This window comes from Ovis aries, chromosome 5 (assembly GCF_016772045.2).
Source record: "Ovis aries strain OAR_USU_Benz2616 breed Rambouillet chromosome 5, ARS-UI_Ramb_v3.0, whole genome shotgun sequence".
Lineage (NCBI taxonomy): Eukaryota > Metazoa > Chordata > Mammalia > Artiodactyla > Bovidae > Ovis > Ovis aries.
Window position 1 is genome coordinate 37,560,988 of NC_056058.1, and position 64,426 is coordinate 37,625,413.

At 38.8% G+C, this 64,426-nt stretch overlaps 1 protein-coding gene and 1 pseudogene across 1 annotated transcript; both read right to left on the reverse strand.

Annotated features, from left to right (window-relative positions):
* Positions 1–13,802: 13,802 nt before the first annotated feature.
* LOC101109356 (olfactory receptor 7A17-like) lies at positions 13,803–15,119 on the reverse strand (annotated as a pseudogene).
* A 5,494-nt stretch (positions 15,120–20,613) lies between these two features.
* On the reverse strand, positions 20,614–40,344 carry LOC101109615 (olfactory receptor 7A17-like). Its single transcript, XM_042250812.2, has 4 exons — positions 39,997–40,344; positions 39,529–39,711; positions 20,840–20,899; positions 20,614–20,754 (listed from the first exon to the last, which is right to left on the reverse strand). Exons 1-4 carry the CDS (start codon positions 40,342–40,344, stop codon positions 20,614–20,616), a joined length of 732 nt encoding a protein of 243 aa, XP_042106746.2.
* Between the last annotated feature and the right edge of the window lie 24,082 nt (positions 40,345–64,426).

Sequence of the window (64,426 nt, forward strand, 5' to 3'; positions counted from 1 at the left end):
ACAAGGCTGTTCTTTATTGGAGTTTTTGGATTACTGATTCAATCTTCTTACTAAGTATAGGTCTATTCAGATTTTCTATTTCTTCTTGATTCAGTCTTGGATGGAACATTTTAGGAATTTGTCCCTTTGTCTGGATTATCTAATCTGCTGATGTGCAATTATATATAGTGTTCTCTTTGAATTCTTTGTTTCTATTATTTTAGCAGTAATGCTCACAACATTCATTTCTTATTTTGAGTAGTTGAATCTTCTGCCTTTTTTTTTTAGCAATGTATTTAAAGTTTTGTCATTCTTGTGGATCTTTTCAAAGAACCATTTGTTGATTTTTTATATTGTTTTGCTCTCCTCTATTTTATTTCTCTCCTAGTCAAGGCTATGGTTTTTCCAGTGGTCATGTATGGATATGAGAGTTGGACTGTGAAGAAAGCTGAGCACTGAAGAATTAATGCTTTTGAACTGTGGTGTTGGAGAAGACTCTTGAGAGTCCCTTGGACTGCAAGGAGATCCAACCAGTCCAATCTGAAGGAGATCAGCCCTGGGATTTCTTTGGAAGGAATGATGCTATAGCTGAAACTCCAGTACTTTGGCCACCTCTTGCAAAGAGCTGACTAACTGGAAAAGACCCTGATGCTGGGAGGGATTGAGGGCAGGAGGAGAAGGGGATGACAGAGAATGAGATGGCTGGATGGCATACAGACTCAATGGACATGAGTTTGGTAAACTCCGGGATTTGGTGATGGACAGGGAGGCCTGGCGTGCTGCGATTCATGGGGTTGCAAAGAGTTGGACACGACTGAGCGACTGAACTGAACTGAATTGAATCAGTACAATAAATCAAGTTAGCAGTCATTACCATACATGGTTACATTTTTTTCACATGATGAGAATTTGCAAGATTCCCTCTCCTGGCTACATTAAAGTATAAGGTACAATTATATTAATTATAGTCCCATGTTGTACATTATATCCCCATGACTTATTCATTTTATAACTGAAATTTGTACTTTTTTGACAATATTCATCCATGTTTGCTCAATTTCTATATCCCGGCTCAGGCAACGATCTGTTCTGTAACTCCATATGCTTGGGCTTTTTTTTTTTTTTTAATTTGACCAAATAGTGAAAACATATAGTATGTATCTTTTTCTCTCTGACATATTTTACTTAGCTTAATGCCCTAAAATTCACCCATTTTGTTGTAAGTGGTAAGATGTTCATTCTTTCTCATGGCTGAATGATATTCAGCTTCTTTATCTTTTTACTTCCACATAAATTTTAGAATTATTTGTTCTAGTTCTGTGAATGTCACGAACATTTTGATAAGGATTGAAAGAATTTATATTATTAAAGTGTCAAAAACCTAAAGAATATCCAGATATAATGCAATCCCTATCAAAGTATCCAGTATGTTTTTCACAGAACTAGGGAAAATAATCTTAAACTTCATATGGAATCACAAAAGAATGAATTGATGAAGCAATCCTGAGAAAAAAGAATAAAGCTGGGGTTATCACCCTTCCTGACAAGACTACAACGAAGCTACAGAAATCTGATACATATCAGTGGAACAGAATAAAGAGTCCAGAAATGAACCAACACATCTATACTCAATTAAAGACAAGGAGATAATAAAATACAAATTTTTCAACAAACGGTGCTGGGAAAACTGGACAGTGACATGTAAAAATATAAGATTAAAATATTCCCTCAAACCATACACAAAAACAAACTCATAATAGCTTAAAATTCTAAAAGTAAGACCACACACACACACACACACACACACACACACACACACACACACACACACACACACACAATCCTAGAAAAGAACATAAGCATAATATTCTTTGACATCAGTTCAGCTCAGTTCAGTTGCTCAGTCATATCCGACTCTTTGCAACCCCATGGACTGTAGCACACAGGCCTCCCTGTCCACCACCAACTCCAAGAGTTTACCCAAACTTATGTCCATTGAGTCGGTGATGCCATCCAACCATCTCATCCTAGGTTGTTCCCTTCTCCTCCCGCCTTCAATCTTTCCCATCATCAGAGTCTTTTCAAATGAGTCAGTTCTTTGCATCAGGTGGCCAAAGTATTGGAGCTTCAACTTCAACATCAGTCCTCTCAGTGAACACTCAGGACTGATCTCCTTTAGGATGGACTGGTAGGATCTCCTTGCAGTCCAAGGGACTCTCAAGAGTCTTCTCCAGCACTACAGTTCAAAATCATAAGTTCTTTGGTGCTCAGCTTTCTTTATAGTCCAACTCTCATATCCATACATGATTACTGGAAAAACTGTAGCCTTGACTAGACGGACCTTTGTTGGCAAAGTAATGTCTCTATTTTCATTTGGGGATCTGCCTTCTGCTTAAAAAATGAAAAAACAAAAATTAACAACTAGGTCTAAATAAACTTAAAAGAACTTTTATAAAAAAGTAACCATTGACAAACTGAAAAGATAATCAAGTGAATGGGTGAAAATCTTTGCAAGTACTGTGACCAATAAGGAGTTAATATTCAAAATATATAAACAGCCCATAGATCTTAATATTAGAAAAAAACCTGATTGAAAAATGGGCAGAACACCTGAGTATTTTCCCAGAGAAGAGATACAGATGACTGTCAGGCACATGAAGAAATTCACAACATCACTAATTATTAGAGAAATGCAAATTAAAACAATAGCAAGTCAATCAAATTTCTGAAAAAATAAAAATAAAGATTATTTCAAAGAGTACTATAAAATGGAAAATTTCCTAGAGCTGAATAAATACACGTTTGCAAAAATCAGATCCTCAGTGAGACTTGCAATTCTTCAGTCCTACTGTGGAAGTTGAAATATGTATGTCTTGAATTCTTTATTTCAAATTATCTATTTAAATCAAATATTTAACTTTATTAAGATATCTAGTTTCATTAACATTTATTGATTTCTCTGTGTAGATTTTCTACTTTCAGAAATTAATTCACATCCACAGATGAAAAATAGCTGTATATTGCTAATTACATAAGGGAGATAAGAGTAGATTTTAAAGAATAATTTATCTCTAAATAGCATTTAGTTCAGTTCAGTTCAGTCACTCAGTCATGTCCAACTCTTTGTGACCCCATGAACTGCAGAACGCCAGGCCTCCCTGTCCATCACCAACTCCTGGAGTCCACCCAAACCCATGTCCATTGAGTCGGTGATGCCATCTAACCCTTTCAGCCTCTGTCGTCCCCTTCTCATCCTGCCCCCAATCCCTCCCAGCATCAGGGTTTTTTTCTAATGAGTCAGCATTTTGTATCAGGTGGCTAAAGTATTGGAGTTTCAGCTTCAACATCAGTCCTTCCAATGAACACCCAGGACTGATCTCCTTTAGGATGGAATGGTTGTATCTCCTTGCAGTCCAAGGGACTCTCAAGAGTCTCCTCCAATACCACAGTTCAAAAGCATCAATTCTTCAGCGCTCAGCTTTCTTTATGGTCCAACTCCCACATCCATACATGACCATTGGAAAAACCATAGCCTTGACTAGATGGACATTTGTTGACAAAGTAATGTCTCTGCTTTTTAATATGCTGTCTAGGTTGGACATAACTTTCCTTCCAAGGAGTAAATGTCTTTTAATTTCATGGCTGCAATCACCATCTGCAGTGATTTTGGAGCCCAGGAAAATAAAGTCAGCCCCTGTTTCCACTGTTTCCCCATATATTTGCCATGAAGTGATGGGACTGGATGCCATGATCTTTGGTTTCTGAATGTTGAGCTTTAAGCCAACTTTTTCACTCTCTTCTTTCACTTTCATGAAGAGGCCCTTCAGTTCTTCTTCACTTTCTGCCATAAGGGTGGTGTCATCTGCATATCTGAGGTTATGGATATTTCTCCTGGCAATCTTGATTCCAGCTTGTACTTCCTCCAGCCCAGCGTTTCTCATGATGTACTCTGCATAGAAGTTAAATAAGCAGGGTGACAATATACAGCCTTGACGTACTCCTTTTCCTATATGGAACCAGTCTGTTGTTCCATGTCCAGTTCTAACTGTTGCTTCCTGACCTGCATAGAGGTTTCTCAAGAGGCAGGTCAGGTGGTCTGTATTCCCATCTCTTTCAGAGTTTTCCATAGTTCAGTGTGATCCACACAGTCAAAGGCTTTGGCATAGTTAATAAAGCAGAAATAGATATTCTTCTGGAACTCTCTTGCTTTTTTGATGATCCAGCAATGTGAGGGGTCAAATGTATGCCCCTGAGTACAACACAGACTAGATCAGTGGATTCTCAAATATCCTGTTCCGTGTGTGATTCCTGGGAGGAGATGTCCCTGAAAGATCACAGCTCCATGTCCTGGTGGCAGGGCAATGCTGGACTTTCTGTCCCTATGGTCCTCTGATGTCACTTTGAGCTAAGTAAATGCATACCTGGGACTTAGTCACAGCTGCTCTTAATTAATACACCAATTCTATTACATCAGTGGAATTTCCCTATTTATAGATAAGAAACAAGAGGCCTAAAAGAGTCATTTCCTGTCTGGAAGGAAATTTTCAAAAAATATGTGTAGCATCTTCCCACTATCTATCTATTCTACACATGGTAGTGTATACATGTCAGTGCCACATTCACTATTTGCCCCGCCGTCTCCTACCCCCACTGTGTCCACAAATCCATTCTCTATACCTGCATCTTCATTCCTTCCCTGCAGATAGGTTCATCAATATCATTTCTTAAGATCCATGTATATGTGTTAATATACAATATTTGCTTTTGTCTTTGTAAGTTACTTAATTCTATATAACAAGATGTAAGCTAATCCACCTCACTACAATTGACTCAAATTTGTTCCTTTTTTGGCTGAGTAGTATTCCATTGTATACATGTACCAATTTTGTTATCCATTCCTCTCATCTAGAGCCAGACATCCTGGAATGTGAAGTCAAGTGGGCCTTAGAAAGTATCACTACAAACAAAGCGAGTGGAGGTGATGGAATTCCAGTTGAGTTATTTCAAATTCTGAAAGATAATGCTGTGAAAGTGCTGCACTCAATATGCCAACAAATTTGGAAAACTCAGCAGTGGCCACAGGACTGGAAAAGGTCAGTTTTCATTCCAATCCCAAAGAAAGGCAATGCCAAAGAATGCTCAAACTACCGCACAATTGCACTCATCTCACATGCTAGCAAAGTAATGCTCAAAATTCTCCAAGCCAGGCTTCAGCAATACGTGAACCATGAAGTTCCTGATGTTCAAGTTGGTTTTAGAAAAGGCAGAGGAACCAGAGATCAAATTGCCAACATCTGCTGGATCATGGAAAAAGCAGGAGAGTTCCAGAAAAACATCTATTTCTGCTTTATTGACTATGCCAAAGCCTTTGTGTGGATCACAATAAACTGTGGAAAATTCTGAGAGAGATGGGGATACCAGACCACCTGACCTGCCTCTTGAGAAATCTATATGCAGGTCAGGAAGCAACAGTTAGAACTGGACATGGAACAACAGACTGGTTCCAAATAGGAAAAGGAGTACGTCAAGGCTGTATATTGTCACCCTGCTTATTTAACTTCTATGCAGACTACATCATGAGAAATGCTGGACTGGAAGAAACACAAGCTGGAATCAAGACTGCTGGGAGAAATATCCATAACCTCAGATATGCAGATAACACGACGCTTATGGCAGAAAGTGAAGAGGAACTAAAAAACCTCTTGATGAAAGTGAAAGAGGAGAGTGAAAAAGTTGGCTTAAAGCTCAACATTCAGAAACCAAAGATCATGGCATCCGGTCCCATCACTTCAGGGCAAATAAATGGGGAAACAGTGTCAGACTTTACTTTTTGGGGCTCCAAAATCACTGCAGATGGTGACTGCAGCCATGAAATTAAAAGATGCTTACTCCTTGGAAGAAAAGTTATGACCAACCTAGATAGCATATTCATAAGCAGAGACATTACTTTGCTGACTAAGGTCCGTCTAGTGAAGGCTATGGTTTTTCCAGTGGTCATGTATGGATGTGAGAGTTGGACTGTGAAGAAGGCTGAGCGCCAAAGAACTGATGCTTTTGAACTGTGGTGTTGGAGAAGACTCTTGAGAGTCCCTTGGACTGCAAGGAGATCCAACCAGTCCATTCTGAAGGAGATCAACCCTGGGGTTTCTTTGGAAGGAATGATGCTAAAGCTGAAACTCCAGTACTTTGGCCACCTCATGCGAAGAGTTGACTCATTGGAAAAGACTTTGATGCTGGGAGGTGCCTGGAGCCAGTGTGAGGAACTCCGCCCATGGCAAAGTTCATGAGGAAGGAGGCTTGGCATATGCAAAGGCATGATCAAGCCTCAGGAAACCCTCTGTTCCTGAGCATCTACCCCCAAAACCAGAGTCTATCTACTTTACTGTTTCATGCTCTCGCCTACACATCTGACTTTATGTGGGGCTGTTCCCCACCGGTTTCTCAGAGAAGGAGTAAACGTGCAGCTCCAAGTCAATAAAAATTCCTGGGCGTGACAAGAGTGTTTCAACTTATGAACTCCTCTGAAGTTTATCTAGCCCGCGTGTATAGGTTCATCCAGCCACATGTGAATGTTCACAGCCTCCCAACCTGACAGGCATGAGATGTTTTAGACTTACTAAAGGCAAATCCTTTTGGGGAGTTAGAAATTATTAGTATAGTGGGTTGGTTAGGAATTTTTTTGATGAAGGGTTTTTCATTTGTTGTGCCAATAATTGCTGCTAATTCCCTGCCCTGGGTGGGACAAAGGTTTCTCAGGTCAAACCTCTCTGCTGGCAAACTAGCTTGTGTGACAGGATTATCCATACTCCTGCCACTACACACATGATTGTTTACTACCTCTCAACCATAAACAGCACAGAGAGTTTGGAGTATTTTGAGAGTCTTAATTAGCATAGGGCTTTTCTCATTGTTGAGTCAATGATTGCTGCCAGGCCTCCATATCCTTAGGCACCTGGGAATATATTAATCAATGTATTTGGAATATAGAAAAGGAAATATAGCAGCTTTTAAGGTTAGCAATACTAGACTTTTTGAGTTAATGAATTTTCTCTTTTGTAATAGATCACTATATTTTGTTATAAATCACTGTGTCCTTTCTCTGTAAAAATGTAACTTTATCACTATCTTAAGACTAAATAGATCTTAAGGGGAACATTGGTGAAAGGATTTTCATTTGTTGGGCTGATGTTTGCTGCCAAATCTCCATATTCCCTGCCCTTATAATGAATATAACTAATATATAGGAGAAATAAGTATTAACCTTTAAGCATATAGGAGAAATAAGTATTAACCTTTAAGATTAATCATGTTAACCTTGGGTTAAATAAATTCCTTTCTTGATTGTAACTCACTACACCCTCACCCTATAGCAATGCAACTTTATTTGGAGGATGGTGCCTGGTTTAAGAAAAAACACCCTTGGAAAAAATAAGTTTTTTGGTTATCAGAAAGAAAGGGTTGTAAAATGTCAGCAGCCTCACGGCCAGAAGATGATTTAAAACCCCTAAGATCTTTTTTTTATGTAAAGCACCTGATTTTGATAAAAGTCAGGACTGCTGACCCCCGCGTTTCTCTGTATTCGTCCCTATGTGTGACGAAAGGTATATAAGCAGACCCCAAAATAACGAAATCGGGATCAGTTTCCAGAAAGACTGATTCCCCCATGTCTTTTTTTCTTGCTCCCCATTTTTCTGGCTGAATTCCCATCTTGAGCGTGGGTGCCCGCCATGTCTACTTACTTGTCCTGGCTTTCAAGCCCACGAGAAGGAGCCCAAGGAAGGGCACCTTCCGATATTCAAGAGGCGCCAGTGGCCCAATGTAGATGGTGCAAATTCCTTGTCTTGGAATTTTATTGGTATCCCACGTAAACCAAGTTATTCAGCCTCTTTTTCTCTCCTACTATTTCTGGCCGAATTCCCATCTGGTGCATGGGTACCCACCAAGCCTGCTAATTTTGCCTGGGCTTCTAAGATCAGACCGGGGGAGCCTCAGTGCCTCCTCTCCTTCGGGAGAACAGGAAGATGCCTGCAGCCTACGTAGGTGGTGATTGGTATTCCATGTAAACCAAGTTATTCAGCCTCTTTTTCTCTGCTAATTTTCTAATCCCTCTCTATCTGTAATTAAATAAGTTATTTCCAAGGATGCCGACTGCATCCCCACCTTCAAATCACCCTGGATCCACCAGGGCTGGACCTTGGCAGGGAGGGATTGGTGGCAGGAGAAGAAGGGGACGACCGAGGATGAGATGGCTGGATGGCATCACTGACTGGAACATGAGTCTGAGTGAACTCCAGGAGTTGGTGATGGACAGGGAGGCCTGGCGTGCTGTGATTCATGGGGTCGCAAAGAGTCGGACACGACTGAGCGACTGAACTGAACTAAACTGATTCCTCTGTTGATGAACATTCCAGTGTGTATGTGTTCAGTTGCTTAGTCATGTCTTGATTCTTTGTGACCCCAAAGACTGTAGCCGTCAGACTCCTCTGACCATGGAACCTTCTAGGAAAGAATTCTAGAGTGTGTTGCCATTTCCTACTCCAGGGGATCTTCCCAACCAGGGAACTAAACCCATGTCTCTCATGTCTCCTGTATTGGCAGGTTGATTCTTTACAACTGTGCCACTTGGGAAGCATGTTGATGGACATTTAAGTTACTTATAAGTCCTGACTATTGCAAACAGAGGTGCAATGAACATTGGGATGTAAATATCTTTTTGAAACATGGTTTTCTTCAGATGTATGCCCATGAATGGGATTTCTGGGTTATACAATAGTTCTATTTTTAGCTTTTCAGGAAACCTTCACACAGTTCATAGTGGCTATACCAATTTGTATTCCCACCAATGGTATAGCAAAGTTCCATTTTCTCCACACCCTCTCTATCATTTATTGTTTGTAGATTTTTTTGATGATAGCCATTCTGACCAGTGCAAGGTGATATCTCATTGTAGCTTTGATTTACATTTCTCTAATAATTAGTGATGTTGAGCATTTTTTCATGTGCTTTTTGGCCATCTGTTTGTCTTCATTGCAGAAATGTCTATTTATGTCTTCTGAGAAATTTTTTATTTTATTTTTTTTTTAATTGAGCTGCATATGCTCTTTGTGTATTTTGGAGATTAATCCCTTATAAACTGCTTTGTGTGTAAATATTTTCTCCCATTCTGAGCCTTGCTGTTTTGTTTTATTTATGGTCTCTTTTGATGTGCAAAAGTTTTAAAGTTTAATTAGATCTTATTTATTTTTGTTTTTATTTTCATTACTCTATAAGACGAATCTAAAAAGATCTTATTGTGATTTATGTCACAGAGTGCCTGTGCTTCCCTCTAAGAGAGTGTTCTGCCTATGCTTCCCTCTAAGACTTTTTATATTATCTGGCCTTACATTTAAGTATTTAATCTATTTGTAGTTTGTTTTTGTGTATGGTGTTAGGTGGTGGTGGTTTAGTCACTAAGTCATGTCTGACTCCTGTGATCCCATGGACTGTAGCCTACTAGGCTCCTCTATCTATGGGATTCTCCAGGCAAGAATACTGGAACCGGTTGCCATTTCCCTCTCCAGGGGATCTTCTAGGACCAGGGATTGAACACAGGTCTCCTGCATTGTAGGCAGATTCTTTACCACTGAGCCATCTGGGAAGCCATATTTCCAGTATCTACCTTCAAAATAAGAATGCTTGGGGTGTCAAGGTAATGTTTCTAATTATACATGTAGATGTCCAGTTTTCCCAGCACCACTTTTTTTTTTGTAATAAAGAAATCAACTTTATTGCAGGGACATATCTATGGAAGTTCTGAAATGACTGAATATATTATCAAAGAACACATCAACTTTGCATAAGATGACTACCTTGTTCTACTAAACATGACGACAAATACCAGGAGGTACATGTTGATAAATGGTTTAACGTAGCACTATAAATACAAAACTAAGAATATTCTGGGGAAGACCTTCCCACACAGTGATATTAATCACTTTATCAACATTGATTAGATTGCTTTCAAAAAGTGACGAGATTTTTAAAAGTATTCTTAAGTTTTCTCTTTTGTTGAATCTCATTTTATATACTCCATCCCTAGAAATAACCTCTTCTAGAACAATGACCCAAGAAACAAAATTCATCTATCATCTCTTTAAACTTAGAGCCAGCTCTTTCTGGGAGTGTCAATGAACATACCAAACTGAGTGAGCTGAGTGACTGGCTGGGTGACGGGTTCCTGTGAGGTCTCCGCTAGTTTTGCGGGGCTTCCCAGGTGGCACTAGTGGTCATGGCAACCCACTCCAGTATTCTTGCCAGGAGACTCCCATGGACTGAGGAGCCTGGAGGGCTACAGTCTATTGGGTTGCAAAAAATCAGATACGACTGAAGCGACTTAGCACACACAAGCAGGAACTGTCCAAACTCCTCCTTATATATTTTTAACAAATACTGTGTTAATGTTTCTAGTGTTTTAAAATACAGCATACTAAATAAATATATTTCACTATTTTTTATTCCCTAAAAATTTACAACAGGCTGTAAGAAAGTTTTTAATTTTATAGCAAAAATGTTTAAGGATCACAGAAAAAAAATAATTTTCCCTGTTGATTATTAAGATTTCTTTGCATGGTTTGAACACTTACATTCATTTTTGTAGTTCTAAGCTACCATGCAAAGTTAGGACTCTCTGTACCTGCTTTGAAGAGAGACTACTGTATGTATTATCTGCCCTTCTCTGTACCTTTCACCTGAATTCGCTTAGTAATGTAATGTAGAGCCTTAATCCTGTTTTTTTTTTTGCTTTATTTTTATTTATTTTTTAAATTTTTATTTTTACTTTATTTTACTTTACAATACTATATTGGTTTTGCCATACATTGACATGAATCCGCCACGGGTGTACATGAGTTCCCAATCCTGAACCCCCCTCCCACCTCCCACCCCATGTCATCTCTCTGGATCATCCCTGTGCACCAGCCCCAAGCATCCTGTATCCTGTATCGAACATAGACTGGCGATTCATTTCTCACATGATAGTATACATGTTTCAGTGCCTTCTCCCAAATCATCCCACCCTCTCCCTCTCCCTCAGAGTCCAAAAGTCCTTTCTATACATCTGTGTCTCTTTTGCTGTCTCGCATACAGGGTTATCATTACCATCTTTCTAAATTCCATATATATGTGTTAGTATACTGTATTGGTGTTTCTCTTTCTGGCTTACTTCACTCTGTATAATAGGCTCCAGTTTCATCCATCTCATTAGAACTGATTCAAATGCATTCTTTTTAATGGCTGAGTAATACTCCATTGTGTATATGTACCACAGCTTTCTTATCCATTCATCTGCTGATGGACATCTAGGTTGTTTCCATCTCCTGGCTATTATAAACAGTGCTGCAATGAACATTGGGGTACATGTGTCTCTTTCAATTCTGGTTTCCTCAGTGTGTATGCCCAGCAGTGGGATTGCTGGGTCATATGGCAGTTCTATTTGTAAATTTTTAAGGAATCTCCACACTGTTCTCCATAGTGGCTGTACTAGTTTGCATTCCCACCAACAGTGTAAGAGGGTTCCCTTTTCTCCACACCCTCTCCAGCATTTATTGCTTGCAGACTTTTGGACTGCAGCCATTCTGACTGGCCAGCACCACTTTTTGAAGGACCCATCTCTCCTCCATTGTATATTCTTGCTTCCTTTTTCTTAGTTTACCAGAAGTGCCTGGTTCAGGATTTAAATCCCATTTCATTGATCTATATTTCTGTTTTGTGATACCACCATACTCTTTAGATTATAGTAGCTTTGTAGTATACTCTAAAATCGGAGAACCCAATTCCTCCAGCTACTTTTTTTTTCTTTTTTCCCTCTTTTCTTTTGAAGTAAAATGAGTGTATAGGAATGCAAGATATTTCTGTGTATTAACGTTGCATCATCACATTGATAAACTCTAGTCATGTTCTGGTATTACGGCATCTGCAAATAGTGATGGTTTTACTTCTTTTCCCTAGCTCTTTTTTTCCCTATTGAGCCTGGTTGAAGGCTTGTTAATGTTGGTTATCCTTTATAAAAATCAAGCTCCCGATTTTATTGATTTTTTCAATTTTTGGTCTATTTCATTTAGTTTCTACCACTATTTCCTTCTACTGACTCTGAGCTTTCTTTGTTCTACTTTTCCTAATTCCTTTGGATGGTAACTTAGGTGATTTATATGAGACTATCCTTATTCCTTGAGGTACACTTGTGTTGGTATTAAAATCACTCTTATAAGTTTTTGCTGTATCTCTTGTATTTTGGAAATTTGTGCTCCCATTTTCATTTTTTTGGAGAAATATTTCCTGATTTCCTCTTTGATTTCTTAATTTTCTCATTAGGTTTTTTGTTATATGCTTTTCAGTCACCATAGGTTTGTGTTTTTCTCATTTTGTTTCATTTTGTTTCCTTTAGTTGATTTCTGCTTTCATATCACTGTGCTCCATAAATGCATAATGCAGTTTCTATACTTTTAAGTTTGAGAAGACGTGTTACTTGGGCTAGCATGGATCTACCTTGGCATATACTCCACAAGCACTATAAAAACTGTTGTTTTTTTTTAAAATTTAATGTTCTTTATATATTTAATGTTCTTTATACCACTATTGTGGCTCAGAGGTTAAAGCGTCTCCCTGGAATGTGGAAGACCCAGGTTTGATCCCTGGGTGGGGAAGATTCCCTGGAGAAGGAAATGGCAACCCACTCCAGTACTCTTGCCTGGAGAATCCCATGGAGGGAGGAGCCTGGTAGGCTACAATCCATGGGGTCGCAAAGAGTCAGACATGACTGAGTGACTTCACTTTCACTTTCTTTCATTCTAATGTCATTTAAGACCACTGTTCCCTTAGTGATTTGCTGTCTAGATGATTAGTCTATTGATGAAGATGAATTGTTAACATTTCCTGTTGTTCTTGTATTATTGCTAATGTTTCCCTTCATATAAGTGAATATTTGCTTTATCCTTTAGTTTCTCTTATCTTAGGTATACAAAGCAAAAGTCGCTCACTCTTTGCAACCCCATGGACTTTACAGTCCATGGAATTCTCCAAACCAGAATACTGGAATGGGTAGCCTTTCCCTTCTCCAGGGGATCTTCCCAACCCAAGGATCAAACCCAGGTCTCCTGAATTGCAGGCAGATTCTTTACCAGCTGAGCCACAAGGGAAGCCCTAGATATATATATGTTAGCAAATATTTTTAGTATGTACCCTTCTTGTGTTGATTCCTTTCACATTATGTAATACCCTTTGTCTTATGCAATAAAGACAAATTTTCTTCAAAGTCTAATTTTTCTGGTATGAATATTGCAATCCCCCTTCCTTATAATGTTCATATTGCATAAAATACCTTTTCCAGTCCCTTACATTCATTCTTTGTGAAAATTTAGTCTGAAGCTGGTCTCTTGCATGCAATATATAGATATGTGTGCTAAGCTGCTCAGTCATATCTGACTCTTTGTGACCCCATGGACTGTAGCCTGCTAGGCTCCTCTGGCCATGGAATTTTTCAGGCAAGAATACCGGAGTGGGTTGCCACTTCCTCCTCTAGGTGATCTTTCCAACCCAAGGATTGAACTCACATCTTCCACATTTCCTGTATTGGCAGGCAGTTTCTTTACTAGTGCACCACCTGGGAAGCCCAGCATATAGATGGGCTCTGCTTTTTTATCCATTCTGCTACCTTATGTCTCTTTATTGAATCATTTATCCCACTGGCACTTAAAGTAATTATTGATATGTATGTACTTACTGAAATTTTATTACTCATTTTCCAGTTTTTATAGTTCTTTTAAAATCATTCAGGATAATAACTGTCATTTGAGAAAAATTATCTTTAATTAACCCATGTTGTACCACAAAATTAATCAAAATTTCCAAGTCTTTCTTCTCCAAGGCTGGGAAAAGCTTTGTGAAAGTAGGAAAATGCACAAATAAAAATGGAAAAGTAGGAAAATGGACAAAAGAAAATGAACAAAAAATCAGCAGATAGAGGGGGAAACTTAAAATAGTGAGTATACAAATTGTCTAAAGTGTTCAAATCAAAGAAATGGAAAATTTAAGAAATTAAGACAAACAGCAAGTTCAACACCCACAATCTGATCAAACAATAAGGAGTCCTTGTTTTAAGGTTTTGAGTCCTTCTTCAAGGATGATTCTTCAGATCCAGAACAATTTTCCTTTTTATAACTGCCATCTGGAAGAATCCTTTCAGAGCGCTCTTTATGTCCTTATTTCTCAGACTGTAGACGAAGGGGTTCGGCATGGGTGTGACCAGTGTACATCGCCGAGGCTGTTGCACTTGAGTGTGAGCTGTGGGTAGCAGCCGAGCTAAGGTACACTCCTAGGCTTGAACAATAATATAGGAAGACAACCGAGAGGTGGGATACACAGGTGGAAAATGCTTTATATTTCCCCCGAGGTGATGAGATTCCACGTACGGAGAACACTATCTTAGAGTAAGAATAAAGAATACCAGCCAGGGGGCCACCACCCAACAATACTGCTGTAAAATACATAAAAACATCATTAAGAAACGTGTCACAACAAGCAAGTAGTACAACCTGTTTGATTTCACAGAAAAAGTGAGGGATTTCCAAATCTGTACAGAAGGACAGCTGTAACACCACTAAGCTTTCTAACAAGGAAAACAGGGCACTAGTGATCCAGCACGCCAGCACCAGCAGCCCACAGAGCCAGGGGTTCATGATGGCTGTGTAGTGCAGGGGGCGGCAGATGGCCAAGAAGCGGTCATAGGCCATCACAGTCAAAAGAAAATCATCCAGTGCTGCAAACAGCATGTAAAAATACATCTGGGTGATGCACCCTCCATAGGATATAACTCTGCTCTGAATCTGTATATTTATTAACATCTTTAGGATGGTTGTGGTAGTGAAACAGATGTCAACAAAGGACAAGCTGGAGATGAAGAAGTACATGGGAGTGTGAAGATGGGAGTCTAAACTGACAGCCAGGATGATGAGCAGATTTCCAAACAAAGTGATCAGATACATGGAGAGGAACATTCCAAATATGAATGGTTGCAGTTCTGGTTCCACTGATAAACCCTGAAGAAGAAATCCTGAATTTTGTGTATCATTTCCTGGCACCATGTGCTGGTGTTGATGACTAGGAATAAAAAATACATATATAATTTTGCACAAATAAGTATTATTTAAAATGCTACAATGTATATATTTAAACCATATATATGCAAAGTAAACATAAATAAAACATTTAAGAGATGTTTTGCAACATCTCTGACTAGATGTTAGAGAGAGAGGAAATATACAGACTTGTAGGAAAGTCTGTACAGACTGAGTAGGAAAGGATATCTAAAGTCCTCAGGTGGTCCTATATAGATGGCTATATGGACAAAATTTTCAGACTTTCTCCCAAGGAATTAAACAGTTGTAATGAGAAATATTTTATGCATTTGAGGAACATATGGTGAGTACTGGCCATTTTCTAGGCATAAGATTGTGAGAAGCAAAAGCCAAATGATATAATGACAGTGAAAAAATATAAGCAAATAAATATTGCATATCATGTGACATAGTGACATACGTGAAGACAGAAAAGACGGTATAAAAACAGTGGATGAGGGTGTTATTTATTACTGAGAATTTGGGAAGACCTAAAAATGATGAAGACAAAGTTATAAACTAATGATAGTTATTAATATATATGCATCTAAAAGAGAAGAGCTGACATGTATAAGGCAGTTTTTGAGATCTAAATGGAGAAAGCTGACAGCAACAGAAGAAGAGTAGTGGATTTTAACTCCTTGCTTACATAGTGAATAGATCATTGGAACAGCCTTATATGAAACGTTGGGTTGGAAGGACACATTCTTCTCAAGTGCAAATGGACCTTTCTCAAGAGTAGACCATGTGCTGGGAACAATACAAGCCTTAATAAATTTAGAAGATTGACATTATATCAGGCGTTTTCTGATCACAATGGTATGAAACTATAAATCAAGTATAAGAAAAAGTTGGACAAATCATAAATATATGCAGGTTAAACAATGTGCTACTTAATGATTGGAATATTAGAAATCAAAGGAGTCATAAAATTTATGTATACAAATAAAAATGAATGCATGACATACTTCCACCATTGTGATAAAACAAACTTAGTAATAAGAGAGAATTATATAGTAATCCTCACCTACCACAAGAAACAAGACAGATCTAAACAAACAATCTAAATTTATATCTAAAAGAATATAGAAAAGGAGCAAAGAGCCAAAAGTCAGTAAAAGAAAGAACATAAGAAAAATCAAAGCAGAAATAAATTCTTCCAAAAAATTAAGAGAGGACCATCCTTATGAATTTTGTGAAGCCAACCTTATCCTGATACCGAAACCAAACCACGAAACAAGGAAAACAAGAAAATTATAGTCCACTATTTCTGATAAATGTAGAGCAAAAAGTCTCAACAAAATATAAGCTACTGAATAAAAAAATACCTTAAAAGGACCACACACCATTATTAAGTGGGATTTGTTTCTGGGATGCAAGGGTGGTCTAACATCTGAAAGTAGTCAACATGAAAATCCATGATAAACTAATGAAAAATAAATACCATGTATAACAATATGGATGTTATAATGCAAACACAGATCTTGCAGAACACCAGCTGAGAATGGGCACGAGTACCTGACCGCCAGAAAAGAATACACAGTGCCACACAAATTTTGGTAGGATGAGTAAATGGGAGAAAAAGAGGAGGGTGAGCAGAACTGCATCTGCACCTGGAGGCTGGGGGAACTGAAGCAGCAGGTCAGAACCCACACTGAGGCGATTGTCTGGGAAGAGGAGAAACACTTGAAGCCGTTGGAGAGTGAAACAGCTGATCTGTGACAGTCTGACTGGAACGAGAATCACATAGACCATCCTTGCTGCAGCAGTATTTACCTCAGACAGGGACGAAAATCCCTTAGAAAGAACAGCGATTGGGAGCTGGAGTGTAGAGATCTGAGAGCAACCCTAGGACGAGGTCTACTATTGACCGCAGGGTTCAGTTCAGTTCAGTTCAGTCGCTCAGTCTTGTCTGACTCTTTGCGACCCCATGAATCGCAGCACGCCAGGCCTCCCTGTCCATCACCAACTCCCGGAGTTCACTCAGACTCACGTCCATCGAGTCCGTGATGCCATCCAGCCATCTCATCCTGGGTCGTCCCCTTCTCCTCCTGCCCCCAATCCCTCCCAGCATCAGAGTCTTTTCCAATGAGTCAACTCTTCTCATGAGGTGGCCAAAGTACTGGAGTTTCAGCTTTAGCATCATTCCTTCCAAAGAAATCCCAGGGTTGATCTCCTTCAGAATGGACTGGTTGGATCTCCTTGCAGTCCAAGGAACTCTCAAGAGTCTTCTCCAACACCGCAATTCAAAAGCATCAATTCTTCAGTGCTCAGCCTTCTTCACAGTCCAACTCTCACATCCATACATGACTACTAGAAAAACCATAGCCTTGACTAGACTGACCTTAGTCGGCAAAGTAATGTCTCTGCTTTTGAATATGCTATCTAGGTTGCGCATAACTTTTCTTCCAAGGAGTAAATGTCTTTTAATTTCATGGCTGCAGTCGCCATCTGCAGTGATTTTGGAGCCCACAAAAATAAAGTATGACACTGTTTCCACTGTTTCCCCATCTATTTTCCATGAAGTGATGGGACCAGATGCCATGATCTTCGTTTTCTGAATGTTGAGCTTTAAGCCAACTTTTTCACTCTCCTCTTTCACTTTCATCAAGAGGCTTTTTAATTCTTCTTCACTTTCTGCCATAAGGGTGGTGTCATCTGCATATCTGAGGTTATGGATATTCCTCCCAGCAGTCTTGATTCCAGCTTGTGTTTCTTCCAGTCCAGCGTTTCTCATGAAGTACTCTGCATAGAAGTTAAATAAGCAGGGTGACAACACACAGCCTTGATGTACTCCTTTTCCTATTTGGAACCAATCTGTTGTTCCATGTCGAGTTCTAACTGTTGATTCCTAACCTGCATATAGATTTCTCAAGAGGCAGGTCAGGTGGTCTGGTATCCCCATCTCTCTCAGAATTTTTCACAATTTATTGTGATCCACACAGTCAAAGGCTTTGGCATAGTCAATAAAGCAGAAATAGATGTTTTTCTGGAACTCTTTTGCTTTTTCCATGATCCAGCTGATGTTGGCAATTTGATCTCTGGTTCCTCTGCCTTTTCTAAAACCAACTTGAACATCAGGAAGTTCACGGTTCACGTATTGCTGAAGCCTGGCTTGGAGAATTTTGAGCATTACTTTACTAGCATGTGAGATGAGTGCAATTGTGTGGTAGTTTGAGCATTCTTTGGCATTGCCTTTCTTTGGGATTGGAATGAAAACTGACCTTTTCCAGTCCTGTGGCCACTGCTGAGTTTTTCAAATTTGTTGGCATATTGAGTGCAGCACTTTCACAGCATCATCTTTCAGGATTTGAAATAGCTCAACTGGAATTGCATCACCTCCACTAGCTTTGTTCATAGGGATGCTTTCCAAGGCCCACTTGACTTCACATTCTAGGATGTCTGGCTCTAGATGAGTGATCACACCATCGTGATTATCTTGTTCTTGAAGACCTTTTTTGTATAGTTCTTTTGTGTATTCTTGCCACCTCTTCTTAATATCTTCTGCTTCTGTTAGGTCCAGACCATTTCTGTCCTTTATCAAGCCCATCTTTGCATGAAATGTTCCCTTGGTATCTCTAATTTTCTTGAAGCAATCTCTAGTCTTTCCCATTCTGTTGTTTTCCTCTATTTCTTTGCATTGATCGCTGAAGAAGACTTTCTTATCTCTCTTTGCTATTCTTTGCAACTCTGCATTCAGATGCTTATATCTTTCCTTTTCTCCTTTGCTTTTCACTTCTCTTTTTTCACAGCTATTTGAAAGGCCTCCCCAGACAGCCATTTGGCTTTTTTGCATTTCTTTTCCATGGGGATGGTCTTGATCCCTGTCTCCTGTACAATGTCATGAACCTCAGTCCATAGTTCATTAGGCACTCTATCTATCAGATCTAGGCCTTTAAATCTATTTCTCACTTCCACTGTATAATCATAAGGGATTTGATTTAGGTCATGCCTGAATGGTCTAGTGGTTTCCCCTACTTTCTTCAATTTGAGTCTGAATTTGGCAATAAGGAGCTCATGATCTGAGCCACAGTCAGCTCCTGGTCTTGTTTTTGTTGACTGTATAGAGCTTCTCCATCTTTGGCTGCAAAGAATATAATCAATCTGATTTCAGTGTTGACCATGTGATGATGTCCGTGTGTAGAGTCTTCTCTTGTGTTGTTGGAAGAGGGTGTTTGCTATGACCAGTGCATTTTCTTGGCAAAACTCTATTAGTCTTTCCCCTGCTTTATTCCACATTCCAAGGCCAAATTTGCCTGTTACTCCAGGTGTTTCTTGACTTCCTACTTTTGCATTCCAGTTCCCTATAATGAAAAGGACATCTTTTTTGGGTGTTAGTTCTAAAAGGTCTTGTAGGTCTTCATAGAACCATTCAACTTCAGCTTCTTCAGCGTTACTGGTTGGGGCATAGACTTGGATAACCATGATATTGAATGGTTTGCCTTGGAGATGAACAGAGGTCATTCTGCCGTTTTTGAGATTGCATCCAAGTACTGCATTTCGGACTCTTTTGTTGACCATGATGGCTACTCCATTTCTTCTGAGGGATTCCTGCCCGCAGTAGTAGATATAATGGTCATCTGAGTTAAATTCACCCATTCCAGTCCATTTTAGTTCACTGATTCCTAGAATGTCGATGTTCACTCTTGCCATCTCCTGTTTACCACTTCCAATTTACCTTGATTCATGGACCTGACATTCCAAGTTCCTATGCGATATTGCTCTTTACAGCATCAGACCTTGCTTCTATCACCAGTCATATCCACAACTGGGTATTGTTTTTGCTTTGACTCCATCCCTTCATTCTTTCTGGAGTTATTTCTCCACTGATCTCCAGTAGCATATTGGGCACCTACTGACCTGGGGAGTTCCTCTTTTGGTATCCTATCATTTTGCCTTTTCATACTGTTCATGGGGTTCTCAAGGCAAGAATACTGAAGTGATTTGCCATTCCCTTTTCCAGTGGACCACATTCTGTCAGACTTCTCCACCATGACCTGCCTGTCTTGGGTTACCCCACGGGCATGGCTTAGTTTCATTGAGCTAGACAAGGCTGTGGTCCTAGCGTGATTAGATTGACTAGTTTTCTGTGAGTATGGTTTCAGTGTGTCTGTCCTCTGATGCCATTTTGCAACACCTAGATGGCCCAACGGGGTGTGAGGAGGGAGATCACAGTGGGAAGTGCCTGTGGAGGCAAATCCAGCAGCCATGAAGGCAAAGTGATACTGCTGAGTCATGTGTAGGGGGTGGAGCCATCACTGTAGCCTCTTTCTCCCCATAGGGACAGGACCAGCAGCTGAACAATAAAGACCCCAGAGAGGCTGGACCGTTAAGAGCCTGACGCACTGAGCAAAAGACAAGGCCCCCACGGGGAGGGTATTTTAAGTGCCTGATGCGCCAAACAGCAGAGAAGGATGCTTTAAGTCCCCTAATGGGCCGAGCAACAGAGAAGGATCAGTCAAAGAGACCCTCTGATTTCCAGCTGTCAGAGGTTGGGAAAATCCTCTGATAGGGCCATGGCTCCTGTGGCTGAAGCAATTGGTGTCCCTGAACACTTAGCACTGCCAGAGGCTCCATGATCCAAGCAGCTGCAACACCTCCACTCTTGGGGCAGAGCTGCCAGCGGCTAGGGGGTAAAAAACCAAAACATCCTAATAGTGCCATATCTCCTTGACAATGTGCCTTGACAAGCCACCTGTGCCTTTGCTCACCTGGCACTGATAGGGTCTCCATGATCCAAACAACCGTACCACCTCTATGCTTGATCTCCACTGGGACAGAAATTCCAGGGGCTAGAAAAACCCTAAGAGCACTATAATTCCTGCTGCCCTAGCTGCTGGCTCCTCTGAGTACCCGGTGCTGCCAGGGCTCCTGCAGTCCAAACAGCTGTGCCACCTCCACGCCTGGTCCTCACAGGGGCAGACCCAGGCCCAGCAGGGCAACCTCAGAAGCAAACCCTGTGGAAAACTCACATGCAGAGGTGAAGATAAAATGACAGTTGAAACCCCAGGGGAGTGTGGCTGAGCAAGATGACCCCAAATCTTCCCACCAGCTGTATAAGCTGCAGATTCAATCCACACAATCAACTAAGCAGACTCTGTGTCTATGGAATACATAAAAGGACAATGACAGTTTCCACAAAAGAAAATGCACTAGCTCTGGCAGCTGTGAACATTGGAAGCAAGAACATGCAGGAGTAAATCCAGATTAGCGTCTGAGCTGCCCCCACACTGGTCCAGAGATCAGGCCAGTATTGGAGGGCAATTGAGGGAGATGAGGTGGACTGTGATTCTCAGCAAGGGAAAGGATGCTGACAACTGCTGCTAAGTCACTTCAGTCGTGTCCAACTCTGTGCGACCCCATAGATGGCAGCCCACTAGGCTCCCTCATCCCTGGGATTCTCCAGACAAGAACACTGAGATTCAAGAAAAACATCTCTTATTATATTTTGACTTGTTCTGTAGTTGCTACTGGTGTTTTCTTTTCTTTTTCATTTTTTTCTCACTGTTGCTGTAGTTGTTTATTTTATTAGTACTATTAAAGCTATTTAAGCTTTTGAGAATTTTTTAAATCACACTTTTTTTCTTTTGTATACTTCTGCCTCTATCTTGGCCTTTTGCAGTTCTATGGGGTTTTTATTTTTAAAATTTTAAATATTTAAAATTTATTATTATTCTATACTTATTCTTTTGTGTGCTTTTATTATTGTTCTTTTCCCATTGTAGTTATTCCTTAATATATATACATTTTCTTTATCTACCTCTATTTAACTTTGCTTTTCTAGTCTTTCTTTTTTTCCTTTTCTTTCTTTTTCACACGAAGTTGGTTAGTTTTTGTTTTCATTGCTTTATTCCCCAGTTGGCAACTGCTTTGGTTTTGTTTTCAGTTTGTCCTTTAGTTAGTTCTGTTTTTAACTGGTTGATATCAGTTTTGGTTTCCTTTGCTTGCCAAGTCAATCTGTTGTACTTATTATTTTTTGAACTGTTTGGTTTTGTTTATGTGTGTATATGTGTGTGTGTATTCCATTATTTTTGTTATTATTTGCCTGAGTTAGTATTTGCCACTTGTCTGGGGTTCTTTTGTTTCTTGTTTTTGTTTTGGTGTGTTTGTTTTAATCCCCGTTAATGCCATAACAAACCACCTGTTGAATCTCCATTCCATGGCCAGAAATCAGGCCCTGAGTTTCTGGAGTGAGAGGACAGACTCCAAGACCCTAGGCTGCCAGAGAACTCCTGATCCCAGGGAGTATTAATTAGTGAGAATTCCCACAAAGGCCTCCACCTGTATACAAGAACCAGCATTATCCAAATGCCACCAGGACTGTCTGCAGGATGCCTCATCCAAGCAACAAACAAAATAAAAACACAAACCCAATCATCAGCAGACAGGATGACCGCCTCACACAACCCTGCCCCTCAGATGGGGAAAACACAACACAACACAACACAGCAACAACTCACCTCCTCCCACCAGAACACAAGCACAAGTCACACCCAACACAAAGCCTACACAAACCAAGGGGCCAACCTTATCAACCAAGGGCAGAAATTAAAAGGAAGAAAGAATTCAGCCTCAAAGCCTGGGATAAGGAGACATCAAACACAACTTTATTTTGAAAAAAAAAAAAAAAAAAAAGGGCAGAGAAATATTGTGCAGATGAAGGAAAAAGCTAGATACCCAGAAGACAAAATAAACAAAGAGGAAATAGGGAAGCTACCTGAAAAATAATTCAAAGTAATGATAGTAAGGATGATCCAAAACCTCAAAAATAGAATGGACAAAACGCAAGGATCAATAAGCACATTTAACAAAGACCTAGAAGAAATAAACAAACAGATAGAAAACACAGTTACTGAAGTTGAAAATACTCTGGAAAAGACCAATAGCAGAATATCTGAGGCAGAAGAACTGTTAAGTGAGCTGGAAGATAGAATGGTGGAAATAACTGCTAAAGAGCAGAATAAAGGAAAAAGAATGAAGAGAACTGTGGATAGCCTCAGGGACCTCTGGGACAATATTAAATGCACCAGCATTTGAATTATAGGAGTTCAGAAGAAGAAGAGAAAAAGAAAGGGTCTGAGAAAATTTTTGAAATGATTATAATGAAAAACATCCCAAATATGGGAAAGGAAATAGTCAATCAAGTCCAAGAAGCATAGAGAGTCCCATACAAGATAAACCCAAGGAGAAACATGCCAAGACACATACTAATCAAACTAACAAAGACTAAACACAAAGAAAGAATATTAAAAGCAGCAAGGGAAAAGCAACAAGTAACATACAAGGGAAACCCCGTATGATTAACGGCTTATCTTTTAGCAGAAATTCTGCTGGCTGGCCAAAAGAGAATGAAAAAATATACTTACAGTACTGAAAGGGGAAAATCTACAACCAAGATTACTGTACCTGGCAAGGATCTCATTCATAATTGATGAAGAAATAAAAAACTTTACAGACAAGTTAAGAGAATTTAGTACCACCAAACCAGCTTTACAACAAATGTTAAAGGGACTTATATAGACAGGATTCACAAGAGAAGGAAAGACCTACAAAGATAAACCCCAAACAATTAAGAAAATGACAATGAGAACATTACTTTAAATGTAAATGAATTAAATGGCCCAACCAAAAAACAAAGACTGGCTGAATGGATACAAACACAAGAACATATGACATATGCTGTCCACAAGAGACCCACTTCAGACCTAGAGACACATACAGACTGAATGTGAGAGGATGAAAGAAGATATTCCATGCAAATGGAAATCACAAGAAAGCTGGAATAGCAATCTTCATATCAGACAAAACAGACCTTAAAGTAAATAATATTACAAGAGATAAGGAAGGACACTGCATAATGATCAAGCTATCAGTCCAAGAGGAAGACATAGCAATTATAAATATTTGTGCACCCAGTGTAGGAGCACCTCAATACATAAGACTAACACTAAGAGACATAAAAGGAGAAATTGAAAGTAACACAATAATAGTAGCAGACTTTAATGCCTCACTTACATCAATGAATAGATCATCAAAACAGAAAATAAGGAAACACAAGCCTTAAATGACACATTAGACCAGATGAATCTAATTGATATCTTCTGGACATATCACCCAAATGCAGAAGAATACACTTTCTTTTCAAGTGCACATGGAACATTCTCCAGGATAGACCAAATCTTGGGTCATAAATCAAACCTCAGTAAATTTAAGAAAACTGAAATTGTATCAAACATCTTTTTTTGACCACAACACTATGAGACTAGGTATCAATTACAGGGGAAAAAAACTGTAAAAAACACAAACATATGGAGAATAAACAATATGTTTCTAAATAATGAACAGGTTACTAAAAAGTCAAAAGGGAAATAAAAAAAATCCTAGAAACAAAATAACAATGAAAACACAACTCACATCCTATGGGATGCAGCAAAGTCAGTTCTAAGAAGGAAGTTTATAGCAATACAATCCTGTCTCAAGAATCAAGAAAAACATTGAATGGATAACCTAACTTTACATCTAAACCAAGCAGAAAAAGAGGAACAAAAAATCCTAAAGTTAACAGATGGAAAGAAATCATAAAGACTAGAGGAGAAATAAAAGAAAAAGAAATGAATGAACAATAGTAATGATTAATAAAACTAAAAGCTGGTTCTTTGAGAAGATAAATAATATTGACAAACATTTAGCCAGACTCATCAAGAAAAAAAGAGAAGAATCAAATCAATAAAATTAGAAATAAAAAAGGTGAGGCTACAACAGACAACACAGAAATACAAAGAATCATAAAAGTCTATTATGAACAACTATATGCCAATAAAATGAACAACCTGGAAGAAATGGACAGATTTTTAGAAAAGTTTAATCTTCCAAGACTGAACCAGGAAGAAACAGAAATTATGAATAAGCCAATTTCAAGCAGTGAAATAAAAACTGTGATAAAAAAAAAATTTCCCAAAAAAACAAAAGCACAGGGGCATATGGCTTCACAGATTAATTCTATCAAACATTTAGAGAAGAGCTAATGCCTGTCCTTGTAAAACTCTTTTAAGAAATTGCAGAGGAAGGAACACTTCCAAATTCATTATATGAGGCCACCACACTGTAATACCAAAACTGACAAAGATAACACAGAAAAATAAAATTACAGGCCAATATCACTGATGAACATAGATGCAAAAATCCTCAACAAATTTCTAGCAAATAGAATTCAACAAGACATTAAGAGCATACACCATGATCAAGTCGGATTTATCCCAAGGATTCAATGATTTTTCAATATATGCAAATCAATAAGATACACCATATGAAAAAATGGAAAGATAAAAAGCCATTTGATAATCTCAACAGGTGTAGAAAAAGCTGACTGTAAAATTCAGCACTCATTTCAGTTAACTTCAGTCGCTCAGTAGTGTATGATTCTTTGCGACCCCATGAAAAGCTGCATGCCAGGCCTCCCTGTTCATTACCAACTCCCAGAGTCCACCCAAACCATGTACACTGAGTTGGTGATGCCATCCAACCATCTCATTCTCTGTGGTCCCCTTCTCTTCCTGCCACCAATCCCTCCCAGCATCAGGGTCTTTCCAAATGAGTCCGTTCTTACCATCAGGTGGCCAAAATATTGGAGTTTCAGCTTCAACATCAGTCCTTCCAATGAATATTCAGGACTGATCTCCTTTAGCATGGACTGGTTGGATCTCCTTGCAGTCCAAGGGACTCTCAAGAGTCTTCTCCAATACCACAGTTCAAAAGCATCAATTATTTGGCGCTCAGCTTTCTTCACAGTCAAACTCTCACATCCATACATGACCACAGGAAAAACCATAGCCTTGACTAGACGGACCTTTGTTGACAAAGTAATGTCTCTGCTTTTGATATGCTATCTAAGTTGGTCATAATTTTTCTTCCAAGGAGTAAGCGTCTTTTAATTTCATGTCTGCAATCACCATCTGTAGTGCTTTTGGAGCCCAGGAAAATAAAGTCAGCCCCTGTTTCCACCGTTTCCCCATTTATTTCCCAGGAAGTGATGGGACCAGATGCCACGATCTTCAGTTCCTGAATGTTGAGCTTTAAGCCAACTTTTTCACTCTCTTCTTTCACTTTCATCAAGAGGCTCTTCAGTTCTTCTTCACTTTCTGCCATAAGGGTGGTGTCATCTGCATAGATGAGGTGATTGATATTTCTCCCGACAATCTTGATTCCAGCTTGTCCTTCTTCCAGCCCAGTGTTTCTCATGATGTACTCTGCATAGAAGTTAAATAAGCAGGGTGACAATGTACAGCCTTGACATACTCCTTTTCCTATTTGGAACCAGTCTGTTGTTCCATGTCCAGTTCTAACTGTTGCTTCCTGACCTACATACAGGTTCCTCAAGAGGCAGGTCAGGTGGTCTGGTATTCCCATCTCTTTCAAAATTTTCCACAGTTTATTGTGATCCACACAGTCAAAGGCTTTGGCATAGTCAATAAAGCAGAAATAGATGGTTTTCGGGAACTCCTTGCTTTTTCAATGATCCAGCAGATGTTGGCAATTTGATTTCTGCCTTTTCTAAAACCAGCTTGAACATCTGGAAGTTCATGGTTCACGTATTGCTGAAGCTTGGCTTGGAGAATTTTGAGCGTTAATTTACTAGTGTGTGAGATGAGTGCAATTGTGTGGTAGTTTATGATAAAAAAAAAAGTGTTCAAAAATGGGCATAGAAGGAACCTACCTCAACATAATAAAAAGCCCATATAGGACAAATCCGCAGCAAACATTATTCTCAATGGTGAAAAACTGAAAGCATTTCCTCTAAGATCAGGAACAAGACAAGCATGCCCACTGTCACCACTATTGTTCAACACAGCTTCGGAAATCTTAGCAATGTAATCACAGAAGAAAAAGGAATAAAAGGAATTCAGAATGTGGAAAAGAAGTAAAACTCTCACTGTTTGCAGATGACATGATACTATATATAGAAAACCTTAAAGATACTATCAGAAAATTACTAGAGCTAATCAGTGAATTTAGCAAATTTGGAGAATACAAATCAACACACAGAAATCACTTGCATTCCTGTACACTAACAATGAAAAATGAGAAAGACAAATTATCAATCAATCTCATTCATCATTGCAATAAAAAGAATAAATATCTAGGAATAAACTTACGGAGACAAAAGAGCTTTGTACAGAAAACTATAACATGCTGATGAAAGAAATCAAAGAAAACATCAGCAAATGGAGAGATATGCCATATTCCAGGGTTGGAAGAATCTATATTGTGAAATGACTACCAAATGTAATCTGCAGATTCAGTGTGGTCCCTATCAAATTAGCAATGGCATTTTTCACAGAACTAGAGCAAAAAGTCTCACAATACATATGAAAACACAAAAGACCCAGAATAGCCAAAGCAATCTTGAGAAAGAAGAGCGGAGCTTGAAGAATCAGCCATCCAGATTTCAGACTATGCTACAAAGTTACAGGCATCAATACTGTATGGTGCTGCACAAAAACAAAGATATAGACCAATGGAACAAGATAGAAATTCCAGAGATAAACCCCCACACCTGTGGGTACCTTATATTTAACAAAGGAAGGAATATACAAATGGGACAAAGATAATCTCTTCGATAAGTGCTGCTGGGATAACTGGACAGTTGCATGTAAAAGAATGAAATTAGAACACTTCTTAACACCACACACAAACGTAAACTAAAAATGGATTAAAGACCTAAATGTATGACCAGAAACTATAAAATTCTTAGAGGAAAACATAGGCAGAACACTCAGTGACATAAATCAAAGCAAGATCCTCTATGGCCAACCTCCTAAAGTAATGGAAATAAATACAAAAATAAACAAGTGGGACCTAATTAAACTTAAAAGCTTTGCACAGCAAAGAAAATTATAAATGAGGTGAAAAGACAACCCCCAGAGTTAGAGAAAATAATAGCAAATGAAACAACTGACAAAGGATTAATTTCCAAAATATACAAGCAGCTCATACAAATCAATACCAGAAAAACAAACAATCCAATTAAAATTGGGAAAAGGACCTAAACAGACATTTCTCCAAAGAAGACATACAGATGGTTAATAAACATGTGAAAAGATGCTCAATATCAGGCTTATTATTAGATAAATGAAAATCAAAATAAGATATCACCTCACACCTGTTCAGAATGTCCATCCTCAAAAAATCTACAAACAATAAATGCTGGAGAGGATGTGGAGAAAAGGGAACCCTTTTGTACTGTTGGTGGGAATGTAAATTGATGCAGCCAATATGGAAGATTCCTTTAAAAACTTGGAATATAACTACCCTATGGCCCAGCAATCCCTGAGGCATATACCCTGAGGAAATCAAAATTGAAAAAAAAAAAAAAGCCTTCCCCCATGTTCATTGCAGCACTATTAACAATAGCTAGGACACAGAAGCAACTTAGATGTCCACTGACAGATGAATGGATAAAGAAGCTGTGGTACATGTACACCATGGAATATCACTCAGCCATAAAAAGAAATGTATCTGAGTCAGTTCTAATGAGGTGAATGAACCTAGAGCCTATTATACAGAGTGAAGTAAGTCAGAAAGGGAAAAACAAGTATATACTAATGCATATATATGGAATCGGTAATGGTACTGATGAAATTATTTGTGGGGGGGGGGTGCAATAGAGACACAGGTATAAAGAACAGTTTTTTGGACATGATGGGGAAGGAATGATAGGGTTGGACATATGAAGAGATTAACATGGAAACATACATTACCATACATAAAATAGATAACCAATGAGAATTTGCTGTATGACACGGGGAACTCAAACTGGGGCTCTGCAATAACCTAGATGGGTGGGATGGGTAGGGAGGAGGGAGGTTCAGGAGGAGGGGACATAGATATACCTATGGCTGGTTCATGTTGACACTTGGCAGCAACCAACACAATGCTATAAAGCAATTGTCCTTCAATTTAAAATAAATAAATAAAACAGGAAAAAAGAATGTGGCATGTATCTACAATGGAATATTGCATGGCTAAAATAAAAGAAGAAATCTTAACATTTTTGACAAATGTCCATCTGGACCTCGAGGTTATGATGGAAGGAAATAAGTCAGATGCAAAAAGACAAACACCCTATGATTTTAGTCATGTGTGGTATATAAGAAAGAAAAAACATTAAATAAATAAACAAACCAAATTCACATAAAAAGAAACAGATATAGAGACATAGAATAGTTACAAGAGGAGAGAGGAGAGGGGATGTAAATTTGATAAACAGGGACAACTATGTGGTTATGGCTGGAAACTAACATTTTGGTGGTAAACATGCTGTAGAACTCAAAACAAAATATTGTACATGAATACTTCATAATGTGATAAACCAATATCATTTCAATTAAAAAATTATGTAGAAATAGCAAGCAATACCAACTGATTGAAGATTGAAGGCAGGAGGAGCAGGGGACAACAGAGGATGAGATGGTTGGATAGCATCATCAACTCGATGGACATGAGTTTGAGCAAGCTTCGGGAGTTGGTGATGGACAGGGAAGCCTGGCGTGCTGCAGTCCATGGAGTCTCAAAGAGTCAGGTATGACTGAGAGACTGAACTGAACTGAACTGACCAGATGATAATTCTCTCAAGGACATACAAACACGAAGATCCATACCTATATGCCCATTCTATGTCTAGTATTTAAGGAAACATAAAAAATTTTTAAATGGAGAGTAAGAGGAGAGATCTATACATCAGGGATAAAATAATCTAGAATACTAAGGTAATTTTGCGAGATTATGATGAGATAGACTCTTTTGTGGTTCTGGCAGCATTCCAAACCCAGTTTGGAACCATTACCAAACCATATCCCCTTAGTGCCCAAAATACCTAATAAAAGAAGGGGGAAAAAACCTCACAGTTTATTATCTAGAGAAACAAATAATATTTTAGAATGTTATGACATTTTACTGATTAAACTTTCCATTAGATAAACACTATTAGAAAATAAACTCAATTCATAACAGAAAATATATAAAATATAACAACCAGTGAACATTTTTAAAGATGAAAATGTAAAAGATGTTAAAATGGTATTATGTGCAAAATTTTGGGCATCAGAAAACTGAGTTTTGAATTTTGAATCTACCACATACTAGTTGCTTGTCCATAGGGAGCCAACTGATCCATTGTAAGTGCTAATATTCTCTTTTATTTATTCATTTTTAAGCCTATAGAAATCAGTATTCCCAAGTGGTCTTCCATCATCCAAGTACTAACCAGTCCTGACCCCGCTTAGCTTCTGAGATCAGAAGAGATCAGGTGCATTTTGGATGATATTGCTGTAGAATAATTTCCTTTGAATAGTAAGCAGAGTAATATCCGTTGTCTGGAGGTGCTTGACAGATTTATTCAATGTATGTAAGAATCTCAGAAAAGTTCCTTTCTGGTATTAAATGAAAGGTTATCACTGCTGCTGAGATGTGCCTGATTGTTTTCCTCTACTCTTCAAATGTCACCATTGCTTCCCCACCTCTAAATAGTGAAATAATTGTAAAGCTTGTTAGCATAACACTTTTTCATATTAAGTGCAATTTTTTCCCATATGAATAGAATAATAAACATGTGAGAGAACCATGAATTCTTTGTCTTGGGAACTGATGTTGCAAACTAATATCCATCTCTCTTAGTCTGAGTCTTTCTAATAAACACACAAGTATGACTGAAATTCATCCTATCTTAAACATTTAAAGAATGCCTTCGGTTCACTGCACAAGTCTCCAAACTTAATACTCTAGTTTACCACTCCCTTTAACTGTAAATTTCCTGAGATGTGTTTTAATTTTACTGGAACCAGTTTATGCTTTCATTCCTTCTTCATTCTCATTAACTAAACTTCATCCCCCACCAATTAGTTATAAGAGTGATCCTCGTGCTGTGCTGTGCTGTGCTTAGTTGCTCAGTCATGTTTGACTCTTTATGATCCTGTGGAAAGCAGCCCACCAGGCTCCTCTGTCTAGGGGGTTCCCCAGGCAAGAATACTGGAGTGGGTCGCCATGCCCTCCTCCAGGGGATCTTCCCAACTCAGGGATCGAACCCAGGTCTCCCGCACTGCAGGTGATTCTTCACCATCTGAGCCACCAGGGAAAACCTGTGATCCTTGTATTCATAGAAACGGCAACCCACTCCAGTATTCTTGCCTGGAGAATGCTGTGGACAGAGGAGCCTGGTGAACTACAGTCCACGGGGTCACCGTGGATGGAGGAGCCTGGTGGGCTGCACTCCATAGGGTGCAGGGCTCGCAAAGAGTCAGACACAACTGAGTGACTTCACTTTCACTAGTGATCCTTCTATTTCTGAGTTCAAAAGACTCTTCTCTTTTTGGCATATTAAATACATTAATTGTAGATTAATTAGCCTACCTAGCAAAAAACAGTCTCTCATCTCAGGGCTAGGGTTGTTTGGCTCTCAGGTGACCTTAGGTTAAAGTTTTCAGGTTCGTTTCTGTCTGCACGTTTCTTCCCATATCTACTGAGTTCTCAGATATACCTGGATACTGTCTCTAACAGGAGAATCTCTGCGTGGACGTCTGAAATTCTCTCTGGGTGTCTGATGATGGAGACTGAAGTTCTGTTCCCAGACAGGCCGGTAGGAAGGAGTGAAATATTGGTTTGTGAGCCGCAATAAGGACTCCAAATGCAGCAACCGCCTTTCCAGTACCGGGAGCAGGGATTCACACACTGTGGGGCTGCAGCGGAAGTAGTTATAGCTCCCTAGGCTGCTCGTTAGGCACTGTTGCCATTGTTATTCCCACCTCTGAGCACACAAATTCCCTGTGGGAACACTGGTCTAAACAAAGAAAATGATTCCTGTTGTGTCTCTGTTCCCAGGAGAGTAGATTAGAAGTCAGGTGAATCCAGTCTTTATTCTTCCTTCTCCATGCCTTATCTTGCCGTCCACAGGTCTCACCTCCTTACATCTTACCCAAATCTTGAGTTAATGTTCCTTCCAAACCTGACACTGATTACCCGTACTTACTAGGTCCAGTGGACTTCCAAAATACTGACTTGTGACAGGAATATCTCCCAATATCTCTAGAAAATTAGTATTCCTCTCCTCAACAAGAAACCCATGCATACATAAATTAACCAAATGCAAAACAGCCAGTTGGTTTAAACAACACAGCAAAAAACTCTTATCTTTGTAATAAATGGAAAAATTGGGAATAAAACCACTATGATCTCACTATATAAAAGGATAGTACTCTTATATACAATTTACAATGGAGAAAGTATGTATCTAACAAATCCATAAATACATTCAGCTTCACAGATAACAAAATAATTGGAAAGTAGACATTGTTACCTTGAATCTTTTCACATACTACATAATTTCCTTTCATGTGAACACCCACACTGAGATGTGTGTCTTGAGAGGTGTGTCTCAAGAAATGCTGTTGCAAGAGTATATTTTCAAGCATTCCTTGGTCTGGGTTTTCCTTATTAATATGTAAGTATGCACCAGTCATATATATATTCCACCTTAAAACTGAAAAATCTTATCACTTCACTGTGTATCTCTCCTTAGCTAATAAGGATATTTCTTTATTCCAGTTAATTGCAAAGGTCCTTGAACTTATGTTCTGCTTTTACTGGAATCACTTCACTCCTCCCACTATCTCTTCTAATCTAGCTTCCGTTTAATTTTCAACACTGACTCTGCAATGCTAAGTAAAATATTCAGTTCTCTTTGGACATCATAAATAAATACATCAGTTAGTATGTGAGGCAAACAAGCAAGCAACCACAGAATTCTCAGTAATTCTCAGTTTAATCAGGAATGACTCTCAAGTGACCTCAGGTAAACATTCTTGGATTTCATTCAGACCTACTCCTGCCGTGTCCACGGGTTCTCAGACCCACCTGGTTGTGATCTCTAAGAATACAGCCTCCAGGAGAAAACAGAAATTCCTCCCTGAATAGTTGATAGTGGAGATTGAAATCTTTCCCCAGAAAGAAGGAAGCAGTTTTGACTCAACTGGTCCTTGAGTCAGGCTTAGAACCCCAAAAGAAACAACAGTGTCTCATCCAGTCCACTCTCAGCAGAGGAGAATTTATCTCCTTATATCTATTTGGCGATTTCCGTCTTACTCCAACTTACAAGTACATGCTTTCCTTGAATGACAGTGGTATGGATGGCAAGGAAATTTGCCTTATTGATATTCTGTTCCCAAGAGACTAGTTCAGATGTAAAGACAATTCAGTTTTTGTTACTCCTTCTCCATTCATTTATAGGTCTAATTCCCAGTATTCATCACATCTCCATCATCCATTTTCTTTGGATATATACCCAAAAGTGTTATGCAGGATCATATAGCAGTACTATTTTTTAATGTTTTGTGGAACATCATACTCCTTCTCATAGTGACTGTACCAATTTTGCTTCCCATCAGTAGTGCACAAGGCTTCACTTTTCTCCACATCATCACCAACAATATTTATCTCCTCTTTTTTATAAGAGCCATTCTAAAAGATGTAAAGTGATATCTCATAGTGATTTTGATTTGTATTTATCTAACAGCAAAGTTGAGATCTTTCCATGTTCTTATTGTCACATGTATGTCATTTTTTGGAATATGTCTATTTAGATCTTCTTTTCTGACTGGACTGCATTTTTCTATTGAGTTGCAGTGTTTCCTGATATATTTTGAATACTAATTCATTATCAGATATAAGGATTGAAGCTCTTTTCTTCTGTTGTCAGTTGACTCCTCATTTAGTTGCAGTATTTCCTGATATATTTTGAATATTAATTCATTATCAGATATAAGGATTAAAGATCTTTTTTTCTATTGTCAGTTGACTCCTCATTTAGTCGATTGTTTCTTTTGCTGTGCATAATGCAGCTGATTTTGTAGGTTAACTTTGTGTCCAAATCTTAATTTGTTTACTATTTCTAACAGTTCTTTTTGGTGGAATATTTAGGTATTTATATATAAGATGATATCATCTTCAATCAGAGACAATTTTATTCCTTCCTTTTGGTTTCAGATAGTTTTTAATTCTTTTTCTTCTCCGGTTGACCTAGCTAGGACTTATAGTGCTATGCTGAAGTGGAGTGGTGGGAGAAGTAACCTTGTTTTATTCTTCATATTAGAGAGAAAAATTTGAAATTTTGCTGTTAAGTATGATGTTAACTATGACTTGTCATATATGGTCTTTGTTATTTTGAAGTATAATCCATCTGTATAAAATTCTTTGAGATTTTGTATGAAGACAGGAAGCTAAATTTGCCAGAAGTTTTTTTTCTTCTGCATCTATTAAGCTTATCATGTTTGTTTTATCTTTTAGCTTTTATTTTGTCTCTTAGTTGTTTCATTGTGGTGTATCTTTTTTTGATAATGTATATATCTATATTAATTAGGGATATTAGCTAATATCCCTTTTTTTCCCTGTAGTATCTTTATCTGGCTTTGGTATAAGGGTAATGCTGGCCTTGTAAAATAAATTCTGGAGTGTTTCTTCCACTTAAATCATTTAGTAGAATTTGAGAATTGGTGTTAATTGTTCTTTAAATTTTTGGTAGAATTCACCAGTGAAGTCATTGGGTCCTTAATTTTGTTGCTGTCATTGAGAAGTTTAGGTCATTGACTCATTTTCCTTACTCTTTATTTGTTGGTTCAGATATTTCATTTCTTCAAAATTTAGTCTGCATGCAAAGCACTTCTACAGCAAGCCTGTCAAAGATACTGTGTGGGCTCTCTGGTGGTGTCCAAAGGTGAAGGTGCCTCTGGAGTCCTTGAGAGGGCAGGCTTGGAGCTTGAATAAGTGGTTGGCCTGGTTCTTGGTTCTCTGGGGTCTGGTACAGTGTCTGAACCACAAGGAGCAGGGTCTGGATCTTGGAATCACTGAGGCAGTCTTGGCACCTGAGTCTGTGGTGGTGAACGTACCATGTAGTTCTGTATGGCTGGGCATGGATTCTTGGTACAGGTTGTGTCATCCAGGTGCCAGGGACTCATGCGAAGGGTTTGACATCTCAGTAGGTAGAGGCTGGCCTTGTCCTAGTGAAGGCAAACTCTCTAGTTCAAGGGAGTTTGCCTAAGGCTAGGGAGCTATATCGGAGAAGGCAGTGGCACCCCACTCCAGGACTCTTGCCTGGAAAATCCCATGGTCGGAGGAGCCTGGTTGGCTGCAGTCCATGGGGTTGCTAAGAGTTGGACACGGCTGAGTGACTTCACTTTCACTTTTCACTTTGCTGCATTGGAGAAGGAAATGGCAACCCGCTCCAGTGTTCTTGCCTGGAGAATCCCAGGGACGGTGGAGCCTGGTGGGCTGCCGTCTATGGGATCACACAGAGTCGGACAGGATTGAAGCGACTTAGAAGCAGCAGCAGCAGCAGGGAGCTATATGCTGTGTTGGTGCCATGCCAAGTCTGAAAGTTAGATCTCAGGGCAAGGCTACTTGGTTGGGCCACAAGCCTGTCTCTTCAGGAGCCTGCATGGGCTGTGTCTGCAGGAGCTTGTGTGGATACTGAGTGCTCCAGCTGGGTGTTGGGGTGAGCCAGGAGCTTGTGGGTGCAGTGACTTGTCTGAGATCTAGACTTATGGGAGTTAGCCTGGCACTAGTATGTGCCTGGAACTGGAATTTGAGGTGAATTCAAGTGCTCACTTCACTCTTTTCCCACTTGGAGTTTTCTCTCTCCGTACTGAGATGCCTAGACTTGAGGTATGTGTGACAGCAGTAATGTGACATTGTCCTTCCTACCTTAACCAATGCATCTTTTAAAAATTATTTTGCCTCATCAAAGTGCTGTAATGTCTCACTTGGAATCCCTTGCTCTTGTGAAGATATTTTGGTGGATGGATAGTTCTTCTTATTTGACGTTTCTTAGAGGGGACAGACATGGAAATTTCTATACTGCCATCTTATTAATCCCTCTACTTCCTCTATTGCTTGTGAATTTTTAATATAGTCAATTTATTACCTGTTACAGTCGCAATAAAATAGTTAATAAAAGAAAATCTCTAATGGTGCATGACTCAGGGTCAGACCTAGAGTACAGGTAGCTGAGTCACCCTGAATAAATGTGGGTGACATGTCTTTTAACTGTGAAGAAAGGAAAGCATTATAATGACTATGGGAGCAGTGGAATAAATTAAGACAATTTACATTTGATAAACTCATTTTCTCCTGTAAACTATGTTACCCTAGATATAGAAAAGACCCTGATGCTGGGAAAGATTGAAGGCAGGAGAAAGGGACGACAGAGGATAAGATGGTTGAATGGTATCACTGACTGAGTGGACATGAGTTTGAGCAAGCTCAAGGAGTTTGTGGGCTCTCCTGATAGCTCAGTTGGTAAAGAATCTGCTTGCAATGCAGGAGACCCCGGGTGGGTTCTTGGGTTGGGAAGATCCCCTAGAGAAGGGATAGGCTACCCACATGAGTATTCTTGGGCTTCCCCAGTGGCTCAGCTGGTAAAGAATCCACCTGCAATGAGGGAGACCAGGGTTTGATCCCTGGGTTGGGAAGATCCCCCGGAGAAGGGAAAGGCTACCCACTCCAATATTCTGGTCCGGAGAATTCCATGGACTGTATAGTCCATGGGTTTGCAAAAGAGTCAGACACGACTTTCACTTTCACTTCACTTTTACTTTGGGGAGTTTGTAATGACAGAGAAGCCTAGTGTTCTGCAGTCCATGGACTCGAAAGAGTCAGACATGACTGAATGACTGAACTGAACTGAGAAATGAATGAACTGTCTACAGTTTAGCTTAAAATACAAAAGCACTACAGCCAGCTACTGGATCATGGATGAGCCTTAGAAACATATGGAGAGACTGACAGCTAATTACAGACTCATGAGAAACCTAGTAGAACTTCAAACAACTCTAAAACATACCATCTCATTTGATAATAAATGCATTATATTTTACCATTTGATTGTAGGATAACTGGTTATGCAGCCTGCTAGCAAATGTAATAATCAAAATGAATGATACTGAGGGCAAAGTTAATAATCTACTGCTTCTTATTTTTCACCATGTTTTTTTCCCACACATGTTCTGAGATTTGAAGAAGGCATTTCTGATTACTCTCTTATCCAAGTTGTTTTTTTCCACACAACTATATTAAAAAGGGACTTCATTGGTGTTCCTATCCTAATATTCAGGAAAGTTTGCAAGGACATATGTGTTTGTGTACAAAAATTGCTGAACCTGAATCTTAGGTCTAAGCAGGAAGTCATGTTCTTATGAATCAGTTTTGATCTTGCAAATTGAAGAAATTCATTTGTATATGGGAGATATATAGTGGATGATGTTGTCCATTCACTGCTCTTTTTGTTTATGACAACATTTAGAATTGATGAGATGTTTCATTAAGACCAATGGAAAAAGTCATAGTTATAGGCTCACCTTGAGTTTTCAAGTAGGAAAAGCAAGATAATTCAATAATAAAACATAAAGCAGATTAATCAATCCTTCATTTCAGTGAGTAGGTCCCCTGATACGTTGACACTAGTATTCCAGACTGCAGTGAGTAGATGCACAGCTTGAAAACAAATGTCATAAATAATAATACAAAGTATATTTTTAAAGTTACTTTATTATATTCGAGGTCATTTCTGACTTGAAGGTGATATTAAGTAAATTTGTGTTTAAGTCGATTTGTGTTGCAATTTGTGTTTCTGTGTAGACTGCACTGGCAGATGTGTATGTAATAATGAGCTTTGCTGGTGACGATGGTAGGTAATGTGGACATAGAGGCTGATAAGAAAACAAAATCAATTAGGAAAATAAACCCAATGACCTGTTGTGAACCACACTTGTATTTTAAAAGTCTACAATATCAGGAATACCAGTTAAAGATCTGATATACAAGGAATGTTGAACATAGAAGTGAAAAGCTATGATCTCAGATTTTTCTCTCCTATAATCTTACAAAGATGGCTTAACTTCCATGTTTGTCATGTTTTTCCTTTGGAGTGATATCTGATGATTCTTTTTTTAGTAAAAGTGTGGAAAATTCTGAAAAGATGGGAATACCAGACCGCCTGACCTGCCTCTTGAGAAACCTATATGTAGGTCAGGGAGCAACAGTTAGAACTGGACATAGAACAACAGACTGGTTCCAAATAGGAAAAGGAGTACATCTAGGCTGTATGTTGTCACCCTGCTTATTTAACTTCTATGCAGAGTACATCATGAGAAACGCTGGGCTGGAAGAAGCACAAGGTGGAATCAAGATTGCCGGGAGAAATATCAATAACCTCAGATATGCAGATGACACCACCCTTATGGCAGAAAGTGAAGAGGAACTCAAAAGCCTCTTGATGAAAGTGAAAGAGGAGAGTGAAAAAGTTGGCTTAAAGCTCAACATTCAGAAAACGAAGATCATGGCATCCAGTCCCATCACTTCATGGCAAATTGATGGGGAAACAGTGGAAACAGTGTCAGACTTTATTTTTTTGGGCTCCCAAATCACTGCAGATGGTGATTGCAGCCATGATATTAAAAGACTCTTACTCCTTGGAAGAAAAATTATGACCAACCTAGATAACATATTCAAAAGCAGAGACATTAATTTGCCGACTAAGGTCTGTCTAGTCAAGGCTATGATTTTTCCTGTGGTCATGTATGGATGTGAGAGTTGGACTGTGGAGAAAACTGAGCACCGAAGAATTGATGCTTTTGAATTGTGGTGTTGGAGAAGACTCTTGGGAGTCCCTTGGACTGCAAGGAGATCCAACCAGTCCATTCTGAAGGAGATCAACCCTGGGATTTCTTTGGAAGGAATGATGCTAAAGCTGAAGCTCCAGTACTTTGGCCCCCTCATGCGAAGAGTTGACTCTTTGGAAAAGACTCTGATGCTGGGAGGGATTGGGGGCAGGAGGAGAAGGGGACGACCGAGGATGAGATGGCTGGATGGCATCACCAACTCGATGGACGTGAGTCTGAGTGAACTCCAGGAGTTGGTGATGGACAGGAGGCCTGGCGTGCTGCAATTTATGGGGTCTCAAAGAGTCGGAGACGACTGAGTGACTGAACTGAACTGAACTGAACTGAAAGACGTTACATGGGGTGATATTAGTCATTTGAGAGGAAATTGTTCTTAGTAAATCCAAGTAGTTGCATGAGTAATTGGGAATGTCCAATTTTTAATATCAAAATTTGGGAATATTTTAGAAACAAAGAGGGGAAAGCTGTTGGATATCTGAGACAGAAGATAGCTTAATAAAATGAGTAACTAAATTACATGGAATAGCTGAAAAAATGAAAATTCTAGAAAATTAATAAAAGCAAATTCTACTTTCACAATCTGATTAAAGAATCACAACTACTGACTGAAGCTTTGATCCCTTAAGCCATGGGCACCTCTCCAGACCCAGAACAATTGGCCTTTTAAGACTTTCCATCACAAAGAATCTCTTCATAGCCGCCTTTATGTCTTTGTTCCTCAGACTATAGATGAAGGGGTTCAGCATGGGTGTGACTACAGTGTACATCACTGAGGCTGTTGCACTTGACTGTGAGCCATGGGTAGCAGCAGAGCTAAGGTACACTCCTAGGCTTGTACAAAAAAACAAGGAGACAATTAAGAGGTGAGATGCACATGTAGTAAATGCTTTATACTTCCCTTGAGACGATGACATTCCATGTATAGAGGAAACTATCTTAGAGTAAGAGTAAAGGATACCAGCCAGGGCACCACCACCCCACAGAACACTTGCCAAATACATCACCATGTTATTAAGAAATGTATCAGAACAGGCAAGTTGGATCAGTTGACTGAGGTCACAAAAAAAGTGGGGGATTTTCACATCGGTGCAAAAGGAAAGCTGCAACAACATTAAACTTTGTAACAAGGAATTCAATATACACACTATCCAGGACACCAGAACTAGCAGTACACAGAGCCGGGGGTTCATAATGACTGTGTAATACAGGGGGTGGCAGATGGCCACAAACCGGTCATAGGCCATTACAGTCAAGAGAAAGATGTCCAATACTCCAGAGAGTATGAAAAAATAAATTTGTGTGATGCAACCTTCATAGGTTATAACTTTGCTCTGAGTTTTGTTGTTCCACAGCATCTTTGGGATGGTGGTGGAGGTGAAGCAGATGTCTACAAAGGACAGATTGGAGAGGAAGAAGTACATGGGGGTGTGGAGGTGGGAGTCTGAGCTGACAAGCAGGATGATGAGTAGGTTTCCAAACACAGTGATCAGGTACATGGTGAGGAAAAGCCCAAATATGAGGGGCTGAAGTTCTGGTTCCTCTGAAAATCCCAGAAGGAGAAATTCTGAAATTTGTGTATCATTACGTGGTTCCATGTGGTTGAAGTGACTTCCAGGAAAGAAGGAAACAATATTACTAATATTCACACAAACTTTTATTACATAAGTTACTTGTATCTATACAAAAAAGATCTTCATGAACCAGATAACCACGATGGTGTGATCACTCACCTAGAGTCAGACATTCTGGAATGCAAAGTCAAGGGGGCCTTAGGAAGCATCACTATGAACAAAGCTAGTGGAGGTGATGGAATTCCAGTTGAGTTATTTCAAATTCTAAAAGATGATGGGGTGAAAGTGCTGCACTTAATATGCCAGCAAACTTGGAAAACTCAGCAGTGGCCACAGGACTGGAAAAGGTCAGTTTTCATTCCAATCCCAAAGAAAGGCAATGCCAAAGAAAGTTCAAACTACCACACAATTACACTCATCTCACACACTAGCAAAGTAATGCTAAAAATTCTCCAAGCCAGGCTTCAACAGTATGTGAACCATGAAATTCCAGATGTTCAAGCTGGATTTAGAAAGGGCAGAGGAACCAGAGATCAAGTTGCCAACACCCGTTGGAGCATAGAAAAAGCAAGAGAATTACAGAAAAACATCTATTTCTGCCTTATTGACTGCACCAAGCCCTTTGACTGTGGATCGCAGCAAAGGCCTTGGTGGAGAATTCTGTGGAAAATTCTGAAAGAGATGGGAATACCAGACCACCTGACCTGCCTCTTGAGCAATCTGTATGCAGGTCAGGAAGCAACAGTTAGAACTGGACATGGAACAACAGACTGGTTCTGTTGGGAAAGGAGTATTGGGAAAGGAGTATGTCAAGGCTGTATATTGTCACTCTGCTTCTTTAAATTCTATGCAGATTACATCATGTGAAATGCCAGGCTGGATGAAGCACAAGCTAGAGTCAAGATTGCTGGGAGAAATATCAATAACATCAGATATGCAGATGACAACACCCTCATGGCAGAAAGAGGAACTAAAGGCCTCTTGATGAAAGTGAAAGAGGAGAGTGGAAAAAGTTGGCTTAAAATCCAGTATTCAAAACTAAGTCCATAGCATCCGGTCCCATCACTTCATGGCAAATAGATGGAGAAACAATGGAAACCGTGACAAATTTTATTTTGGGGGGCTCCAAAATCACTGCAGATGGTGACTGCAGCCATGAAATTAAAGGCATTTGCTCCTTGAAAGAAAAGTTATGACCAACCTAGACATCGTATTAAAAAGCAGAGACATTACTTTGCCAACAAAGGTCCATCTAGTCAAAACTATGATTCTTCCAGTAGTCATGTATGGATCTGAGAATTGGACTATAAAGAAAGCTGAGCACCAAAGAATTGATGCTTTTGAACTGTAGTGTTGGAGAAGTCTCTTGAGAGTCCCTTGGACTGCAAGGAGAACCAGTCCATCCTAAAGGAAATCAGTCCTGAATATTCATTGGAAGGACTGATGCCATGTGATGCGAAGGACTGACTCATTAGAAAAGACCCTGATGCTGGGAAAGATTGAAGGCCAGAGGAGAAGGGGCTGACAGAGGATGAGATGGTTGGATGGCATCACCAACTCAATGGACATGAGTTTGAGTAAGCTCCAGGAGTTGATGATGGCAGTCTATGGGGTCATTAAGAGCCAGACACAACTGAGCAACTGAACTGACTGACTGACCATATTGCATACACTTGTTTTGTAGTCAAGAAAATTGTTTTAATATTTTGCATGTGGATCTGCTTTTTTATTATTGAATTTTCTATGCCACCTTGGACATTGACTTTTTGTTCCTCTGTTTCACCCCTAAAAGGTCATGTATTTTGTAGTTTTAATGAAAAATTCTTCATGCATTTCAGGGATGTGAATTGAGGTCTGACCATGTTTAACTTATTGTCTAGGCAATAGCTTAGTGTGCTGAAAGGCAAAAATCCCTACATTTCAAAGATGGAGGAAAATGGACAAAAACTGTTTAAACAAATGATAAAGTTGTGTGTGTGCTCAGTTGTGTCTGACCCTTTGAGACCACATTGACTGTAGCCCACCAGGCTCCTCTTTCCTTGGAATTCTCCAGACAAGAATACTGGAGTGGGTTGCCATACCCTTCTTCAAGGGATTTTCCCAACTCAGGAATCGAATGCAGGTCTCCTGCATTGCAGGCAGATTCTTAACCACTTGAGCAACCTGGGAAGCCTGAGCCTGGTTCAGTTCAGTTCAGTTCAGCCACTCAGTCGTGTCTGACTCTTTGTGACTCCATGAATCGCAGCACGCCAGGCCTCCCTGTCCATCACCAACTCCCGGAGTTCACTAAGACTCACGTCCATCAAGTCCGTGATGCCATCCAGCCATCTCATCCTCTGTCGTCCCCTTCTCCTTCTGCCCCCAATCCCTCCCAGCCTCACAGTATTTTCCAATGAGTCAACTCTTCGCATGAGGTGGCCAAAGTACTGGAGTTTCAGCTTTAGCATCGTTCCTTCCAAAGAAATCCTTCCAAAGATCTCCTTCAGAATGGACTGGTTGGATCTCCTTGCAGTCCAAGGGACTCTCAAGAGTCTTCTCTAACACCACAGCTCAAAAGCATCAATTCTTTGGCGCTCAGCCTCACAGTCCAACTCTCACATCCATACATGACCACTGGAAAAACCATAGCCTTGACTAGACGGACCTTAGTCGGCAAAGTAATGTCTCTGCTTTCGAATATGTTATCTAGGTTGGTCATAACTTTTCTTCCAAGGAGTAAGAGTCTTTTAATTTCATGGCTGCACTCACCATCTGCAGTGATTTTGGAGCCCACAAAATAAAGTCTGACACTGTTTCTACTGTTTCCCATCTATTTCCCAGGAAGTGATGGGACCAGATGCCATGATCTTCGTTTTCTGAATGTTGAGCTTTAAGCCAACTTTTTCACTCTCCTCTTTCACTTTCATCAAGAGGCTTTTGAGTTCCTCTTCACTTTCTGCCAGAAGGGTGGTGTCATCTGCATATCTGAGGTGATTGATATTTCTCCCGGCAATCTTGATTCCAGCTTGCGTTTCTTCCAGTCCAGTGTTTCTCATGATGTACTCTGCATAGAAGTTAAATAAGCAGGGTGACAATATACAGCCTTGACGTACTCCGTTTCCTATTTGGAACCAGTCTGTTGTTCCATGTCCAGTTCTAACTGTTGCTTCCTGACCTGCATACAGATTTCTCAAGAGGCAGGTTAGGTGGTCTGGTATTCCCACCTCTCTCAGAATTTTCCACACTTTATTGTGATCCACACAGAGCAAATAAGAAAAGTATATACCATTTCAGATAGGATAGGTGTTATGAAGAAAGGTAAAGCAGGTGAACATGAGTGAGTGAATAGTACAGTTAAGTTTTATGGGTATTTATGCAAGAGAAGGCAATGGCACCCCACTCCAGTACTCTTGCCTGGAAAATCCCATGGACAGAGGAGCCTGGAAGGCTGCAGTCCATGGGGCCGCTGAGGTTTGGACATGACTAAGAGACTTCATTTTCACTTTTCACTTTTTTACATTGGAGAAGGAAATGGCAACCCACTCCAGTGTTCTTGCCTGGAGAATCCCAGGGACGGGGAGCCTGGTGGGCTGCTATCTATGGGGTCGCACAGAGTCGGACATGACTGAAGTGACTTAGCAGCAGCAGCATGCAAGACCTAAAAACAAGATGATATATGAAAAGTGACTTCAAGTAAGGGAGGGAGGGAGGTGAAAATTTACGTGTGTGTGTGTGTATGTGTGTGCGCACTTGGCAGAAGGAATGCCTAGGACTCAAATAAAATCAGAAACAAGAGATGTTATTACTGATACCAGAGAAATACAAAGGATTATAAAGGACCTTTATGAACAGTTATATGTGAATAAATTGGACAATCTAGGAAAAGGCAGATAAATTTTTCGAAAAATGTAATTTACCAAAACTAAATCATTATGAAAGGAAAAATCTGAAGAGATCAGTTACTAGTAAGGAGATTGAATCAGTGAGAAATAGATCAATTACTAGTAAGGAGACTGAATCCATGAGAAATAATCTCCCAACAAAACATTTTTTCAGGAAAAAATGGCTTTACTGGTGAATTCTATCACATATTAAGAAGAATTAATATGAATCTTCACAAAGTATTCAAAAATAGGTGAGGAAAAAACTCTTCCAAACTTACTTTATGAGGCCAGCTTTTCCTAATACCAAAACCAGACAAGAGCTCCACAAGAAAATTAAAGACTAATATCCCTGATCAAGATAGATGCAAAAATCCTCAATAAAATATTATCAAACCTAATTCAAGAACACATAAAAAGGACCATATATCATAATCAAATGAGACTTATTTCAGGGATGCAAGCATTCAATATCTGTGACTCAATGAATGTGATAAACTACATTAATAAAGTGAAGATTAAAATCATATGCCCATATCAATTGTTGCAGAAAGAGCATTTGACAAAATTCAGCATCCCTTTACTACAAAAACTCTTAACAAATTGGGTAAAGAAATAACAAACCTCAACACAATACAGGCCATATATTATACCACAGCTAATGCCATATTCAATAAAGAAACATAAAAAGCTTTTCATTTATGATGATCAAGAACAAGAAAAGCAAGGGTGTCTACTCTCACCACTTAAAAAATTCATGGTAAGAACTGTTTATTTTTTCTAGTTTCATTGAAAAATAATTGACATATATCACTGAATAAGTTTAAGGTGCACAACATGAAGATTTAGTTTTCATGTATTGTGAACTGGGGTTTCCCCTGTGGTTCAGCGATAAAAAATATCCACCTGCCAATAACCTCTCAGATCTGGAAGTTTGTGTCTTTTGACAACCTTTCATTTTCCCCAGCCTAAACTTGCTACTTCTGAAAAGAATAAGTCCATTTTCTTTTCCTATGTTTTTTTTTTTCAATTTTTTACATTTCCATGTATGAGTGACATCATACAGTATTTGTCTTCTCTCTTTGAATTCTTTCACTTAGCATAATTCTTTCACTTAGCATAATAACTTTATGGTCCATTCATAGTCATAAATCATCAAATTTCTTAGTTTTTTATGGCCAAGTGGCATTCCATTGTATACATGCATCTCAAACTCTTTATCCATTCATCCATCCATAGATACTCAGGTTGTTTTCCATGTCTTGGCTATTGTGAATAATTTTGCTATAAACATAAGGGTGCAGATATATTTTAAGAGATTGTTTTTGTTTCCTTAGATATTTTCTCAGAATTAGAGCTTCTGGATCATATATTATTTCTATTTTTAATATTTTGAGGGTCCTCCATACTGTTTCCCATAGTATTGTGCTTGTTAGAATTTACAGTCTCACTGAAGGTGCACAAGTTTTCCCTTTAACCCACGCACAAGCTAACATTTTTAAACTATACTTTCTTGAAGATGACCATTCAAAACGATGTGAGGTGCTATCTCTGAGTTTTAATTTCCCTAATGACTAGTGATGCTAAACATTTTTTCATGTACTTGTTGGAGTTTCATATATCTTCCGTGAAAAAATGTCTAATCAAGTCCTTTGCCCATTTTTGTTTTGTTAAAACACAGAATCTTTTGTTTTTTGGACATCATTTAAAAGGCAAAAAACAAAGAAAGAGTACTTTTGTTTACAGTTTCTTATTAAGAACAGATTAAAAAATCCAACAAAATTTGCTATTTCAACAGAGAAAACCAAATTCTAATATTGCATCAGTTTACTTTTGATTACATTAAAATTTATGATTATCAACATTCCAGATTCATGTCAGTGTATAGCAAAACCAATACAATATTGTAAAGCAATTAGCCTCCAATTAAAATAAATAAATTTATATTAAAAAAAGAATGTAGGCAGTACATTCTAAAAAGATAAATAAATAAAAAATAAATCTAAGTACACTTTAATCTTAGCCAACTTGAAAAAGCATACATTTCCCCCCAAGATTTCCTTTCCAAATTCCTCTACAATTTTATCCTGGTCTTCCTTTTCCCCATTCTCAAATAACCAATTTTAATTCATGCCAAAATTTTGTCCTATTTTTCCATCAAACATATATCTCCATTCCTCATAACTTTTAAAAATTAATTTATTCATTTTAAAATGAAACAAAGGTGAATATTTTTAATGATAAAAGGTACAATTCACAAAGAAGATAGACATTATAAACCATTAGACACCTAACGACAAAGAAACAAAGATAAATAAAGCAAAAATTAGAAGAAATGCAAGAGAAAAGAAAAAATATATCATCATAGTGAGACATACTCACATTTCTCTGAGAATGTTTTATCAAGTACAGAAAAAATAAGAACAGGAGCATCTTGAATGATGTCATTAATAATTTAAATGTAATAGATTTCTATTTCTATTTACCTTATATCCTACAGAAATATTTTTAAATTTTGTGTCTCATACATTGTTATTAGATGTCCATAGGACATTTAGAAAAACTGGCAAAAAGACAAATGTTACTTAATTTCAAAAAGTAGAGGGGGTTTTTCGGTGTGTGTGTGACTTAGTTATATATATACACATATATTATTATTGAAATTATTTTCCACTATAGCTTACTACAAGATATGGACTATAGTTCCCTGTGCTATACAGTAAACCTTTGTTGCTTATTGTATATTTTTTTAAATTAGAAATCTAGAATTCTATTCATACTAAGTCAAACAAGTGGAATCAAAATGTCATAAATATTTTAGTTAGGCAAAACTTCATGTTTTCTAAAAAATGTATATTATATGTATTATATATATTTATACAAAAACTTTTCTACTATGATCGATAAAGTCTTGAGAAAGAACCTAAGAACAAAAAATGAAGAGATGGAGAAATTGGAAAACATAAATTAAAAGGGAGTACTGAATATGAAATAGAAAAAGAGAAACAAACTAGATAAAAGTAAAAGATCCTCATATAGTCCAGCTGTTTTTAAACATGACTGCTCATTAGAAATATCTCTGGTAATATGGAGGAAAAAAACAATACCTGGGAATTTGTATTTTTCAAAAACTTCCAAGATAATTCTGATATACATCTGGATTTTAAAAAGTGATTACAGGTTTTTCTGTTAAATGATAGCTTTGGTGATAAAGAATTCTGTTATTTTTCTGTTGACCAATCATGATACAATGATATGAAGTGAATAATAGTTACATAATCATAATAAAGAAAGATGTTCATCAGTTTTCACAATCAATAGCCTCACAAAAAATAAAAGATAATTATAATTGCAAGCCATAATAGGAACATGATTAACCTAACAATATAAAACAATATAAAATAATTACATACAATTTGGGGTGTCAAGCAGAGTGATGAGGTAAGTGGAAGTGCAAATATGCATGTGTTTTCATCTGCTCAGCCAGCTGGTTGGTGCATTTGACTCATTTACATTTAAGGTAATTATCAATATGTATGATCCTATTACCATTTTCTTAATTGTTTTGGGTTTATTTTCTGTAGGCAGGTCTTTTCCTCCTGCCCAGAGAAGTTCTTTTAGTATTTGTTGTAAAGTTGGTTTGCTGGTATGGAATTCTCTTAGCTTTTGCTCTTCTGCAAACTTTTTATTTCTCCAAGAAATCTGAAGGAGAGTCTTGCTGAGTAGAGTATTCTTGGTTCTAGGTTATTCCCTTTCATCACTTTAAATACATCATGCCATTCCCTTCTGGCTTATAGAGTTTCTGTTGAGAAATTAGCTGACAGCCTGATGGGAGTTCCCTCATATGTTATTTGTTGTTTTTCCCTTGTGCTTTTAATATTTTATCTCTGTCTTTACTTTTTTTCAGTTTGATTACAATGTGTCTCAGTGTGTTCCTCCTTGGATTTATCCTTCCTGGGACTCTCTGTGCTTCCTGGACTTGGCTGACTCTTTCATTTCCCATGTTCAGGAAGTTTTGAGCTACTATATCTTCAAATATTTTCTCAGGTCCTTTCTTTCTCTCATCTCCTCTGGGAAACCAATAATATGAATGTTGGTGCATTTAATGTTGTCCCAGAGATCTCTTAGGCTGTCTTTATTTCTTTTCATTCTTTTTTCTGTATTCTGTTCTGAGTCAGTGATTTCCACCATTCTATACTCCATGTCATTGATCCATTCTCCTGCCTCAGTTATTCTGCCATGGATTCCTTCTAGTGTATTATTCATCTCTGTGTGTTTGTTCTTTAGTTCTTCTAGGTCTTTGGTAAACATTTCTTGCATCTTCTCAATTGTTGCCTCCATTCTTTTTCTGATATCTTGAATCATCTTCACTATCATTATTCTGAATTCTTTTACTGGAAGGTTGCCTATCTCCACTTCATTTAGTTGTTTTTCTGGGGTTTTATCTTTTCCCTTCATTTGGGACATAACTTTCTACAATGTGGTTTCTGTTTTAGTTTCTGTGGGACTGTGCTTCTCTTGCTTCTTCTGTCTGCCCTCTGATGGAGGAGGTTAAGAAGCTTGGGTATAGTTTCCTGATGGGAGGGACTGGTGATGGGAAAAACTGGGTCTTGCTCTGGCGGGCAGGGCCTTGTTCAGTAAAACTTTCATCCAATCGTCTGCTGATGGGTGGGGTTGTACACCCTCCCTGGTACTTTTTTGACCTGAGGTTACCCAGTCCTCAGGTCTATGGGCTCTATGGTTTACACCAAGGGGGACCTTCCCAGACTTCTGCTGCCCCCATCCCTGTGGTGAACCCCTGCTGAACCACACCTCTACAGGAGACCCTCCAACCCTAGCAGATAGTTTTGGTTCAGTCTCCTGTGGAGTCACTGCTCCTTTCCTCTGAGTCTTGCTGCATGCAAGGTTTTATTTGTGCCCTCCAAGACTGGAGTCTCTGTTTCCCCTACTCCTGTGGAAGTCGTGTAATCAAATCCCACTGGCCTTCAAGGTCAGATTCCTTGGGAAGTCCCAGTCCCTTTGTTGGATCCCCAGGCTGGAAGCTTGATACGGGGTTCAGAACCTTCACAACAGTGGGAGAACTTCTTTGGTACTATTGTTCTCCAGTATATCTGGTGGGTATGGAATTTGATTTTATCATGATTGTGCCCCTCCTACCATCTTACTGTGGTTTCTTCTTTGTCTTTGGATGTGGGGTATCTTTTTTGGTAGGTTCCAGCATCCTCCTGTTGATGGTTGTTCAACAGCTAGGTGTGATTTTGGTGCTTTTGAAGGAGGAGATGAGCACATGTCCTTCTACTCCACCATCTTGAACTGGAAGCCTGAGTTATTATTTTTTATCCATTGGATTATATGAGTTCTTTACACATTTTTATACTAACCCCTTATATTTAAGTTCTACAATATTTAAATTCTATATATTGTCTTTTCTCTTGCCATTTTTATTCAAAATAGTATTTGAAGTTCCAACTAAAGAAACAGTGCAAGGAATAGATAAAATGCCTTCAAATTGGAAAGAAGACATAAAATTGTAACCATTTATAGAAGAAACAACTTTATGTTTACAAAATTCTAGGTGCCACCAAAAACTGTTAAACATAAATGAATTCAACCAAGTGCAGAACAGAAAATCAGTTGCAAACCTGCTGCATTTCTATACAGTGACCACAAACTATCAAAATAGAAATTAAGAAGTAATCCCTTTTACAGTTGTATCAAAAAAATAAAACACCTAAGAACAAATTTAACTGGGGAGCCATAAGACCTATACTCTGAAAAGTATAAGAGATTGATGAAAGAAACTGAAGAAGACACAAATAAATGGAAAGACATACCCCACTTGTAATTGAAATAATGAATATTATTAAACTGTTTGTTACCCAAAACCACCTTCTTATTTAATACAATTCTCAATGGATGAATGAATAAAGAAGCTATGCCTTTTTAATTTGGCCATAAAAAGTAATGAAATATTGCTTTTTGTGATAGCGCAGATGGACCTTGACTGTTTTATGTTAAGTGAAAAGGTCAGACAGAGAAAGATAGACACTGCATAGTATCACTTATATGTGGAATCTAAAATAACAAAAAAAAACTCAGACCAAACAAACAAACAGAAAACATTATGATAGAAACAGAAAAATATTGGTGGTCTCCAGAGAAGACTGAGGAGCAAAGTGGGTAAGGGAGTTAAAAGGTGCAAACTTCCAGCTATATAAAATAGTTCATTGGGATGTAGTGAACAGCAAAGTTTATCACAGTGGTGTATCTCAAATTCGTATTTACTTTTTGGAACTCTCTGGATGTTTTGGGGCTATTTCTAATCTGTAGCTGGATGAATCCACAGATGTAGAACCCAAAGATACAGAGAGCCAAATGTTCTAACATAGGAGTACAGAATACGTCAGAGGAATGTTTTCCACATTCTAACATTGAGACCCATTAGGGTTTCAGACTCTGGTTTCTAAGAATTCAATAGAATGGAGTGAAAAACTCAGTGAACATCATACATAGTAAGTGAAAGTGTTAGTCAGTTGTGTCCGACTTTTTGTGACCCCATGAACTGCAGCCCACTAGGCTCCTCTGTCCGTGGAATTCTCCAGGCAAGAATACTGGAGTGGGTTGCCATTTCCTTCTCCAGGGGATCTTCCCTTCCCTGGGATTCAACCTGGTTTCCCACACTGCAGGCAGACTCTTTACCAACTGAGCTATCAGGGAAGACATAGTAAAGCTCCATGCAAAATTCTTTCATGGTACTTTGTTCAGTTGTGTGTGAGTATACGTGTATGTGCTCGTGTTTTATTCTTCAGTGTTTTTGTGAATGTGCATCCTGGATCATGGGCTTTTCAGGTAGTGCTCACTTGGGAAGCCCAGTGGTAAAGAACCTGCCTTCCAATACAGGAGATGTAAGAGACACTGGTTTGATCCCTGGGTTGGGAAGATTCCCTGGAGAAGGGCATGGCAACCCCCCCCAGTATTCTTGCCTGGAGAATCCCACAGATGGAGGAGCCTATGGTGGGCTATGGTCCATAGGTCACAAAGAGTCGGACACGACTGAAGTGAGTTAGCACACACGCATTCTGGATCACAAAATAAAGGCATGGATTTGATACATAGTTGAAAACATCTAGAACCCACTGCAGTGGGTTCTAAGGCAAGAATAGCTTAAAAGTGAAGTCCCACTAATGAGGAGGAAGTAGCATGAATGAAAAGCCTGACAGAAAAGCCTGGTTGCAGAGGGAACAGGTAGCAGTGTGGGTGCTGAAATCACCTCACTCTCAAGAAACAACAGTCTGAACTTTTATTGCTTCAGTTGCCTCACCATGGGATCTGCCTCATTCTCTGGATCTAACTGTGATTCCTATATCTATCCATGCTTGCTCCTGCTGCTGCTAAGTCACTTCAGTCGTGTCCGATTCTGTGACCCCATAGACGGCAGCCCACCAGGCTCCCCTGTCCCTGGGATTCGTCAGGCAAGAACACTGGAGTGGGTTGCCATTTCCTTCTCCAATGCATGCTTATTTGACCACAAATTTTTTAGGTATTGTGCAATAGCAGATGTGCTGGCCCTTCTTTCATTTTCCCTTGTGACATTATTTTCTGTGTTATTACTGAACTTTGGCTTTGACCTCTTGTTATTTCTGATGGGTAAACTCTAGATCTGGTTCTGTTCCTTGTCCAACAAGCAGAGGCTTCTCTACATCATGCACCTCCTACACAGACCATGAAAATTTATCTTTTTAAGCATGATTTATCTCTGAGGAAAGTATATCACATTCATTCATTTAGATTACTGTAATAGGCCTTTTCCATTATGATTGAAGATCCAAAGGAGCAGGGACTTTATATTTTGCTCCATTTTGTGTTTTCAAAGTGAATGCATTTATACAGAAAAAATATTAAAGAAATAAAAATCTATAAAATAAAAACAATTTCAAGGAAAATACAACCAGGAAAAGACTAGTGGTTTCACACAATTGTATCAAATGATATTTAATAAAAATCTTAAGACTGACTTATGGAATAAGATGTATAAAATATAAAATTTTAGTCACATCACACGGGCCTCTAATTAAAGATTATAATGGCAAAGACCTGTAAATAAGAAATATATATATAAAGGTACAATTTTTGCAAAGCAGAAGAAACAGTATGTAAAGTTATAATTCCTATCAGTAAAAAGATAAGCAATTCCAGTATGCTTATGAAAAAAAAAGCAGTAGTTATCTGAATGCAAAAGAATATCTTCCATAAGAGGGGAGAAGATGATTGCTATCATGAAAACATTTAATCACAAAAGTCAAAAAGCTACTAATATGGAAAAACCAATGTGAAATAAGAATATAACATGTATAGAGGTTGTTATTACAACAGAGGATATAGAAAAAGTTTCCCTGTATGAAATGTAATATAGGAGAATATGACATGATGGACTAATAGAACTGATTAAACATTACCCCCAATGCATATGTGTGTGTGTATGTGTATAAGAATTTATGCCAAACAGCAAAGTTAGTGGAAAATATTTTTTTTCTTTGAATGCAGAATAAAAGACAAATTTAAAAACTCAGACTCTTGTATATAAACTGGGCAAATGACTTTCACATTCCATTTGCAATAGAGAATGTAAATGCATGGTAACAACCCCTTCTCCAAAATGCAGGCTTGCTAGCAATGAAATTCCTGCAAAGGAAAAGTATTTAATATTCCTCTTCAGACTTATTAAATATGTCTTTTTATATGAATATACAGCATGAGAGAAGATACTCTGAAATAGATTCTCATAAACTGCTGTTGCAGTAATATCTACCTCTTCTGGTCTGGATCTTTTAAGTGAATACAGAACATGCTTAAAAACACCCCAACTTAGAAGCTAAAAAATAATAGTCATAATTTGCTGCAGTCTTCTACATATGTTATACTTTCCTCCTTCTCTGAACAGTAGAACTCATATATGTTTTAATTTTACTGGAGCTATTTTATCTCACTTATTTACAAGGTCATTGAATTGGACCTCCATTCCCATCACTTGTCAGCTTGCATTGTAGAGTCAAACAGACACATCCTTATTAACATATTAAATAAATCAATTACATATGATTAGTTAATCATGAGTACAAAAACAGTAATTACTCATCTCTGGGCTAGGCTGATTAGGCTCTCATTTGGCTTTAGATAAATGTTTTCAAGTTTCCTTTTCTCTGAATCTTTTATGGAGCACTTCCTATGTTCTCAGACTTACCTAGATGGGGTTTCTGAGAGGCAGGTTACTTGTGAAAGCTGAACTAATTCTTGGATTGTTGATGATGAAGACTGAAGCTCTGTCACCAGACAAGACTGCAGAGTATTAAAGCACTGAATCCTGATCCAGACTTAGGAAACAAATATCATGTCTTCTGCAGCTTAGGGATGCAAACACTAAGGGAATGCAACAAAGGAGACATTGATAACTCTCTATGCCTGCTCATTAAGCACATTTTCTTCCAGTTACTACAACTTCTAAGTACCTGTTTTCTCTCTGGGCCTCTGGAAAAGACCAAAGGGCCACTTTTTCCAAATGATTCTCTGATCCCAAGAGGTCCGGTTAGAGGTCAGGTGAACCCAGTTTTTATTACTGCTTGTCTTTGGTTTTCAGATCTAACCATGCACACCTTATCTCAACTGTTAGGTAATGTTTTCTCCAATGAGACTAAGAGACCTATCAGGACTAAGTCTCTTAGATGCTTAAAAGACTAATTTGTGGTTGGTATACAGCCTTTTTAGCTTCAGAAAATTATTCTTCCCTTTTCAACAAGAGGGATAACTGTGTTTATCTGATATTTAATCTTGGCATCCCATTCAATGGCTTCCTAACACATTTGTTCAAAAAACTAGGGATTTCATACCAAATCATAAGTTAGGAGCCATCATTTAGTCACTCAATATAAGATATTTCTTAGTTATAAAAATATATGCAGCCTTTTTAATGCTATTTAACCTGGGCTTTGGGTCTTACAGGCATTGCCTGATGTAAATTTTAGAAAAGTTTATGCTATGAAGTAGTATTATAACATTATGAACACTGTCCCACACCGCAATAATGTGTTTAAGGGAATTTAATGATCCACCTAAGGATTCAAACTGAGTGAGGAAAGGGCCTTAATTGGAATTCTGTCTGGATACTTCTATTTTTCAAGCTGTAGGCCATGTGTGTGTGCTGTGTCCAACTCTTTGCGACCCTATAGACTTTAGCCCCCGGGCTCCTCTGTCCCTGAGATTCTCCAAGCAAGAATATTGGAGTGAGTTACCATGCCCTCCTCCAGGGGATCTTCCTGACCCAGGGATTGAACCCACATCTCTTTTGTCTCCTGCATTGGCAGGCAGGTTCTTACCACTAGCACCACCTGGGAAGCCCAAGCTGCAGGCCAATGTTCTCAATCAGAGATTATATTGCCCCTGGGAATATTCATCAGTGCTTGAAGGAATGCTGCTGAACACCAACAATACCTAATACAAATAACTATCTAGCCCCAGCTGTCAACATGAGAAGGTGAGAAAACCAGAATTTGTTCAATTTCAACATGCATAGGTAACACCCATGGTTGTAGTTGTAATGTAGGTTCTGAATCATCAGGACACGGAGGGTCCAGTTATTCTGAAAATCAAAAGAATCTTCTGGGTGATGTTGATGCTACAGGTCTTAATCTGTGGACCCCTTTTTGAGTAGCAAGGCTGTGGACCTGTGCAAGTCAGGTGTAGGTAGTTTTAGATCTTCTGAGTGAAAATTCAGGTTTGCATATCATTTTAAATTCACTGATTTCTGAGAATTTTATAACTTCATCATTCGACCAGCCAAGGACACCACAAAAAAGGAAATGACAGATCAATTGCACCAATGAAAATAATGGCAAAAATCCTCAACAAAATACTAGTGAAACAAATTCAACATGTTAGAAGAATTATACATCATGGCCGACTGAGATTTACCCCCGAGATACAAGGATGGTTAAATATCCACAGAATGAAAAATGTGATATTTCTAGTTAACAAAGAGAAGAAAAAAAGTCATAGGATCATCTGAATAGATGCAGAAAAACTTTTGAAAAGCTAAACATTTATAATGAAAACGCTCAACAAAGTAGGTATAAAACACCTCACATAATGAAAGCTACATATGATAAAACCATAGCCAACATTGTACTCAATGCTGAAAATTGAAACTATGTACCCCTGGACAGGGATGTGAGTCCATCACACAGAATGGTGGCTGGTAGCTGGAGCTTGGTGATTGGAGAGCAAACATAGGGCTAGAACTACTGTAGACTGTGAGGAGACAGCCCAAGGGAATGGGAGGGAGGAAGTCCATGGCAGTGAGCGCCTTTGGAGGAAAGCCAAGCAGCCTTGGAGCGAGGGTTCTACTGCTGTATCACGCGCAGGGTGTGGAGCTTTTGGATGTTTATTTGTTTTGCTTCTTTTTCTTTATTCCTTAAGTGGAATTCTACTTTGGTCTTGTTTTCTGTTCTGCATTTTAGTTTTCTTTGAATTGGTTGATTAATTTTTTAGTTTCCTTTTCTTGCCAGGTCACTCTCTTGGACTTTGTCTCCTTCGGTCTGTTTTGGTTTCATTTGTGTTTGTGTATGTGTATGTTCCTTTGTTTTCGTTTCTATTTCTCTGATTTTGCTTTTACCATTTGTCTAGGTTCATTTCTTGTTTCTTATTTTTTTGTTGTTGCTGTTTGTTTCTTTTGCAGGGTGGGGAGGAGGTGTTTTTTTGTTTTAACCCCCTTTATTGCCATAACAAACAGCTTGTGGGATCTTGGTTCCCTGACCAGAAGTTGGACATGAGCTTCTGGGGTGGGAGTGCTGAGTCCAGGATGTTAGACCACCTGAACTTCTGATACTCAGTTCAGTTCAGTTCAGTCACTCAGTTGTGTCCAACTCTCTGAGACCTCATGAATCACAGCACGCCAGGCCTCCCTGTCCATCACCAACTCCCGGAGTTCACTCAGACTCATGTCCATCGAGTCGGTGATGCCATCCAGCCATCTCATCCTCTGTCGTCCCCTTCTCCTCCTGCCCCCAATCCCTCCCAGCATCAGAGTCTTTTCCAATGACTCAACTCTTTGCATGAGGTGGCCAAAGTACTGGAGTTTCAGCTTTAGCATCATTCCTTCCACAGAACACCCAGGACTGATCTCCTTTAGAACGGACTGTTTGGATCTCCTTGCAGTCCAAGGGACTCTCAAGAGTCTTCTCCAACACCACAGTTCAAAAGCATCAATTCTTCGGTGCTCAGCTTTATTCACAGTCCAACTCTCACATCCATACATGACCACTGGCAAAACCATAGCCTTGACTAGACAGACCTCTTTGGATAGTTTCTGTCAATTTCTGTTTTGTTTCATAAAAGGAAAACACAGGATATGCTCTTTTCTCTTTTCCTATTGCTTTCAATTTTGTGTTGCAAACTGGAATTTTGCATACAACAGTGAGGAAATTGTGAATATTAGAATTACCTCCTGCTTCCATGTTTTTTTGCTGTTCGGGGTTTTTATGAGCAGAGCTGTCCTTTTGTTTAGTGAACTTTCAAATTTGTTTAGAAAGACTATGTTCTTAGACATGAATGATCACTGATATATCTTTTTTTCATTATCACATCAGTCAGTTAGTGACTGAGAGAGATTTCTTTAGATGTAAGGATCCCAAAAGAACACATTAAACAACAATGACCACATCAAGAACTAACTCTATTAGTCTTTGCAGCTTGCTTCTAAACTTGGGTACTCTTAAACTCTAAGCCAGACCACCTGCAGCTGTTACATACACTCCACTCCTTGTTGCATGGAACCCCAAAATATGCCAGAAATGCAAGTCTAGTGTCTTCTCAGATCTTTTCTGATCATGTGTGCAGCCCTGGGCATGCACACTGAACTCTGGCTTGCCTGGGTATAATCAGGCACTCTTCCAAGCTATTACATAATAATCTACAAAAACATATTGAACTATAAAAATGTATTTATAAAAAGATTTCTGGAAGAGAGAAGTGGCTGAAACAATAGGATGTGCTCAATATATATGTAACAATGGAAGAAATGGTGGTTTAGTCACTAAATCATGTCCAACTCTTGTGACCTTATGGATTGTAATCTGCCAGGTTCCTCTGTCCATGTGATTCTCCAGGCAAGAATACTGAAGTGGGTTGCCACTTCCTACTCCAGGGACTCTTCCTCATCAAGGAAGTGAACCCTGGTCTCCTGTATTGCAGGCAGATTCTTTACCAACTGAGCTATGAGGTAAGCCCAAGAAATGGCTGGATTCAATAGCAAAATTTTGAGAATAGCTGTTAACCTGAGAATATCTAAATGTGTCATGATGACTGAGGGACATGGAATACAGAGACTTCTAAAACAGAAGACAGAATTCCTTTGTAAATAGAGCAATTTTATAGTTACTAATATCTGAATAAATAAACATATAATATATATTTGTTTTAAAGCCAAAACTATGATAGAGACTTAAGGGACAAAATCTCAAGGCCTATTTCCCTTAAAAACCAATTTATTCTTTAAAGCTTTTAAAGAGTTCTTATCAAGTCTTATAAGAATAATGTAGCATTTTGGGACAAAGATACAAAGCCCAGCATTGGAAGCCAAAGTGGAGAAAAGAGTTAGGAAAACATTGTGTCCTTGGGGACAATGAGCCACAGATGATGCAAGTCAGCTTCCTGACATATAGGAGCTGAAATTTCCATGAATTTGGCCTCATGTACAACTGAAAGCATTGGCTGTTACTTAGGAATAAAGTTTAAACAAGGCATGTCTGACTATTACATCAGGGGGTACAGTGATAGGAAAGGTGACAACTTTTAAATGTGGGAAAAGTGAGGAAGTTCTAAAAGCAACTACTGACTTTGTTTTCTTACCAGATACAGAGCATTGTATCCAATGTCCAGCACAAGAATATCCAAAGAGTGAGAGAAATCACTGCCCCCCAAAAGTTGTGAGATATAGATAAAATATTTGTGAAATCAGACATGATAATTATGCTAATATTTTCTGTCATTGTTTACATTCCAAGGAAATACATGGATTTCACTAATTGGAGATCCTTTTTTTTTAAAAGACTTCTCTGCATGTTTTACTACATTACATTCTTCACTAAGAATATAGCATACTTTCTAACACACATTGTTAGAAATTAAAATCCTACAATGGCAGAATTCTCCAAAGACACTGAATAATTATAGACACATATATAATCAATGTGATATACCTCTCCATCTATTGTGCCTAATCCTGTGGACCTTGAAACAAAAAAAGATGGTCATGATGCTGTATCTCAGAAAATACAGTCAGATATCATCTGGTTGACTTCATCACCTGCATTTCAAGGATGTTTACCTTCCATGGAAAGATCATGGGTTGGTCTGCATATCCTGGAGATCTCATTTCTGTTTCTACCAAAAGCATTTCATGGAGTGCTTGGGCCAGTGCACACACAGCATTGGTGGTGGCAGTGGTTTAGTTGCTAAGTTGTGTTCAACTCTTGCAACCCTATGGGCTGTAGACAGCCAGAGTCCTCTTTCCATGGGATTCTCCAGGCAAGAATACTGGAGTGGGTTGCCATTTCCTTCTCCAGGGGATCTTTCCAACCCAGGGATTGAACCTGGGTCTCCTGCATTGCAGGCAGATTCTTTACCAACTAAGCTATGAAGCATACACAGCATTATAGATGAAATAACTGGATTCAGACAATGTCATCATGTCAATACTTATTGATATAAACTCAAAGGAAGAATTTGGTGGGCAGTCTCCAATTTTTCCACAATGAGATCCAACAAGTGAACAATCAAAAATTTGAAAGCACACATTACTGAAGTAAAAATCTTCTGGATATTGGGACAGTTTAACTATCTTGAGAAAGTGTTTGAAACCTGGGATTTCTTTCTTCTGGAGTGAAAAGGAGAGAGTTCCATGGAAAGAATGTAGCGTATAGTTTACCTCATGCAAAACAATATCCCCTTTTGCTACCATAATCCACACCTTGTCCAAGGTTAAATAATAATATATTCCTCTGTCAACAAAAATGAAACATCCCATATCACCAAATGGCAACCCACTCCAGTATTCTTGCCTGGAGAATCCCACGGACGGAGGAGCCTGATGTGCTACAGTCCATGGGGTCGCAAAGAGTCGGATACCACTGAGTGACTTCACTCTCACTCTTGCAGATGAAATTCAGGTTCTACTCATGAAATTTACGTCCATTACTTCATACAGTTCCCTACTGTTAGGAATCTTTTTAGTGAAAGCCACACATGTACCTTTCTGTACCATTTCTGCTTTCAAGTCCCAAAGGAACTGCTCCCCTCCCCTGTCTTCAGAGAAAAATAGCGCCACCCACATCCAGCCAAAATGCAGCAACACCAAGATCATTCCACGGATGAGAGAGCTGTTCTTGCTGACCATCTGATAAAGAGATGGAAATTGGTCTTTATCACTCAGGAAAGGATCAAAAAGACTGTATGTGACCTGAATAAGCAAAGAAAAAAAATTTTTTTTTTAATTTAGTGGAGTTTGGGGCTATCTTCTATTGGGAGAGGGTGAGCCAAATTTCTATATGACATCAAAAATTGGCTAATTATTTCATGAAAGGAGACTGCAGTAGACTTTTCACGGTCTCATTTCATTCTAGGCACATGGAAGATTGTGTTTGAAAGACCACTTGCTTTTGGAAAGGACATGTGGCTTCTTCTGAACAATGGTATCACCTACAAGTCAAAGATAAGCAGAATGGCTAAGATTCTTATCTGCTTATTATCTCTTTCAATGGAAAAATAAGAAGGCCTCGGTTTCAGATGGCATACCAAGAAAGCTGTGGTGTCTCCATTACCTTTGCCCTGTCTGAATTGTGAAATAAAGTTTCCTTCCTATTGTCTGCCAAATTTCATATAAACTCTGGAGAGAAATAAATCTTATATTATTAAACTCTTAATGTTGGATTAAATTTATTGCCATAGTATTACCTGGAATATACTGAAGATTACAAAGACCCATGATCTTGGATCTTCTAAAAAATGTTATTTCAGAACAAAATTCTCTTAATCTAATGCTGCTATGTTTTGAAGTACTGTCTACCACTTGCTGCTTGTCAAAATGAAAACTTACTTTCATAAATGTAAGCACATTTAAAATTTTCCACACCATCACTGAATGAATATCAGAATAGATACTGGGCATAAATATTTATCCAATCTATGACAGTGGGTTCATATAATTATTACACAACAAATATTACAAGTAAAAAAGGAAAAGGCCAACACCTCAGTAAAAATACATTTGAATACAAAAGCTATGACGGTATACAGTGCTTACCATGTACAGTGATCTAAAACCATCAGGCAACAATCCTGAGCCTCTAATCGGCAAACAGGTGCACAGTAAAATGATGGCCTTATGTTTGTATCTCTGACTGATACAAATTCTGAATGTCCAGTTTGGCAAGAACTAAAGATAAAAAGATGATCCTACTTTCTGCTGGCTGCACTGTGAAGTGGTAGTTTCCCAGCAGGTATCACGCCTGTCAGTGTATTCAATATATCAAATACTGTCAGTGTGCATGTGTCTAAATCCAACAACATGCGAAGATCAAAATTAGATTAATGTTCCAAGCTTGTTAACAATAATCATTACTTATTTGTTGTTCCATAAAATTAAAGAAAATTGTTGAATATATATTCCTTATCTATAAGAAAGAACATTTGCAGACATTAAATAAGAATGTGTGCATCTACTTACATTAAATTATGTTCATGATCAATTGTTTCATAAGAGAAGTAGTCCACAGGATGAAGTTGACAGTATATACCTAGGTAGTAACCCACAGAGTTTAGGAAAACCTTCTAGAGCTGGATAATCACAAGATGCTGGCAGCACTTGTGCCCAGTATGGAGATGTCCAGAATGATCTCTGGCTGCAGTGTAGAAAGATGTGTGTATTGTCTGGCCTCCAGCATCACGACATTACTAAAGACTCTCACTCCTCCTTCCATTAATCTTTTGGACCAAACAGATTCTCTCTTTCCTCACAGAGTGCCTGAGATCAGAGAGGTTCCTTTATCTCCTGAGAGTTACATCCTGTCACCCTAACCCTTGTGGAGGACAAACAATTAGTAGCTTCCAGCAAACTTGAGAATGTAAACCCATGAAATAATTTGCGCAAAAGTTTCCATTTCATACTTTGGCAAAAGATGCATAGAATAACCAAGAGGAAGGCAAATATGAAATTAGACATCTAGAAGGGACAAAAGTGAGCCTGCGAGATTCTCATACACATGAGAGAAAACAAGACTGAAAATCTAACCACAAAATTCAGCAGCCCTCCAGCGCAAGGGGATCTGCTCAAATGACTAGTGTTAAGGAAGTCCATAAAAGACTACTAAGGAAAAAAAGTGCACAGGTTCTAAACTTCTTATTCTTCTGAAGATATAGGCATGCTGATGAATGTTGCGGCCAAAAGAACTAAGGAGGTAAAGGGAAAATTTTTGGTGCAATTGGCAAAGGATTTCTATTCCCTTTTTAGTGATGCTGCAGCTGAAAAATCCTAGGGCCTCTAACGTAGGCTGGCAGAAGGTAAGTGTTCCTACCAAGTTACCTCTTAGATCTCTACTGTCAGAGTCCAGTGGAAGTGAAAGTGGTGAGAATCTTTTGTTTCTCTTTCTAAATTTAGACTATCAATAGAAATGCATATGGAAGCAACTCTGTTAAAATTTTGATCAATGAATGATCTTAACTTTTATTGATTCTTTCTTCCATTTCCATCAGTAGCCTGAGTGAAGTTGTTCAGTATTAGCTATGCAGAGTGAAGAATTAGATGTACCATAGACTCCCTCTTTCACAGGGTTTACTTATTTCACTTCCTCATCCTGGAACACTCCAGTCTTGCCAATAAAGAAGGTACATTTAGCTCAGACAAAAAGAAAATCTGTGGATTTGTACAGGACTTGGGAGCCATAAAATCATAATATCATCACCCTTAAGTCTTTAACACAGCCATTTATTCTTACCCCAGTATCTGCTGATGCAGTCTGGTTAATAAAAATTGACCTTTGACCTTTGCTTATTTTTCTTTTCCATACCATTGCACCCTGAGTTAGAATTTGTTTTTGCATTTACATTTAAAGATAGTTAATATAAACTCACAGACCTCAGTGATATTATAAGTCTCCCTCAGTATCTTCCCAAATCCTCAAAGGTGACTTAGATTCTATAGACTTTACCCAAAGCTCTACACTTGGCTAGTATGTTGATGACCATTTGCTTAGTAATCAGAATAAGCAGAGAACTCATAGATTCATTTTCTTCTAAAGGCATTAGCTAAACAAAGGAATAAAGCCTCTAGATAAAGTCTTCAATGGGTACAACCAACTGTTACATACTTAGAACTTGAGATATCTCTGGGCATTCAAAAGTTCACCCTAAAATGTCTCGAGTCAATTTTGTCCATTCTTCTCCCCAATGAGAAAACAAAAACAAAAACAAAAACAGTTACATATATTTTTAAGGACAGCTGGATACCACAACCAATAGATTCCTAATTTTTGGTCCTTGCTAAGGATCTGTATTTCTTCTTCCCAGATACAAGTAAAGAGCTTATTTCTTGGTCTTTAGAGGCATCAACATCTTTTGAAGCACTGAATTTGGCTCTTTCACATCTCTGTCTCTTGGCTTACCTAATTTTAACAAATATTTTCATCTGCCGTGAAAATAATGAGTTTGCTGCAGGCATTCTAAAAAAACTTTTGGCTCTCAGATATGTCCTATAGACTATTTCTCCTGCAAATTAGACCCTATGGCATCAGGTATGACACCATGTTGCATGCAGTTGCCACAGCTGCCACCTTGATTGACAAAACTAGTGCTCTAACATTAGGCTCCTCCATTCATCTTCATGTTCCCTATGCCTTGTCCACTATCTTACAAGTTCATAGAATACAGCACCTCTCTACATCATGACAGATCACCTAGAAACAGGCTCCTTGTTCTAACCACTCCACCATCTTACATCATTGTAACACTTCAAATCCAGCTACTTTACTACCCCTCTCTGATGATGGAGAGCCCCAATTCGTGATTGCTTTGCAATTATAGAAATGGCCTCAGAGTCAAGAAAGGATCTCTCAGACATCCCTTTAAATCACCCAGACTCATTTCTGGTCCTTGTTGACTCCCATAAATGAATTTTCTGGGAAAACATAGCAAATGGTTATGCCGTAGTTGTTTCACAGGAAACATTTGAGGCATTCTCTTTATTAACTATAAAACCAGCCTAAACTATTCAATTCATAGATGTTATTAGAGGTTTTATGTTAGTAAAACGGAAAACTGCCCTAACTGAGAGCTATGGGATCCCTGATCCTAGACTCCAGGAACAGGCTCTGTTTGTCAGTTTTGCAACACTAACCCCAGGTTCTGGCTTCTTCCTGTCAGTGGGTGGGCAAGATCTCCAGAGCTTTCAGGATCCTGGCTATACCCACCCCTATGCTCTGGGCCCTTTAGGATTCTGCAACCAGCCACCTCATGACCAGGTCTCCTAAACAGCAGCACAAGACAGGGCCTGCCAACCAACCAGACTAGGGGCCAACCAAGCCTACCTTACTGTCCATATAGTCAGCCAGTCACAAAAGAAGGACACATGCAGTCCTCTTAAGGGGAGTCCCTAGAAAAAATTAGTTGGTAAAGAATCTGGCTGCAAAGCAGGAGACCTTGGTTATATTCCTGCATTGGGAAGATCCCTTGGAGAAGGGATAGGCTACCCAACTGCAGTATTCTTGGCTTCCCTTGTGGCTCAGCTGGTAAAAAATCTGCCCACAATGAGGGAAACCTGGGTTTGATCCCTGAGTTGGGAAAATCTTCTGGAGATGGGAAGGCTACCCACTCCAGTATTCTGGCCTGGAGAATTCCATGGACTGTATAGTTCATGAGGTCGCAAAGAGTCAGACACGACTGAGTGACTTTCACTAGAGTATACAGAATGGGTGACAAGAGCAGAGAGCATTGCTAGGATGCATAGGACTTCTGTAGAGAGCTACTTCTCCCAGGTCAAGAAATACAACTCACATAAATCTAGAAACAGCAACTTGGACAAAATGAGGTGACAGAGGAATACATTC

Coding starts and splice junctions, on each gene's coding strand:
- LOC101109615 (XM_042250812.2), bottom strand. CDS start 40,344: ATGTACCTGATCACTGTGTTTGGAAACCTACTCATCATCCTGCTTGTC. Junction 20,900..39,528: donor CGGCTATGAAGAGATTCTTT/GTGATGGAAAGT, acceptor TTTCTGTCCCAG/TGGAGATCAAGCATAGAGGT. Junction 20,755..20,839: donor GGAGACCCTATCAGTGCCAG/GTGAGCAAAGGC, acceptor TTTACCCCCTAG/CCGCTGGCAGCTCTGCCCCA.